At 38.2% G+C, this 55,919-nt stretch overlaps 2 protein-coding genes across 7 annotated transcripts; both read right to left on the bottom strand.

Annotated features, from left to right (window-relative positions):
- Nucleotides 1-16,441: 16,441 nt before the first annotated feature.
- Nucleotides 16,442-49,668, bottom strand: LOC143861963 (uncharacterized). Of its 6 annotated transcripts, XM_077372944.1 has the most exons (18): nucleotides 49,371-49,668; nucleotides 49,160-49,289; nucleotides 45,560-47,961; nucleotides 45,403-45,479; nucleotides 45,092-45,282; nucleotides 44,424-44,467; nucleotides 19,470-19,614; nucleotides 19,097-19,352; nucleotides 18,672-18,796; nucleotides 18,505-18,583; nucleotides 18,005-18,160; nucleotides 17,781-17,901; nucleotides 17,495-17,672; nucleotides 17,292-17,384; nucleotides 17,152-17,222; nucleotides 16,922-17,057; nucleotides 16,774-16,853; nucleotides 16,442-16,674 (listed from the first exon to the last, which is right to left on the bottom strand). In XM_077372944.1, exons 13-18 carry the CDS (start codon nucleotides 17,580-17,582, stop codon nucleotides 16,627-16,629), a joined length of 516 nt encoding a protein of 171 aa, XP_077229059.1. In that variant the 5' UTR covers nucleotides 17,583-17,672; nucleotides 17,781-17,901; nucleotides 18,005-18,160; nucleotides 18,505-18,583; nucleotides 18,672-18,796; nucleotides 19,097-19,352; nucleotides 19,470-19,614; nucleotides 44,424-44,467; nucleotides 45,092-45,282; nucleotides 45,403-45,479; nucleotides 45,560-47,961; nucleotides 49,160-49,289; nucleotides 49,371-49,668; the 3' UTR covers nucleotides 16,442-16,626. The 6 variants fall into 6 exon arrangements, 1 of the variants encoding a protein (XP_077229059.1); XR_013240084.1 differs by lacking the exons at nucleotides 16,442-16,674; nucleotides 16,774-16,853; nucleotides 16,922-17,057; nucleotides 17,152-17,222; nucleotides 17,292-17,384 and having other exon boundaries at nucleotides 17,645-17,672; nucleotides 49,371-49,655; XR_013240085.1 differs by lacking the exons at nucleotides 16,442-16,674; nucleotides 16,774-16,853; nucleotides 16,922-17,057; ... (1 more) ...; nucleotides 17,292-17,384; nucleotides 44,424-44,467 and having other exon boundaries at nucleotides 17,645-17,672; nucleotides 49,371-49,655.
- LOC143861324 (replication protein A 70 kDa DNA-binding subunit D-like) lies at nucleotides 17,586-19,613 on the bottom strand. The gene is made up of 8 exons (XM_077372261.1): nucleotides 19,470-19,613; nucleotides 19,097-19,352; nucleotides 18,887-18,986; nucleotides 18,672-18,796; nucleotides 18,505-18,583; nucleotides 18,005-18,160; nucleotides 17,781-17,901; nucleotides 17,586-17,672 (listed from the first exon to the last, which is right to left on the bottom strand). Exons 1-8 carry the CDS (start codon nucleotides 19,611-19,613, stop codon nucleotides 17,586-17,588), a joined length of 1,068 nt encoding a protein of 355 aa, XP_077228376.1.
- Nucleotides 49,669-55,919: the final 6,251 nt, after the last annotated feature.

Genomic DNA, 55,919 nt, shown 5'->3' with positions numbered 1-55,919 from the left:
TCTGAGTTTACCTCATGGAAACGAAAGACTCAATTCAGTCTAAAATACATGAACTGTTTCTACACTGTTTTGAGTACCTTTGCTGAGACGGATGAAGACGTTGATGAATCTCAATGGCTTAGGGATGAGGATTTCTGCAAAGACTACCTATTGAATTGTCTTTCAGATCGTCTTGCAGAAACCTATAGTAAATTTAACACTGCTAAAGCAATATGGGACAACTTAGATGCTCAATTCAAGAAGGAGGAGGAATTGTCCAAGACCCATCTGGTGGACAAATTCATGGATTTCAAGTTTCAAGAAGACAAGGAAATCACTCCTCAAGTTACTGATCTAGAGAATTTGAGATCTAAGTTGAATAATGAAAAAATAGCTGTCTGTGATTCGTTTCTTGTGGGTGCAATTATATATAAATTACCATCTGCATGGCATTCTTTCAAAACCGAGATGTATCAGAAAAAGGTGCAAGTGGGACTGGATGATCTCAAACGATTCATTCGAATCGAAGATGAGAATCGAGCTAGGAATAACTTGGAGATGGTTAGACAGCAACAGTCTGCTGCTAACGCGGTAACATATCCCAAGAAATTTTCTCGGAAATCCAAGTCACCTAAAAGTGACCATCCCAAGTGGGAGGCCAAAAAGACTATCTTTCAGAAAAAGAAGGGCAAATGCCACAACTGTGGGAAATGGGGTCATTTTGCTGCAGAGTGTAAACAACCTAAGAAGGCTAAATCTGACACACCACAAAAGGAAGCTCATATGATGGTGGGCAGTGCTGCGCCTAAGAGTTTTATTGCCATGTTAGGCAATGGTAAGGCCAGTACTTCTTCAGACTGGTGGTTAGATACAGGAGCCACCTGCCATGTTTGTAACTCGAAGAAACTACTTACGGATGCTGTTGGCGTGAGAGAGACCGTTACAGTGGCTAGTGGAGCTGAGGCAAAGGTGACTCACACTGGAACTGCGAACCTGGTCCTTTCTTCAGGTAAAATACTAACTTTAAAAAATGTTAAAGTAGTTCCTGCTATTCAAAAGAATTTAATTTCTATTAGTCTTTTAGACAATGCTGGCATGTGTTCATCTTTTTTGAGTGGAAGAGTAACTTTAACTGTTAACTCTTATTATGTTGGCTGTGCTTTCTTAATCGATGGTATGTATAGACTGAGTTTAGCAAATGAAACCGTTAGTCAGGTTAGTTCCACTTTGATTGATCCTAAGTTGTTACACACTAGATTGGGACATGTGAACTATAGAAAACTGGTCAAACTTGCTAAAACTTATAATATACCTTTAGATACATCGATTAGATTTGACAGATGTGAAGTGTGTGCACAAACCAAGATCACTAGAAAACCTTTTCGTTCGGTTTCTAGGAGCACACAACTTCTTGAGTTAATACATTCTGACCTCTGTGATTTTAAAAGTTTCACTACTCGAGGTGGTCGGAAGTATTTAATCACTTTTATAGACGATTTTTCTAGATATTGTCATATTTATCTCCTAAAATCGAAAGATGAAGCTTTTGATAAATTTAAAATTTTCAAGAATCGTGTTGAAAATCAATTGAACTTGAAAATTAAGCGATTTAGGAGTGATCGAGGAGGAGAATACACTTTGACAGAGTTCAAGGAATTCTGTGCCTCTCAGGGCATAATACTTGAAACTACTGCTCCTTACTCACCTCAATCTAATGGCATAGCTGAACGTAAGAACCGGACGTTAACTGAAATGTTAAACTCTATGTTATTGACAGCTGGCATGCCTACTAGCTATTGGGGAGAAGCAGTTTTAACTGCAAATCACATCCTGAATAGAGTACACCACTCTAAGTTGACCACTACTCCTTATGAGTTATGGCATAAACATCCTTGTAGATATGACACTCTTAAGACTTGGGGCTGTATTGCTTATGTGAGGATACAAGACCCTAGGAGACCTAAGGTAGGACCTAGAACAAACACTTGTGTTTATCTAGGTGGTGCAGCAGATAGTGCTGCTGATCGGTTTTTGGATATATCTACCAATTTGGTTATAGAATCTAGAGATGCAGCATTCTTTGAGAATAAATTTCTCAGAGATCATGGTTTGAACCTACCTGGCGATACTGAAATGGTTACAGAATCGCATGTAGAGTTTGAACAGAATACTTCTGACACCTGTCCTACACTGATTTCTACATCAGAACCTTTAAGAGTTTCTACAAGAGATAGAATACCCAAGAACTTTGGTGAGGACTTTGTGACCTACCATGTAGAGAATGATCCATCAACCTATAAGGAAGCGATGAGATCTAGGGACTCTTTGTTGTGGGCAGAAGCCATTGATGATGAAATGAGCTCTCTGCTACAAAATCAAACTTAGCAGCTAGTCGATTTGCCAAAAGGGGCTAAGACTGTGGGCTGTAAGTGGATTTTGAAGAAGAAACTTAATCCTGACGGATCCATAGCTCGGTATAAAGCATGTTTAGTAGCTAAGGGCTATACTCAAGTCAGTGGGATAGACTACTTTGATGTTTACTCACCGGTCTGTCATTTGGCAACGATAAGAATTCTTCTTGCTTTGGCTTCTATTGAGAAGTATGTTGTGCATCAAATGGATGTAAAAATGGCTTTCCTTAATGGAGAACTCACAGAGGAAATCTACATGAACCAACCTGAAGGGTTTGTCATGGAAGGTTTCGAGAACAGAGTTTGTAAGTTACACAAATCTTTGTATGGTCTTAAACAAGCACCTAAATTGTGGCATCAAAAATTTGACAAGGTAGTAAAGAGCTTTGGTTTTCAGACCAGTTACTCAGATAAATGCCTTTACTATCGTTCTGTGTCGAATAAGGTTGCGATTATTTGTTTGTATGTAGACGATATGTTGATTCTTGGTTCCGATCTCTCTGTAGTGAGTGACGTGAAAACCACTTTGGCTCAAGAATTCGACATGAAAGATCTTGGTGTGGTTGACACCATTCTTGGTATGAAAGTAAGTTTTGAAAGGCAAAGGATTACTCTTAGCCAAGCCCATTATATTGAAAAACTACTTTCTACATGGGGATACAGTGAGTGTAAACCGATTGAGACACCATTTGATTATACCAAGAAGCTGATCTCTAATGAAGGAGACAGTGTGAATCAGTTAGATTATTCTAAACTGATTGGTAGTCTCATGTATGCTATGAGTTGCACTAGACCAGACATAGCCTTTACAGTTGGCATGCTGAGTCGTTTCACTAGTAATCCTGGCCATGAGCACTGGGATGCCCTTCTGAGGCTGATGAGATACCTTAAGGGTATTCAAGGATATGCTCTATGTTATACTGGCCATCCTCCTATCCTGGAAGGGTATTCTGATGCATCATGGGGCTCAGAATTAGAAGACAGTAAATCTACCAGTGGTTATGTTTTTACACTGGGTGGAGCCGCTGTTGCATGGAAGTCAAAGAGACAGACTTGTATTGCTCTGTCATCTATGGAATCGGAACTTTATGCTTTAGCTTCTACAGGAGATTAAGTAGAGTGGATAAGAGATCTGATCCTGGACATTCCATTGACCCATTTAAAGATTAACTCTTTAAGTTTGTTCTGTGATAATCAAGCTACAATTACGATTGTGAAAAACTCACTCTTTAATGGTAAGAGGAGACATGTCAGGCTGAAACATGCCACGCTGAATTATCTTCTAGAACAAGGTATTATCACTTTGGTTGATGTGCGATCGAAGGATAATATGGTCGATGCTCTTACGAAGGGACTGAACAAAGATCGAATATTCAAAACTGTGGGGGAGATGGGGTTAAAGACTGTGTAGACGTGTCTTAACCTACATTCCTATTATTTTGAGTTTTTCGAATCTCCCTATCTTGGCCAAGATAAGCACTTGATATGTTTCAATGATGTTTACAGTTATCTTTATGTCATTCCACATTTGATGACATGTCATTCTTGGGAAAGGTTGTTTCATTCCAAACTTGATGATACAGCTTAACTCAATTTGGATATGATGCCTGTAACATTCCAAATGGAAACATGGAATGGTTCTTTGTAAAAGAAACTATTTAGGTCTTGTTCTTGATTGAAACTTGACATTGATGCTTATTGATATTAATATTTGTTTTTCAGCCATTATGAAATTGTACTAAGTTCTTCTGGTAGAACTAGATACTTTTAGTAAAATACACAAATGATTGGATTCATTTTTTAATGAAATTCATATTTGATAATTTACAGGAATTGGCGAAAATGGAGGAGATTGCCTCAATTTGAATCTTGATGAGGATGACTTACTTGATGAGTGAATCCTTATAGCGCAGTGGGAACTATTATTTTCTTTTCCGTTGATTAAATAGTTCACCTACATATGAAACTGCTTATGTTTGAGTTTAGATTATTTCTAAAACTTTTGGTTATTCTTTAAAGTATTTTGTTTTCAATTGGATTACAAATCTTTATTGATATGGTGATATGGGTGCTTCAATAATTTTGTTTGGACATCACATTATCTATCTATTGGATTGTGCTATATGTAGAACATAGGAGGAGATTGTTGGGTATATATAATATAACCCATGTATGTTCTAATATAAGCCCAATAGGTAATGGACCAGGTGTAGTGGGCCCATTTGGGCTGGAGCCCATTAACCTCTCATAACCCTAGTGTATCTCTATATATAGGGGCTGGAGGCAACAAACTTGGTATTCCAAACTAGATACCTTGGGTGTAATGCTTTAAGCATCCTGGCTTAAACCCTAATACACTAACAGTTCTTCTACTCAAGGGTGAGATGAAAAATCTATGGCAAGTAGAGGGGTTTTTCTCTTGGGGATCTAGGAGGGCTTTTGCACTGAAGCAAAAGCAAGATTATTCATCTTGAGGGTGAGAAGAAAGGTTAGAGCAAGGCAAGAGGGGTTTTCTCTTGGGGGCTCTTGGGGTACTTTTTGTGATGAAGCAAAAGCAAGATTCTTCTTGGAGGTATAATCTTCTTCTTCCATTGTTCTTCTTCTCCATAGGGTTTCTTCATTGCAAGAGAAGCATTGTATTGGAAGGTTTTCCAAAGGGGTTTTCCTCATACTCGGTGTAGAGATTTGAGGGTTGCTCCGTGGTTGCATAGAAGGTTGGAGAGAAGAATTTTATCGGTGGATTTTACCGGTGGAGGTATTATTTGTACTGTTTTGGTTCTAAATAGTAGATTGAATGTTGCCTTGTCCGTGGAGTAATCCATTGCGGTGAACCACGTATGTTCTTGTCTTCTTATGGTTGCTTGTGGTTGTGGTTTGTTGGTATATATTTTCTCCATCTTGTAGATCTTGGGTATTTCTGTGTATTCATAGATGGTAGATTGGCAGATGCTATTGGCAGTGGGTCCTAGCCACCAACAATTGGAATCAGAGCATCCTGGTTTTCCACACAAGGTGTTTGTGAAATTTCCTGAGAGAAGTAAGGTTTGAGAAAATGACCAGCCACACCTTTAAGGTGGAGCTCTTTGATGGGAAGACAAATTTTGAATTATGGAAGATGAAGGTAAAAGACTTGTTGATACAAAATGGGTGTCACAAAGCTTTGGTGGGAAATAAAAAGAAACCGGTTAGCATGTCGGATGATGATTGGGAAGACATTGACTTGACCTCAAAGCTATGTCTACAATTTGGTTGAGCTTGTCTAATGATTTTTAGTTTAACATTGCGGTTGAGAAGACGATGGCGGGTTTGTGGTCAAACTTGGAGAGTATGTACCAACCTAAGTCTCTCACAAACCGGATATTCTTAAAGAGAAAGTTGTTTTCTTTAAGAATGAAGGATGGTTCAAATGTTTCTAACAATCTAAATGAGTTTAACAACATTCTTTGTCAATTGGAAAGCATTGAAGAGAAGATGAAACATGAAGACAAAGAGGTAATTTTGCTTTGCACTCTACCGGAATCTTATGATCATTTGGTTACTACTCTAAGTTGTAGTATGGGTGATTCTCTTAACTATGATTCGGTGTATAGTACTTTACTTACTGAAAAACTCTGGAAAAAGGTTTCTTTGGGGAGTTCAATAGAGGTTGGATCGGAAGCCCAAATGACTAGAGGTAGAGGTAAGGACCGTGGTGGCTCTTCAAATGGCTCCTCAAAAAGTAAGTCAAGACCCTGATCTAAGTCGAAGGGGAATGATGGAAAGAGGTTGTTCGAATTGTGGTGAAAGTGGACACTTCAAAAGGAATTGTCCAAGAAAGAAGAAATTAGGTTCTAAAAAAGGCTTTAACTCCGAAAGTGAGAGGCAAAGAGAAGATAGGTGGAGATTCTAAGGAGGCAAACCAAGTTGAGGTAGCCACATACGGTGTTATAGTGAATGAGGTGTTGGTGGCAGGTTGTATCTAGAAATTCATCAAAATTGGGTTCTTGACACTGGTGCTACTCATCATATGTGCCCACATAGATCTTGGTTTAGCACATATGAGCCGTGTGAAGGAGACTCGGTATGGATGGGGAATGACTCAACTAGTAGAGCACTTGGTGTTGGCTCGGTTCGGTTGAGGATGTTTGATGGGATGATCCGCACACTTGAGAACGTCCGGCATGTTCCGGATATGTCAAAAGGTTTGATTTCTTTTCCTACTTTGGAGTTGGAAGGTTGTAAGTTTTCGGGTGGTGATGGAGTCCTTAAAGTCTCTAAGGGGGCTCTTGTAATCATGAAGGGAGTCCGGGTTGGACTCTTGTACCATTTATTGGGAGGTTCTGTGGTTGATGATGTTGGAAACATGGCGGTTGGCAAAGGCTAAGGAAGAAGAAATGGAAGCACGTCAAAAGAACACAATACATGGGATTTGGTGGAGTTGCCAAAAGGTCGAAAGTGTCTTCGTTTCAAGGAGGGCTTGGTAAGCTGGTGATTATGCATCAAGGTGGAGATTGTTGAAATGGTGATATATAATCACCACTACTCTTTTGTATTTCTTTAGTTTTCTTGTTTCTTTCTTGGAGTAGGTCCCACTTGGTCTTTAAGTGGGGTATGTTGTAAATACATAAAGTCAAGAAAGGGTTTAAAAGAAGGGTTAAAGAACTTTAGAGGTGTGGAGATGTGGAGAGAGGAAAAATCTAAAGCAAGGAAAGAGGGGTTTTCTCTTGGGGCTCTAGGAGGGTTTTTGTGGTGAAACAAGAATAATGATTTCTCTTCTTATTTTTGGTTAATCAATGTGGTTCTTCTACTCAAGGGTGAGAGGAGAAAATCTAGGGCTAGTAGAAGGGTTTTTCTCTTGGGGCTTTAGAAGGGCTTTTGTAGTGAAGCACAAGCAAGATTCTTCATCTTGAGGGTGAGAAAAAAGGTTAGAGCAAGGCAAGAGGGGTTCTCTCTTGGGGGCTCTTGCAGTACTTTTTGTGGTGAAGCAATAGCAAAGTTCTTCTTGGAGGTATAATATTCTTCTTCCATTATTCTTCTTCTCCATAGAGTTTTCTTCATTACAAGAGAAGCATTGTATTAGAGGGTTTTCCTCATACTCGGTGTAGAGATTTGAGGGTTGCTTCGTGGTTGCATAGAAGGTTGGAGAGAAGAATTTTATCCGTGGATTTTACCGGTGGAGGTATTATTTGTACTATTTTGGTTCTAAATAGTAGATTGAATGTTGCCTTGTCCGTGGAGTAATCCATTGTGGTGAACCACGTATGTTCTTGTCTTCTTGTGGTTGCTTGTGATTTGCTGCCTTTGTGGTTGTGGTTTGTTGGTATATATTTTCTCCATCTTGTAGTGCAAGATTTTGGGTATTTCTGTGTATTCACTGGAGGTAGATTGGCGGATTTTATTGGCGGTGAGTCCTAGCCGCCAACAAATTATACAACTTGGAATCGATGGATCTTGGGGCTCCATAAACCCCAAGTCCCATGGCAAATCCCCCATTTCAAGTAGATATAGAATAGTTTTAGGTAGCTTTCCCTATCCTTTTGCTCCCCTTGGTCCTCTGCTCTTCCCCATGGGCCATGGAGATTAAGGTCGGAGTTTCACTGCTCCTATGAGGTTCAAGGATTGGGGTTTAGCAACACTCTTAGTTTCTGTTATCAATTCTAGTTTAGGTCTTCACCCCTTTTCAATGGGTTAGATGATCTGAATGTAGGATTTCACTAACCCTCTTTGAGGGGACATTAATAAACAAGCATTCCTCTTGGGAATTGCTGCTTGGAAAGGCCTCTGGGACTTATGATACTCATGAATGCTCCCATGCCAATCAGAGCTTTAGTTTTGAAAGATTATTTCCAATTAAAATCTGTAATTTGGGCTTCTGGTCATGACTTACGATTGTAAGTTCATGGTTAATCGGACCAAAATTGTTTGCAATAGGGACGCTAGTGGCTTACGATTAGACCAAAATGGTTACAATCATAAGTTTGCAATAGGGACCAAAATTTGGATTTTAAATTCCAGTAACTAATCATTTCATTCCAGTACCTAAAGTACATTAAATCAGCCTAATCGGACTAGGAGACCCGGTATTCTCTGGCATGGGTGGTGCCTAACCCCTTCCCCCATGTAACCAAGTCCTTACCTAGACTTGGGTGGCAAGACCATATTAAATGAAGTCACAATGGGGTCCTAGGCCTTATCCTAGATGGCCACTCCATTCAATCCCCATCAAACCCTTGGTTTGTGTGGGGAAAATGTGTAGTTTACTCATTGATTCCCTTGTATTAGGGGTAACATACACCAAACACCACAAATCACTTTCAACACCTCATACGGAGGCTCCCCACCGGGTGGAGGCTCACCCCTCCACATGGGAGCCCACCATTGAGATTTTGTAGAGATGATAGACGAGGTTTTGGGCTATGTGGAGGGGGCGCTCGGTCCGCTTTCAACATGTCTGGTGATCGGCTAATGGAGAGACGGAACGTCTCTCTCGTGCGTGAGTTGATAGACCGACGCTGGAGATCTTTTATTGTTTACCCCATTGATTTTTCCTTGTTGTAGCTACTTTGTTTATCGTTGCTTTGTTTCTTGTTTCTCCGACCATCTTTGCTTCCTGTTTCAAAAAGAAACATATTTTGATAATGTCACTGCTCACTATGTTTTACACCTTTTTTGATTGGATGTTGATAGTAAGTTAGTTTCGCAACAGCCATTGAAAGCTAACTAAATAAGTGTAAAACAAAGCTAATGCCGTTAACAAAATATTGTAGTGAGGACATCAGTCCCCTATAATACTCACTTTGTTTTACACTTTTGTGATTGAATGTTAATGGCATATTAGTATTGCAACAGCCATTAAAAGTATAAAAAATATAAAACAAAGAGAGTAGTGTCGCATCAAAATGGTAGGAAATGCTAGAAATGGGGGGTTTCTACATTAACCTTATTTCTTCCGTAGGGCCGACCATAATAAATCCCCTAAACAACCTGTTTGTTGTGGCCTTGTCTCTTATTGTCTGTATACGTACCAACTTTCTTCATTACCTAACAGTCTACAGCTTCTACGTGACATACTTACCAAGATCTCAATCTCAATCCATTATAAGAAAAACCCACCTTCTCCTCACATTTCAATTCCATTTCATCTAAAAAAGCAAAACACAGAGAGACAGTATGGCTTCTCTCCCTCTCCTTGGCATCTCTCTCCTCCCCTTCCCCAACACATTAAAAAAAACCCACTTGTCTCCACATCTACCCTTCCAAATCCCCCATTCTCTCACATCAAATATCAAAATCCCACCCCACAAAATCAACCCATCAAAACCCATCTCCATGTCATACCATTCAGTTCCTGCCACAGCCCCACAAAGACTATTCACAACCCTAGTCTACTCTCTCCCATTCTTCAATGGACTACAATTTGGCCAACATCTCTTTGCCAAATACCCCAACATTGCCCTTGCATTCAAACCACTCACTCCCATTCTAAACTTCTATAAGTCCATTCCTTACACAAACCTAGTCACCTTCATAGTTATCTACCTTCTAATCATCCGAAACCCTAAATTCAGTCGATACGTAAGGTTCAATTCCATGCAGGCCATGATCTGGGACATTATTTTGGTGCACCCACTTTTGTTACAACTGTTTATAAACCCCTAAAAGGGAGTTTGGTTTCAGTTTATGGTGATGTGATATAATGCTATTTTCGTGTTAGCCGTGGCCTGCTTGCTCTACACAGTTGGGTTTTGCATTTTAGGGAGGACACCCTATTTGCCAATCGTTGCGGGTGTTGCAGAACAGAAGCTCTCATAGTCTTGAATTAGGGCTTTCGTTAAGCTCTTCAAGGGTTCTCAGAGATTGGAATTGGATGAACTGGTGTTTAAAAAATGAACGTTCTTCTGGTAATGCAAGACCTTTTATCCTTTAGGCTCTGTTCGTTTAAGATTATTACAACCGATTATGAGTGCCTAATCGATTATTGGACTCAAATTTAATCGTAATTTTGAGGCCAACAATCGGTTTCCACTCACAATCGGTTGGCATAGTCTTAAACAAACAGAGCCTTAATATAACATTATGCCCTAATCAGTTATTCATCCCAAAGAAAGGAAGAATTGTAGTGGTCAGTGAAATGGGTTTGGAAAGTTTGGGCGGGGAAGCTCTTTTTTCTTGTGTGTTTGCATGTTTTTCTTCATGTTTGCGAGTACTGGTTTGTTTCTCTGGTTGAATAGGATACTTGAATGTATTGTTTGGATCTGTTAGAATATATGAGATCTCACTTGTTAGATTGAGTTGAGATCTCATGTTGGGTTCTTTCGGTGATAGATTACTGAGCTTATTAGGCAACTAAGCTAGATGTGGTAATTGCATTTAGAATGTTTCTATCTTTATCTCATTCCAAAGTCGATGCTAATCTTTTTATGTTTATCCTTTGAGTGTTCAATGTAAACACTCATTAGGCTCTTTGTAATCAAGCAAGTTTTGTGGAAATTTCTAATTTATCAGAGATTGAATCAAATGGGAGAGTTTTCTTTTGGTTGCTAGTTGTTCTTCATCTTGTTTTGTTTTAATGGGTGGAAATGTGTTACATAGGGGCCCGTCATTGCTCATCGGACCCTACAAATGAGCTGGGAGGAAATTAATAAAGGAACGGATTTGGGTGCTTGCATTGAAGAAATAAAGTGAAGGAGCAAAACTACCCGGCCTGACTAACTTGCAAATAAATGGAAGATGGTTGCTAGCAAAATGGAATCCCATGCTGGAAAAAAAGCAAGGGATGCTCTATTAAAGGTGAAAATGGCCAAATCTATCCGTCATTTTCACCCCTTCTTTATTTTCAGTACGAGATTCCATTTTGGAAGTGTTTTCCTGAAAGGAATAAAAATCACATGCTAAACTACCCGAAACTTCCTATACCTACTTTACAAATGAACTTCACGTGCAAAACTGCTCATACAACTACCAAAGGTTCGATCCGAGCTTACCTACCCAAAAAAAGGTTTACAAGATAATATTATCTGAACAATGTAGCCAATTCCAAGAATTAACTTATTCAATAATCTCTATCCCCATGTCGAACATCCCCAATAGGATTGGGGAAGTTATATATATCCCTTTCCTTCCTGGGCCTACCCCTTCTAAATGTAAAAAGAGTAATCAAATACAGTAAAGGGGGTGGTCCGGGAAGAAAAGGGGGTGAATGTGTCATTTTCCAAAGCCCTGTTTGAATTTCAAGAAAAACATTTTTGACAGAATTATTCTTAGGAAAAAAGTTCTTTCTACAATTTAGAGAAAAAGATATTATAGTTAATTTAGAGGGATATTATCATAAATTGAAGGTCTCGTAAAATAAAATTGAAGTTTTTGCAAAAGAAGTCTCCTATTTTGCTTTACATGCAAAAAGAGTCTTCCAATTTGCAAATGAGTCTTCACATTTAGGGCACAGTTGGCTATCTTCATTATAAATTGGCACCTCCAAGTGGTGAGATAGGGATGGGGGGGCAGGTGAAATGGCTAAAAAATCGAAAAACAAAATACACGAAACTAGTGTCTTCAAATGGTGGAAAGGGGCTAAAAATCAGGTAACACAAACCTCTACTCAAAATCCGATCGATTGTTTCCTGATATTTGCCACTTCTCATCACCGGAGACACTAGTGTCCTGTTTTTTGTTGCCTGATTTTTAGCCACTTCACACCCATCCCCACTTTGAGACATTGATATATCATGAAAAAAAAATTAATTGTAGCCAAACGTGCCCTAGTGAATTTTCCAAATCCAGACATGTCATAATTTTGTGACCAAAATACGCAAGGTAGAGTTTTAGACTCATAAAAAGACCCAAATGTCCATATATGTGAAAAGACAAAAATAACCTTGTAAAAAGACCAAAATATCCCCTTGACACTCATATATTATGGGTCCCACCGACTCAACCCAAACCATGCATAGCGTAGGGACCATCATTTTTTACCTCATGTGTTTGTTGGGGTGGGGCCCACCATTTTAAACCTCATGTTTTTTATGGGGTGATGCCTTTAATGCTTGATAGGGTGTGTCCCACCTACTCAGCTCAAACCTATGAATCGATCGAGTGGCGCCCACCATTTTACCATAAATTTGATGGGACAGGTGTCATGATATCTTCACGAGCCTATGCATTGGGTGTGGCCTACTATTTTAAACCTTCAACAATATGTTTTGATAGGGCCACCATTTTACACCTCATGTTTTTTCATGAGGTGGGGCCACCAACTCAACTGAAACCCATCCATCAAGGGGGCCCACCATTTTACCACATGTGTTGATGGGATGGGTCCCACGATATCAACCTAAGCCTATGCATAGGGTGGGGCCGCTATTTTCCACCACATGCTTTGATGGGAACGACACGGTTATTTTGATATTTTTCCCAGGTAGTTTTCATTTTTTCATATATATATATATATATATATATATATAGACACACACACTAGTAAAAAATCCCGTGCGATGCACGAGCCGACAAAGAACTGTATGGACCACATCATAGTTTCATCAAAACCGTCCATGTGATGGAACACAACATAAATAGGCTGTGCCCCAAAAATCATTTCCATAGGCTGATCCTAGCCCTCCAATCTATAGGTGTTTCTATAATATGTTGTTCCTCTTAAATCGGATGGTTAAGATCAATCTATAGATTTTTTATTAAAAAAGCACAAAGGAGGGGGGTAGGATTGAAATTATGTAGCTTTAATGGGTGCCTTTGTTAAAAAGCATAAAGGAGGGTGTAGGATTGAAAATATATGGGTTGAATGGGTGCCTTTGTTAAAAAAAAGTAAAAAAAAAGTGATGTGTAATTCTCATAGAATTTTGGGAGAAATTCAAATAAATCTCTTATTTTCTCTTATGCTATATATATACTAGCAAAAAACCCCGTGCGATGCACGGGCCGACAAAGAATTGTACAGACCACATCAAAAACCTATCAATAAAAATAGTAATCCATGAGATCATAAATAAAGCTATACACATCAAATGAAGGAAGACTAATAAATAAGACACGCGCCCGTGTGCGCACACACACAATCATCCAGTTCATAAATCATGTAACAAGGATTCTCTTATCATGCCCTTTTCATAAGAATACAAATTTTGTTTTGAAAGAAGCAACAGAATTGATATAATAACATATGTAATAAGAATATCAATTTGATGCACTTGACACATGGTTCTGTGGTTTTCCAAATCATTCAAGCAACACTGATATGAAGACAAAAGAACTTAATATAAACTTGTTGTATTAAAGTTTAAATAGGCATGGTAAAGCATAGATTGATAAAGAGGTCTGGAAGGAGTAATACCTGCTCAAGTGTTTGTTAAGCTCTTTGATTTGAAGCATGCTATTTTTGTTTCTGTAGAGTGGAAAATAATCCCAACTAATACTCAGATCAAGCTTCAAATTCTACATGGGATAAAGAAAATGCATATAAAAAAATATAGTAATGTATTCCAGATTTTGAAAGATGTAAACGTGCTAGAAAGAACACAGTTCAGGGAGAATCAAAATAGGCCGTTTAGGCTCAAGCAAGTAATGGCCAATGCAAAATCTAAGCATAACTTCTTCCATTTTCAAAATACCTAATGAAGGTGATGTGATTATATGCAATTCATGGAAATCAGTTCATTACAATAAGTTTGATTATATAATAAATAAAATAAAATTTGGAATGTAAAGTAGAAAATGGAGCCGGTCAATATCCAATGCAGCACAAGAGGAGGGGTGGGTCAAGATCTTTGGTTTCACTATCAATGCCAATAGTATTTCAAGCTCACAAATGGCAAAGCCAACCCATCTTGTCCTTAGCCTATTTTGGTTGAAAGTGCTGGACCCTTTCCCTGTGTTTGTGTAGAAACCACCGCTCTGACCGCACTAAGAGGCTTCCAAATTGCAGCTTTGGGTCATTGAGAATGTTAAAATAGAGTTTGGTACTTGCACTGCAGTTTTAAAACAATATCCAATTTCATCATTGCCGCTCGTTAGATTCAGTGCAAGAACCATAGTTTGAAAAATGGGTGAACCTGTTTCAATTGGGTTGAGTCAACTCAGCTTCAGTTCACCTATGGGTCACAGCAAACCACTATTGTTTGATTGACAGAAAAATTAAATCAACATTAGTTTTGATTACCACTGTTTCTGAATGGAAATTATATGGGCAGTGCTTACTTCGTTTGGTCCTTCATGGATTGAACATTGACAGAAATCAGAAACTCCATCCGTTCACCAGTACCCTGTCTATTTGAATCAGCTGAGTTTTCTTCATTTTTATACAGCACTAATACAACATTTTTCTGCGTTTAGATATATGCATTAACCCACGACTTAAATCACATCAAATGAAACCTCGTTATGTGTTGGAATAAAAAAGTCGTAGCAGTTCAACTCATGTATACGATTGTTCCTCCCACAATAACTAAGGTTTCAATCCTGATAATTCGATCTCAATCCTGCTAATTGGATGAAAACAACCACTCAAAAAGAAAAAAAAGAAATGGTTGCCGAAAACAACGACGTTTCAGTGAGATTGAGGCAGACCAAGTCTGGTCAAGAATTCCAAATGATAAGAAAAAAATTAACCCATAAAAATTAGAACCCTATGCATTCAGCATGCAAAATATGAAAAGATGTAGAAAAGAAAACTTTTCCCATCTAGATATGCAAGAAAATAGTGACCATTAACAGTGTCTTGTTTGCAGCGACATGGCCATAAAATGTCATCCTATATATGGTGATTCCCAATCCAAGGAAAGTGAATAAACCTGTAGTTGAACATGGAAGTAATTGAGAAAACGATGCCATGAAAAAAGATAATAAAAAGATGGGCACAATAATAACAAAAGAAGTATAGGAAATAACTTTCAAAGTTCAAAACATATACACATGCAATACCTTTTATTATCGAATAATCGGTATAGAGATTAGAAATGATAGGAAAATCAAATTTTAGATAGCAAAGTAATGAGCATGGCAATTGTCTTGAATAAGAGCATTGTACTCTCACAAGAAACTGCAACGATGTGATATTAGAGAGTGGATGCTGAATAATAAATGATGGCACATGTTTAGGGAGGGATGAAAATAGTAGCAGAATAATGGGTTGAATTGCCGGAGCAAAGCTACCACTTGCTCCCAAACTAATCCATTTCTTGCAAAGATGCATTTGCAAAGATGTCATCCATTATGGTTGCAACACGGTACATTGTGGTTGCAACAGCCAAAATCATAGTGGATGGAAATTAGGCCATTAGATTATTTGAACATGGTTGGTTTTCATGGAAATATAATTCATGGATTGCTCATATCCATAGAGCAATGCAGACCTCAACTAATGAATAGAAAATCATGACAGAACTAATTTGTATATGTAATTAATGGAACCATAGAAAGAAAATATAAAGATATCATTTCATTATAAAGTGAAGAAATGATTTGAATAACTTATAGTGAATTATTGAAGTAGTTTGGGTTGGAAGATGAACTCCTACATGGATTTGTGAAGTATTGGGGGCAAATAAGTGGAGAGACTACTGAACAATTGGCAAAGTATATGAGAAGCTCATTGAGTTGGAGTTTTGAATTCTTGAACATATGTGTTGAAGTTGGCCCAAAAAAAAAAACAAAGATCAATAGATGTTGAATAGAAATATAAAAATTAAATATCAATATAAATACAAAGAGATTCGTAAACACATGTCTGGTTAAATAGAAAGAAATTAAATATCATACCTTCTTGGAAGGTATGCTCAGCTTTTGATTTGTTAGAATAAGGAGCTACACAGAGAAAAAAAGAAATCAATAAGAATTGTAGCACTACTAACAACAATAGGTATTTATTAGTGATTTAGTTGTAAGCATAAAAGAACATGCATATAGGAGTTGTTATGTGGTAAGTACCTTGTTGGAAGATCAAACATGTGATACGTATCATTTTGGTTTCATGTGATGTTCAGGTTTTCATTAAGAATTTGATGAAATTGGGGAAATTAACATAAGTTACATCTATGATTTAAGATTAGCCTAAGATATAAACATGAGGTAACTTTTATTTACAAAGTTGTAGTTAAAATATACATAGGGTTCAAAACCAGATGTACATACTGAATTTACATGTAATATTAACATATTTTATAAACAAAAAGGCTAGTCATCTGATTCTTTAGTCAAAAGTGATGAGAAAGCTATCCGATTTCTTCGAAACTGAGCTGAACGGACAAAGCTATGTAGCTTGTTCCAAAGTGACATCATCTGATTGGATATGTTGGTCCTGAAAAAAAAAAAAAAACAACGGTGATTTTTTGGTAAATGTTGGGAATTGAAGTAGTTATTAAAAATATAGGAGAAGAAAGTGTGAAATTTCAAATACCGTGCATAGTGATTCCTTTTGTATTTGTAATTCTGCAATACTTTTCTTGCCTTTTCCTTCCATAGAGGTTAGAACTTCGCCTAAAGCAACGTAAGATTTAATTATGTGAATCTGGTCATATGTGATATTAAAGTCGGTAGTTTTATACCTTCTTTGCATGTATTCGCTATCAACAATGCATCATCTCTTGTTATTTCTTGTGAAGCCCCTGTTGAATATTCTTCGATGCTTGATTGAACTTCTAAATGGTCACTATTTGTGTGAATTGATAAGACATCATGGTCCTAGGAAAACAATATGCAGTTTTGGTGAATGTTGAAATTGATAGCAGTATTAAAAGAGGATAAGAAAATGTGGTAAATTACATAATGTACATACAGATTCTATTTCCTTATATACTTGAGGAATTGTTTTCTTCTCTTTTCCTTTCGTAGAGATCAAAACTTCGCCTACAACAATGTAAGATATAATTATGTGAATGTTCTTATATGCGATATCAAAAAGCTGTAAGTTTATACCTTCTTTGGATGCATTTCCTATGAACAATGTCTCTTCTCTTGTTCTTTTTCGTGAATCAGCTATTGAAGATTCTAGCATCCTTGATTCAATTGCTGAATGTTGACAATTTGTATGAAAAAAGAATCATAATTATTTTATTGGTATATAATGAACATGATTTACTCATTTGCAGCTCATTGGAATGTGATGTGATCAAATCTACCTGTAATTGAGTGAAGCAATGCATGACTCTCCTCTGAGTAGTCGATATTGATTATGGAATGTACACTTATACCTGTTGAATTTGGCATGACCTAATTTCTTTCGGCAGATATAATAAAAACATACTTTTCGCCTACTTGTCGACGGAATAGGCGGTTAACGACTTCCATGTTATTAGCCTATTAGTAAGATAGAAAGAAGTATGACCTAATTATTAAGTGTAGATGGAATTTACTTTAGTACGATTATATTATTATGAAGTATATGTAATAGATGAGGAGATTTACCTCAACTATTTGCGATTTAAATTCTGTAGCTGATAAACCAAGTATATGTTGAGCCTCATCAGTGAAAAGTGCAAAATCGATTGATCCAGATCCATCGGCAACATTCACTTTGATTATATAGCTGTATAGTGTATAAAATATGTTAGTATAAATACAATTAAATTGAATTATAAATTTAATAATGGTAATGTATATGAGTCATAAACAAATATGATATTTTTTACCTGGGGATTGTGTGATCGTTTTCATACCCACAGTTAAGACACTTGCGTGTATCAGTTGTAAGATTGATTTTCCGTTTGCATAAAACACATGCATCGTAGCAGAATAGGAGAACTGTGTACAGTAAGCAATGTAGCAGTGATTCTATAATATGTTCCCTGTGAATAAGGAAAATGATTTAAGTTAGGAAAAAACTGTAAATATATGAATCTCATATTTTTATGATGCAGGAAAGAAGAAGCTATATTTGATACAAATTTAAATAAATGTGTATCATTCATTTGGTGGATCTTGATGTAGATGGTTTCATAAATCGATGATTCCTATTCTTTTTGCACTTGGCAAGACAGATATAATGTTTATTGATGAAGATGAAGATACTATGCGCATGACATATGAGTGAAGTTTCTTATCGACATCTAACCTGTAAAATATAAGTCAATTAATTTAAATATATATAGAGGAAATTTGAATTACTTGGTGAAACTATGATTTTCCCTACCAAGTTGATAATCTTTCAGCACCCATGTTGATTGGGTTGATTGAAATGTCGGTATAGCCCGTGCTTGATAAAGAAATCCCTAGAATCAATTTAAAGTAACAAATTAGTGTATAGTATATATTAAATAAAAAGAGTTTTCTTAATGCGAATTAAAATATTATAGTTACCTTGGTACTCTACAGCTTTCACAGATTTGCCCATCAAGATAGTATGAAATATGGGAGGATGAACTAAGTCAGCCGTTATTCCTTCTGCTTTTAAACCCCAGAAGGTGAGGATAACAGGATGATTGCTGACACCACAATTAAATATTCGATATTAGTGAATGGAGATTGAAATATGGATTAATAGTAAAAATCAAAAGTCATAGTAGAGATAAAACCTTTTATCGATCAAGATAAGATCCCTTTTTAAAGTAAATGTGTTGTTTTTTGTCTTTACAGGACATATGTCACTGACGTAAAGTAGAATTCCCAAGATATCTTTATTGATCGAAAAGATAAAGTTTTAGCACAGATATGACATATAATGTATATACATAAAAACTTTATTGAATATTTATGGGATGTAAGAAAGGAATTATACAACTTACCAATTAACCCAATCGGATGAGATGTAGTAGTTTTGAATGGAGTGAAATTGTAACCTACAGGCATTGTATCTCCATCGAATGGAACAATATTGGTATGTCTTGTTGGCATCAATTGGTAGTCATGATTGATTATCTTGTACTCGAGATTTACTGCTTTAGAAGCGAGATTGTTAATGTAGAAGAACCCATCTTCCTGTAGTAAATCTCTATATCTTTGAATATCTTCATTGAAAAGTATCAGTTGAATAAGATCCTTCTGTTAAGAATATAAAAAATAAGAGAAAATAATGGAAATTCAGGAAAGTTGGGGTAAATATTTATCTCATGATATAAGCCAAAATAAGGTAATCGTTGTAAATAAGATAAAACATACCTTTTCATCAGCTAAAATAATTGTTGATACCCAGCCAGTGCCATGAGGTCTATTGTATTCGTGAATACTAAAGATCTGCTTAACTCTACACTTCACATTCCAAGTTGGCCTATTTAGAAGTATCTGCTCGAAAGGTGTATGCATCCTATAAAAAAGGTACATTCATTGTTTTAAGTATTGTCATATCTTGTCTATAAATTATATTTCCTATTCTAAGTAGTTATAGGCAATAAAATTTGAATGAATGTAAGAATCAAGATAGGCCTTACAACATTATTAGTAGCATGGATCATATTCCTTTCAAAACTTCCCTATAAACAACATTTTTGGTGTAGCCTTTCTTTGGATGGTCTTTATTACCTAGCAGAATTTTAACACCACAAAGACTCACAGCAAGTCTATAATGAAGCCAAAAATGGCGAAATTTCCCAAAGCTAGACTTAAAGTAGTAAGTTGTCCTATATGGGGCTCTTCCATATGTGGAATAAGCCTTGATTGGTTTTACCTAACCCCCTTTGAAATGCACCATATACGTATGAATAGAGAATTGTCCATCACAGAGTAGGATCAGAAAATGGACCAAATTTTCTACAATACAACTCAATGAATCAATAGCATCGCATTCCAAACGAAATGATTTAGAGGGAAAATTATATGACTGGTTAATTTGGAGGGATATTATCATAAATTGAGGGCCTCCAAGTCAAAATTGAATAGGATTGGTTGAAGTCATCTCTTCTTTTTCTTTTTGAATGATTTCAATTCATCTCTTTTGATGTGTAAAAAAAAGGAGCAAAATTTAGAAATATTTTCCTCCCCGAACTTTTGCAAAAGATTTCTGGAATGCAAACAGGGCAAAAGAACTCAAATTTACTAATTGTAGAACCAAGAAAACCACAATAAATAAAGTAAATCAAAGCACTATCTAATATTCATAGTCCAAACTTTAGAAATAGAGAAAACAAAACTAAGTAAAAGAAAGACCTTTAACCTCTCATCTAACCATCAATTGAGGTGGAGATGAATTATTAAATAGGTGACTGACAATTCAAGTTTGCGATGTTTTCAAATTCTTTAGAGCTCATCCATTTTTGGCCATTTTCTAGTTCAAGAAATGCTCATCTTCATAGCTGGCCTCTTCATTATATTCTTTGATTGAGGGTCCTGTTTGGGACTTTGTTTCTATTGTCTTGTACTGTATTATAGAGAAAGTTATTTATCATGAATAATTCAATTATAATTTTACAGGGTCCTCTCAATTTTACTCCTATTTTTTTTGTGGGTTTCGATTTCGGCACCTAGGGCTCCTATTTTTCTCTTCTGCGTTCGTGAATGGAAAAATGGTTGATGCCTAAAAACACCGAAACGAAATATTCAGAAAATTGCAACCCTAATGAAATGAAATTTAAATTTGATGGAAAACATGAGAGAGAAAACTCCCCAAAAACACCCACATCAAATGTTCAGAAAATTGGAAAATTGTAATTGCATTTGACGACAAATATGAGGCAAAAATCAAAGAGAATGGGTCAGGCCCAAAAACATCAAAAGGGGAAAATGGTGTAGACACCCCATTTTGACCTGACCCAAATTTCCCAAAAATTGAATAAATCCCGAAATCCGAGTCCCGAAATCGAATTCACTGAATTCCCGAATCGAATCCCCAAATTTTCGAAACCAAATCCAAATGTGAGAAAAATCCAAAATTTTATCCAATTTATTGTGTCCTTCAATGGATATAGAGCTCCCGAAAAGTTGTTATTGCTCTAAGAAATACCCCCACAAATTTTCAAAAAAAATCGAACAAAATTTGAAGGAAAAGACAAGACAATTTTTGTTCCATTATCAATTGTGTTAAGCAGAAGTGAGGTGAATTATCCAGCCCAAGAAAGCCAGAATCAACTCAGAAGCTAGCTAAAGAGAAAAAGACAAGTTAAATTGGAGCAATCATCAAGGTGTTTTTGTGCAGGTATCAATTCCTTAATCAAAGAAGTAAGGAGTTTGAAGTTATCATTTCCCTTTAAATAAGCCTCAAAATTAGGGCTTGAGAAAAAAAAAGGGGGGTTTTCTTGAGAAGGAAGAGAAGAAAAAAAAAGGAGAAAAGGGATTTGCAGCCACCTCATCTTCTCCTCCTTCTACCACCGCACCAGCCACCATCCTCAACCTCAAACCCGAAACCCAAAACCCATCTCCACCGCGCCACCACCAGCCACCATCCTCAAACCCAAAACCCAAAACCCATCTCCATTTCCAACCTCTGCAACCCACCTCTTCCACCTCCATCTCCACCCCAACACCACCCTTCGGAAACCCTCTTCCATCCTCCACCTTCACCTTCCTCAACCCCCAAAAACGAAACCCCTTTTTCTGCACCTCCAAAAATCGAAACCCACCTCCACCATCCTCCACCTCCATCTCCACCCCAACACCACCCTTCGAAAACCCTCTTCCATCCTCCACCTTCACCTTCTTCAACCCCCAGAACCGAAACCCATTTTCTGCACCTCCAAAAACCGAAACCCACCTCCACCGAACCACCACCACCACCCTTCACAAAACCCTCCTCCACCTCCACCAACCGTAGCCACCAAAGAAAACAGAGGGAGAACTAGAGAGAGAGAGACAGAGGGAGAACCAGAGAGAAAGAGAGAGAGATAGCAGAGAAAGAGGGAGGGAGAATCGGCTCCACCTTCATCTTCCTCAACCTCCATTTCTTCTCCTCCACCTCCATCTCAGCCATTGCTACCTCTAAACCCATTTTCTACACTTCCAAACCCATAACCATCCACTACCTCCACTAGCCGCCACCCTCTTCCTCTTCTACCCCTCTCCGACCACCATCTCCAACCTCCGACTGGATTTAGCCCAAACCCATTCCACCTCCATTTCCATTGAATGGACCCCTCAAACCCTCAAACCCTCTTTTTCTTTCTTTAAAAAAGAAAAAGAAAAAGAAAACAGAGCAATAGAGAGAGAGAGAGAGAGCTAAGAGAGAGAGGGGTTTTGGCAGGTTCTCTTCTCCGGCAAGCTCGCCGGTGCCGGCTCCCCACCTCCTCCCTGGCCGCCCACCTTCAATCATTTTCCTTCTTCCCTCCTACCTTTGCTACCTACTCAAACCCATTCCACCGAACCCCCTACCCTCATCTTTTTAAACCCTCCTTATGATCACCATCATCTTGAGAAGTCTCGGATCCGGCCCCTTTTCTGGCAAAACCTCTCGCGGCGATTTTCTTCCGCTAACATCGGAACCCGGCTTAGCTAATCCAATCTCTGGTAATTCCGAAGATTCCGTCGACATCAGTTGAAGTTCAACCATTCTACAGGTAATTTTCCTTTTCTTCTTATTCCGTCTGTAGATTTCAATGAGTTCATCGCATGAGTTAGGCCCATGTCATTAGCCTGTTCTTCGGATTTCTAGTGGGAACGATAATGGGCATAAAAGAAAATTTGCTATTGGATTATCTATATTCCTCATTTGGGTGTCTTGACAATATGAGAGTAATCGATTTTGCTGATTGGAAGTTGACTCCCCCCATGATTTTGCTTTCCCATATTGTTTCACTCACCCTCTGCCGTTTCTTCTTTTGGGAAGCGATGTTCACACTGCAGAATGTTTCCTGACCCATCCCTTTGCCTTCCATGCCTCTATCCTTATCTCATCATTTCTCATGGGCTTAGGGATTTTCCTTTCTTGGAGGCCATCCTTTCTTACAGGACTCAAGGGTTCCTTCCTCTCCGAGATGATCATTTTCCACAGGATTATGGATTAATTTCTTTCCTTCTTCGGGTTCATCTTTTCACATGTTCCTTGGGATTCTCCTTGCGTTTCGGGATCCCCATCAATTTTGGGAACAATCGTCGGGTTCAGGCGATGACGGACGGCAACCTCTTGAGCCAAAACCCCCTGTCAATCAAAAAGGATAAAAACAACAAAAACAACAAAAATTCAAAAAAACAACAAAAGCGTTTTTCGAAAAGCTGAGTCGAACTACGTTGGCTTGATCCCTTTCTACAGGGTACGTAGGCAGCTTGGGATTCTCGTCCCAAGTTCAGTCAAACTTTTCAATAAAATCATTTAAACCCTTCAAAAAAAAAATCATTTCAGCATCTGAAAATATCATTCAAGCTTTTCTCAAAAATACAAAAACCAAAATGGGCAAGGATGTTGCCAGGTCACTCGGAGCCTTCTTTTCATTTCATTTCCGATTTTGATCATGGTTTGCCGGTTTTATCGGTTTTCCGACGTTTTATCGGGTTTTGGGACAGGCGACGACGTAGCGTGGCCCCTTCACAGGGATTGTCCTCGCTGAGCCCAACGATAGGCTATGACGATCGTGAGACTTATCCGATCTTTAGCGGATCAGGATCGCTGAGCTTGATTCATTAGAATCGCTCCCTGGGCCTATCGTACGCTCCCTTTTCTTTTCCCTGCCATTCTTGGTCCTCATGTACCGTTGATTTTCCGATTCATTTCTTTCTCTGTATCTTTTAGCTCATTGTGTGTTTATCTTTGACTTCTTATGTGCTACTGTTAGCTTGCTTACTTTCCTAGCATGAGATTGATTATATTTTCTTAGCATTATCTCTTATATAGGCTCGCATGCTAGTGTGTTTATTCTATTACTTTGGTAGTTTACTGCTGTGCTTATCTGTCCTCTCACCTACTTAGTTGTAACATTTATTCATCTTATCTTGATTATCTGCTTAGCTGCAGCTGTGCGTGTGGATGTTATTGCTTTCCTAGATGTGATGGGTTATGATTAGATGCGGTGAGTTAGGATTTGGATGTTTATTTTCTTTTGCCCATCCCCGGGTCATGCATGCTTAGATAGACGTTTTTTCGGGGATACTCGTTCCCATTTCACATGATTTTAGCCCAAAGCTCTTCAAAATTAATTTAAAATGGCATAAGAGACCGGGTGCTTGCACTTGGGCGAATTGGGGGCACTTAACACCTTCCCCATTCGTCATCAGGCACGGACTTTTGTATCTCTGGTTATCCGTTGCAACAGAGTATTTCATGGGATCCAGGGCCTACTTCCTTGGATGGCGACTCTTCTTTGTTATAGGTACATCTTGGTTCCGGGCTGGTCCTTGAATCGAGAGGTATCTCATTTATATCGCCACCCCTGCTGTGAGTGGCATCATTTCGAGAGTTCCTTAGTAAAGCTCTCCTTCACATTGTGGAGATCTTAGAGGATCGGCGTGGGATCTCGTGTCCCTCGCCATTCGTCCTCGGGATCGGGGTCCACAAATGGTTGAGGCCTAAAAAACACAAACGAAATGGGTGTTTTACCTTTTTTTGACAGGGAAGATCTTCAAATCCGTTGCTTGAGATACATAGGCTCTTCTTTTCTTTGGAAATATATGCGGCGAGAGGGAGGGAGAGAGAGACAAACGAAGTGTTGTAGCAGAAATATCTCTGACATTGGAGGAGTGATTGGACAAATATCCTTAGTAGGTGAACATGAAGCGTGAGAAAGGAGGAGATATTTGAGGGAAAATAAGAAAATGTCGTTTTTACCCTCACATAAATCGCATGTACAGATATGTGGGGAGGGCAAAAAAGGGTAAAAATCATGCAGAATCGTGAGAAAGGAGGAGATATTTGGGGGAAAATAATAAAATGTCGTTTTTACCTGTGGGAGGGCAAAAAACGGTCAAAATCTTGCACACTGATGTGTTAAATGGGCAGATTTTTCAAATAATTCCAAAAATTCTCTCCTTAGATGAATAAAGAAAAGCAGAAAACAAAAATAATAATAAAATATCAAACTAAATTAATAAATATCAGATACCAACCCTATTCCATTATTACTCAAAGAGAGCTTCAATTCACGATAATATCCCCTCATGTAACCAAAATCATATCATTTCCCTCTAAAATTGTAGAAAGAAAAAATATTCCTAAGAAACTTTTCATCGAAAATGTTTTTTTTTTTTTTGCAATCCAAACAAGGCCTAAGGTTAACAATGATAATAAATAAAGGTCTAAGAAGAAAATAAAAGGGTTTCTATACATCTTGCAAACGAAAAAAGGTTTCTGTGCATCTTGCCTTGAAGATGAGAAAAAAAGGTTGCATCTTGCCTTGAAGATGAGAAAAAAAGTTGAAGAAAAGAACTCTGGATAGAGTTTGATGAGAGAAGAAGAAAGGGTTTTGGGAGTTTATTTGGGGGATTTAAAGAGAAAAGATGAAAGAGGGGGAAAGCTTTTTGGAGGATTTAGAGAGAGACGAAGAGAGGGTTGAAGAGGGTGAGAAAATCCTGGATTCTTCCTTTTGTGGTTAGACACAGAGAGAGGCCGCATGGGATGGATGGGGAGAGAGGGAAAAAGACATGTTAGAGAGAGAGAGAGAGAGATGTGTGGAGTTTTTGTCGTTTGGGAAAATCCAATTCACGGTTTTACTCTTGCGGATAGATAGATATAGCAGAGGGGTTGATGGTAAAAATTTAATGCTGACATGTAATTCTGAGAAAAAAAAGAAAAGAAAAGCCTTTTTTCTCTAGCTATATATATATATACTAGTAAAAAAACCCGTGCGATGCACGGGCCAACAAAGAACTGTACGGACCACATCATAGGTTGATCCAAACTGTCCATGTGATGGAACACAACATCAATAGGTTGTGCCTGTAAAATCATTTCCATAGGCTGATCCTAGCCCTCCAATCTATAGAGGTTTCCCTAATTGTTGTTCCTCTTAAGATGCACGGGTTTGTCAATATTTTGAAAGGCGTCCTAAATCCGTGGTATTATGTAATATGTTCACAAAAATCCGAAGTATTATGTAACATATGTACTCAATCCGTAATTTTACAAAGAAAAAATGTTACTATGTTGACTTTTTCAACTTTTTTTATTAACAAAGCATAAAGGAGGGGGTAGGATTGAAATTATGTGGCTTTAATGGGTTCCTTTGTTAAAAAGCATAAAGGTGGGGGTAGGATTGAAAATATGTGGGTTGAATGGGTGCATTTGTTAAAAAAAGTCAAAAAAGTGATGTGTAATTCTATTAGAATTTTGGGAGAAATTCAAATAATTCTCTCATTTTCTCTTCTGCTATATAGTATATAGATACTAGTAATACCCGACGTGCGATGCATGACATGGCCAAAAAAAATGACTATGATACCAAAAAAAATTAGTTAAAAATATGTAGAAACGATAAGCAAAAAAGTATGCATAACCACGTACCAAGCAATGAAAAAAATTCAAAAGAAAAAGTTTTCTAATTACTTTTTGTGTAAAAAAAAAGATGCACGATACGGCGAAAAAAGTGTATATGATACAAAATTTTCTAATTAATTTTTGTGTAAAAAAAAATTGCACGACACGGCCAAAAAAAAGTATATGATACAAAAAAACATTATTTAAAAAACATGTAGAAAAAAATATGTTAAAAAAGTAGCTAAAAAAAAAAAGTATCTTATACTTTTTCTAAAAATATATGCTTTTATATTTTCTAATGCTTTCTAACAAAGGAAGGGCGTATGATTGAAATTATGTGGCTTTAATGGGTGCTTTTGTTAAAAAGCATAAAGGAGGGCGTAGGATTGAAAATATGTGGGTTGAATGGGTGCCTTTGTTAAAAAGCATAAAGGAGAGGGTAGGATTGAAAATATGTGGGTTGAATGGGTGCCTTTGTTAGAAAAAGTCAAAAAAAGTAAGGTGTTAATTCCACAGATTTTTCAGAAAATTCAAAAAAGCCTAGGCTTTTCCTCCCAGCTTATTATAGTAGATACTAGTAATTCTCGACATGCGATGCACAACACGGCCAAAAAAATGACTATAATAGAAAAAAAGATTAGTTAAAAATATGTAGAAACAATAAGCAAAAAAGTATGCATAACCACGTACCAAGTAATGAAAAAAATGCAAAAGAAAGAGTTTTCTAATTATTTTTTGCGTAAAAAAAACAAGATGCACGATACGGCGAAAAAAAGTATATGATACAAAATTTTCTAATTAATTTTTGTGTAACAAAAATTAATTTTTGATACGTGGTATGCATAACCACGTACCAAGTAATGAAAAAAATGCAAAAGAAAAAGTTTTCTAATTACTTTCCGTGTAAAAAAAAAGGATGCACGATACGGCGAAAAAAAATTATATGATACAAAAAAAAATGTTATTTAAAAAATATGTAGAAAAATTAAGTAAAAAAGTCACTAAAAATAAATAAAAAAAGTATCAAATACTTTTTCTAAAAATATATGGTTTTTATATTTTCTAAGGCTTTTTAACAAAGGAGGGGGGTAGGATTGAAATTATGTGGCTTTAATGGGTGCCTTATTTAAAAAGCATAAAGAAGGGGGTAGGATTGAAAATATGTAGGCTGAATGGGTGCCTTTGTTAGAAAAAGTCAAAAAAAGTGAGGTGTTAATTCCACAGATTTTTCACAAAATTAAAAAAAGCTTGGGCTTTTCCTCCTAGCTTATTATAGTAGGCTAGTAAAAAACCTCGTGCGATGTACGGACCGACAAAGAACTTTACGGACCACATCATAGGTTCATCCAAACAGTCCATGTGATAGAACACAACATAAATAGGTTGTGCCCCAAAAATCATTTCCATAGGCTGATCCTAGCCCTCCAATCTATAGAGGTTTCCATACTATGTTGTTCCTCTTAAATCGGATGGTTAAGATCACCCTATAGATTTTTTATTAAAAAAGCATAAAGGAGAGGGGTAGGATTGAAATTATGTGGCTTTAATGGGTGCCTTTGTTAAAAAGCATAAAGGAGGGGTAGGATTGAAAATATGTGGGTTGAATGGGTGCCTTTGTTAAAAAAGTCAAAAAAAGTGATGTGTAATTCTCATAGAATTATGGGAGAAATTCAAAATAGGCAAATGTTCAGAAGACAACGGTGTAAGCTGGGATAAGATTTAATTGGGATACTCGATAAAATAGGCAAAGATTTTCATTTAACTTGGGTGTTTCCAACTCACAAACTACAAAGACCACTATACAGAGGGCTAAAGTACTGAAACATTACAACTATTGAGTGATTTGGACAGCTAAACTTGCATTAAATTGCATTCCACATTGATAAGTGTGGGCAAATAATTCACCTAACCGTAGTTTTGCGGGTAACCCGCAGGCACCGGCACCCGACCCAGACCCACCCACTAGTCACGGGTACGGGTATTTTTTCCGCGGGTAACGAAATTGGTACCCGTAACCCTACGGGCCGGGTGTACCTATGGGTACGGGTCCCATTTTGCCGGGTCTAAGCCAAACCCATGCATTCGAGTGGGACCCGGGATATTTTGAAAGATGGCCAAAATCCGTAGTATTATGTACTAAATGAACACGTTCTGTATTAAAAAATAATCAGGTTCGTCAATATGTTGAAAGGCGTCCTGAATCCATAGTATTATGTAATATGTTCACAAAAATCATAGTATTATGTAACATATGTACCAAATCTGTAATTTTGCAAAGAAAAAACGTCACTATGTTGACTTTGTCCACTTTTTTTTATTAAAAAGCATAAAGGAAGGGGGGTAGGATTGAAATCTTGTGGCTTTAATGGGTGCCTTTGTTAAAAAGCATAAAGGAGGGGGTAGGATTGAAAATATGTGGGTTGAATGGATGCCTTTGTTAAAAAAAAGTCAAAAAAAAGTGATGTGTAATTCTCATAGAATTTTGGGAGAAATTCAAATAATTCTCTCATTTTCTCTTCTGCTAAATATTTGAATTTCTCCCAAAATTCTATGAGAATTACACATCACTTTTTTTTTTTTTTTAACAAAAGCACCCATTCAACCAACATATTTTCAATCCTACCCCCTCCTTTATGCTTTTTAACAAAGGCACCCATTAAAGCCACATAATTTCAATCCTAGCCCCCCCTTGATACTTTTTTAATTATGGAAACCTCTATAGATTGGAGGGCTAGGATCAGCTATGGAAATGATTTTACGGGCACAACCTATTGATGTTGTATTCCATCACATGAACGGTTTGGATCAACCTATGATGTGGTCCGTCCAGTTCTTTGTCGGCCCGTGCATCGCACGGGGTTTTTTACGAGTGTGTGTGTGTGTGTGTATATATATATATATATATATATATATATACTACTATATAGTAGAAGAGAAAAGGAGAGAATTTTGTCCATTTAACACGTCAATGTGGATGATTTTTACCATTTTTTACCCTCCCCACATATCTGTGCATACTATCTTTGTGAGGGTAAAAAAGGTATGAATGTTCAGTACCACCTTCTCCAAACGCTATGTCTCGCCTATCCTTTGCAATTGTATGTATTCAGAGATTTGTCTTATTAGATGTGATGAAAAGCTGCACGGAAATACTATTTCTTGAAAGGTTGCTAGCAATAATACGTAAAGAAAGAAGCTAGCAATAATAATCATTAGTAGTAAAGTTTGGGAGGGAAATAACAGAAAACGAGTACCTGGATATAACAATTACGAAAAAACTACAAAGAAGAGGTATCAAAATATGACAATTACGAAAAAACTACTTATTACGAATTCCGCACACCTGTAAAAATATTTACAAATTCCGGGCACCTCAGACGAACAACAGATTATGGAAACCTCTATAGATTGGAGGGCTGGATCAGCCTATGGAAATGATTTTAAGGGCACAACCTATTGACGTTGTGGTCCATCACATGGACGGTTTGGATCAACCTATGATGTGGTCCGTACAGTTCTTTGTCGGCCCGTGCATCGCACGGGGTTTTTACTAGTATATATATATATATATATAAGGCAAAAGAATTCCTCTGCAAGGGTTTAGTTTGTCATAATGTTCCTCCTATACTCCTGTCAATGGATTTGAGTATTTGACGACAGTGCCCTTACCAGAAATGGTTATGTATTGAGAGTAAAGGGATTGATTTCGCTCTATTGAGTCTAGTCCATCCATATTGCCTTTATGAATTGAAAGAGCTCTTTCTGAGCAGGGTGCTTCTTTAAAATCTACTAATACTGTAAGGCCTCATTAATCACGCAACCTTGCTTAGATCTCCGGTTCGTGGTCTGGGATTAGAAAATGCTTTGAGGGGACTGTAAGTTATGGAAACCTCTATAGATCTGAGGGTTAGGATCATCATATGGAAATGATTTTTGGGGCACAACCAATTTACGTTGTGGCCGTACAAATGAACGGTTTGGATCATCATATGAACATACACCCTCTACATATCGGAGGGTTAGGATCATCATATGGAAATGAGTTTTGGGGCACAACCCATTTACGCTGTGGCCATTCAAATGAACAGTTTGGATCATCCTATGAAAGTAAACCCTCTATAGATCAGAGGGTTAGGATCGTCCTATGGAAATGGTTTTTGGTAGGGGTGCAACTTGGGCCAGGTTGGCTCAGTTTGACGCGACCCGACCCAACTCGAGTTTTTAAGCTCACAAAAAAAGGGAAGTGATAAATCGACCCCCATATATGTTAAATCGACCCATCATGTGTCTATCTCTCTCTAATCCATAGGAGAGAGAAAGAGACATACGGGTCGATTTAAGACATTTGGGGGTCAAATTATCACTGCCCAAAAAAGATTGATAAAAAATGCAAGTTTTAACTAGGGTCGGGTTGTCCAAACCCTGAACCTAAACCCAACCCAAACTCAACCCGGGGTGGGAAAACTCAATCCGAACCAAACCTGACCCGACCCAACTTTTTTTGGGGTTGAACCCGACCCAAGTTGCACCCCTAAATTTTTTGGGGCACAACCTACTTAGGTCGTAGTCCCACAAATGAACGGGTTGCCCAAACCCTCAACCTGAACCCGACCCAAACCAAATCCGACCCAACTTTTTTTGGGGTTGAACCCGACCAGAGTTGCATCCCTAAATTTTTTTGGGGCACAAAATACTTAGGTCGCAGTCCCACAAGTGAACGGGCTGGATCATCTTATGGGTGTACATTACAGACTCTACGGCCCAAAAAAGCTTCTCATGGCGTTAATGGCGTTTGCCTTTTCTACGAAATTCCCTTTCGACTGCAATGCCTCTCTTCTACCCGAAGTAAGAAACCCTTCAGTTTTTTTCCTCAAAATCTCTCTTTATATTATGACCTTTCCTCAAAGTTGTTTTACCTTATATAAGCCCCAACTTTCGTGGTTTCAGCCCCTGATCCCAATAACAATGACGCAGGCTTAGTCAGCTCCAATATAATTTTAACGCAGGGTAGGGTACTAGGTACTGGCTCAACTTCCAACACAATACTCAAACGTGAAGATCTTAAATCACTATGGTTAGCTTCTCACTAAAGAGCATGCCCCTTTTTTCCTAAAACAAGACTAAACGATTCCTTTAAGCAAGGATCCCTTGAATTCAAATTTCATTAATAAAAGCCTTATCCAGCACTTGCTCTGTATAACTGAAATCAAGGTGATACACATGGCAATTTTTGAAAAGAAACTCAAGGCAGCAGCTGGAAATTCTCTTGGACAATTTCACAAACATTACTTGGACGGTTGATGGTGGCTGGTCCATTCCCTTACAAAACTAACAATATTCCCAATTCAACAGCAACTCTAAGGCAAGGGAAAAAAAACAATACCATGCAGTAGGAATTTCTAGAAGTGGAATTTCACAGTTGAGGGCTCAATGATACCATGGAAGGTCATGAGATTTTCCATCATGGCTGATTCATGGACCTCAAACAGCTCCCATGAATTCTCAAATTTGGATCATCCTGTGGTGTGGGCCATACCGTACTTTAATTAAAGTGAGGAGTGCCCTCATCAAAATACAGTAGTCCTGATAACATTTCCCCTAAAGGGAAATGGAATTCTCATCAAGTAACTAACAAAATCGTTCCACTAATATGCAAATTCACAAGAAGGGGCATGGATCTACATCAAACATAAGGATTCAAGGGAATTCTCAATCGTGAGGACGAAAGAGTTCTGAATTCACAAGGAAACAAGAACTTGCTTGCAGCAAGAATAAAAGGAGAACCTTGACCTCTTGGCTGGAAGAGCCTCTTCGTATGCTTAAAATTCCAGCAAATGCTTGAATAATGAATCCAAAGGAAACTAAGGTTTTGAAGGAGCTCAAGTTGGTTGTGATAGGACTCGTCCAAAGAGCTACAATGACTAACCAAGAGCTACTCCAATTTTCTGCAGGTTTTCGACTCCTTGCGTGAGTTGAATGTCCTATGGTTCAAAGATCAAATCATTCAGCTCAGAGGTGCTGCCGTATACCTTTTAAATCAGTTCCTATGTTATCCGAAACTGCTGCCAATTGATGACGAAAATCAGCCCCAAATTTCTTCAAATCAGTCCCCAAAAGGACTGCATCAGTTCTTAAGATGCCCCTCAATTGCTGAATCTGAAACTCAGCTTTAATGCTCGGTAGCTGGTTACTATTGGGAAGCAGGTGGTACACAACAAGGAGGAGGATGCACAAGGGTTGACTGGTGGTTATAACAGAAGTGTATCTGTAGGAATTGTGTTTGGTCTTTCCAAGGGATTCGTGTGCCAATTTCAAACACCTTATAAGCAGAAGTTGCAATTCCTTTCTGGCTCGACAAACTCAATGTGTCTCTTCACAGGTGCACAAAGACATCAATTCTTTGACTAAGCCGAAGGAGGAAGACCTGAAATATGTCGGATGACGAGGACTTCAATATCACTCAACATAAAATCCGTCTGGTCACAAGTAATGCCACCAAACCCGAAGAACCAATCCGAAGTCTCTGACCAAAACAAGCTATAACAGCCACAACATAAATCACATACATAAAATGAGCCACACAAGCTGAAAGAAACGTCAAACAAAGTAGAGTTTATCTAGCAAATAATCCACACTGAAGTCACTATCAAAAGAATCCTGCAAATTCACTCCTAGGATGAGCAAAGTTAAGAAACTTTGCTGCCTTGCTCTGATACCATTATTGATGAAGAGATGGTCAGCTTTGATATCATAAATGATGGAGATATATCTATCGGAAGCGCAAAACTCGGATATGAGGTCCGGATGTATCAAATTAGCTCCCGTAGTCCATATTATAAAATTCTTCTGCTATGTATCTCTTCTCAAAAAGCAATGATTTCTTCCATGTAAACTTGCCACGATGGGATACAATGTCATGGTGAAATGGAATATCAAAGCCAGCCAAGGTGAACTCTGACTCATCCTCTACCATCTCACTATCATCCTGTGCAATGTTTTGAAAATCGGAATCGAATCGTAATCGGGGTTGAATCGTATCGGATTGTAAATCGTATCGTAAATCGTAAGATTCATTCAAAAATATAAAAAAATAAGTATAATAAAAAATTATAAATAAATTAAAGAATAAAAATAGCCAATTATTCATTTTTCATCCAAATTCATTGATTCAAACAGAAACTACCATGATTAGCATTCAATATCGCAATAAGAATTGTTTGCTGACAAACTTGTCACCTACTAATCATCTAATTCTCATCCAAACCCATGGATCTTGGTTAATAATATTTTAAAAAAAGGCACAAGATCATATCAATTCTCAAAGTCTCAAACATCAAGTGACAAATATCAATCATAAAAGACGGGAATCGATGTTGTCCTTATTATGGTAGTCTCCCAGCTCGACTCCCACTTCGATGTGAGTAATGCCCTCAACAAATGCTTTGTGCTCGACTGGTTCAATTTGTTCGAAGTCCTACTCCTCCTCTGTCTTCTTCCTTCTAATGAGAGGGATTTCAAAGGCTTCTTATAATGTAGAAAGGAAATGAGGTCTTTTGAAAAAAAGACATATTTTCTTTTGTACAAAACTTAATTTGGATAAATCGTACGATTTGCGATCAAATCGTAAGATTCATACAAATTAAGATTCAATCATAGGATTCAAATCGTTTTGCCTAAGAATCGTAAATCGAACCGTAAATCGTAAGATTTTCAAAACAATGATCTTGTGTCTTGTCAACAATTATTTCATCCTTGACTAAATCATCCTGCTCTTCAATGGGAATAATAGCCTCAATGTGTTTCTCTACAATCAATTTCCCAGTAATGTCTGCACGTACAATAATATCCTCAAATGGCTTCATAGGCTCATGCTCTGTCACCATCTCCTCATATGGCTTCATAGGCTCATCCACAATGGTAAAAGTAGGGTCAATCTTATCCTCCGTAATATATTCCTCTAGCCTCTTCTCAATCACTATCACCTTATGACGCTCTGCAAGTGAATAGTCATGAGTAGGGGAAGTCTCAACCTCTCCCTCCTCACCACTGGCCTCTTCATGTGTAACATGGACTTCGAATGGACGAAGGGAAAGTTCACACGTAGGTATAATGGTACCCGTCGCCTCTGCAAATGATCAATGAGAGAATTAATCTCTGTCGGCCTTGCATAAAATTTGGGTTCCCTCCTACGACGGATTTCTTTCTTTTGTCGGTGTCGTGCTTCCCTAGCTTCCCATTTCATACAAGCCTCCATATCACACCTCCATTTGATAAGTTTTTGGTGCATAAATGCTCATGAAATGCTCACATACCTCCTCCCATCGGGGCAAAGGAGGTTTGCCCAATGCTTGCCGCCCCTTCACTATGTTCACCCACGTGAACTTAGCATTACGTCTCACGGTCTCTCTGGCATGCCGTATAGTCTCTTGGTGAGACTGACCGTAATACTCGTGATATGCATCGAGAGCATTAATCCACCGTAAGCACTCAGCCTCACAATCAATATAGTAATCACTGCCTTCGAAATACGGAACATATGGTGGTGCCATCGGTCAATTTTGTTTTATCACGAGTTGCCCAATCAACTAGCCCTATTTGGACACTGCTAAAAGATTTGCTGCTAAGAGGAGTTAAAAGTGCAGAATTCTACACTTTTTGGTACTGCTACTAGCCCCTTTTGTCTGGTGTGAAACAGGACCGCAAGCAAGAAGAACATGAGCAGTTTTCTGTCCTAATTTGGACAGCAAGGCCAAGAACAGCTGGTGCTGAAATTTTGAAGGAAGCACGGGCAGATTGGCATCCAAATGCTGCAATAAATGGAAAGGCTGCAAACAGTTACGTGCAAAACTAGAAAGCCTTCAATATCTCTTGTTTTTAAGCAACTGTAACCTCCTTCAAAGTAGAAATTCCATATTTAAACTTTCATAAGAATTAGCTGCCAAGTGGAGTGACAAGCGGCATTCAATGATTGACTGTAGGGACTCCTCACAAAACTGGCAAGAAGGTACTCTCAATTCGCACACACCATCATCCAAAGGCTGCTAGAGTTTGGACTTCCACAAGAGGTAAAGATAGCACAATATATGGCCGGACATGCAAATAGTGCAAGCTGAGATTTTCACCAACAATCTATCAAAGGCTATATTGAACATCAGCTTTTAGAGAGACTTACTATGCTTCACTCAGACTTACAGGTCGCTCGTTTTCTTCAATTTCAGAAGGGATTAGGCCTTGGTTCTGAACTTGAAATGTCACAAGTTCAAATATATAAACTAAGAAGAAGAAACTGTTGGTTGGAGATCCTCTTCCCCAATTAAGTCAAGTGTGTCCCCCTCAATTGAAATGGATAGGTTTTGGGGAGAACCAACCTCCTATTGGAGATTTAGAAATGCTGTGAAAAACCACCCTGCTTCAACATCACTGTGATGCTCTTGATTACAAAACCTGTATTTCACCCAAAATTTGTTGGCTCTGTCCAATTTACTGCACTGCAAGTTCCACAAGCCAAAGTTCAGCCGATGCCCTCAATACCCGATTTCTTTGGTTGTATATTGCAGTAACATTGGCTCAATTTCACAGGTGGGAACTATGCTCTCAGCTGAGAGTAATATTAGTACCCAAATTTAGAAACCAGAGTTTCCAATAGCCTGAAAAAGAGAGGATTAAATCTCTTCAAATCTAATTTAAAACTCTCACAACAGATAGGTCCAATCACAAAGAGATATTGTTTCCAAAGAAGCCATCCGTGGCAATTGTAGCTTGTCTCTGTCTAATTGGTCTCAACACAGCCAACAACATAGGAAGCTTAACACACAGTGACAGTTCTTCTCATATAGCAACAGACATGGATCCTTTCTTATTTTTTAATGTGAGTATTACATGAATTCCCAGCTTCAGGAAATCAAAGTCAAACAAGCGAAAGTAGTGATGTTTGATAGGTGTGATCAGATGAGATAAAGAAATTCAAGGGAACCTTCGTTTACAACCAAATTCTCCCACAAGATTGACAATAGATGATTAAACCTTTACCAAGACGTGCGAAATTGAAGAATTCCGCCAACCTAAGTTTGATGATGATGTCACTACAAAGTTACCTAAGGAACCTAATGTCAATATCATACAAAGGCAATAAATAGCATGCTCGTAAAGAATCAGGATATTATAATCCAAAAACTAAATTATCATTTGTTTAAAAATAAAATATTCAAACAAAAATAAGTTCTGTGGGCATACAATACTAACAGGTAAAAAGAGATTGAGCACCCCTCCACAGTGTGACATGCTTAATTCTGAGATGAGGCTGGACTTGTGTTATTGAAAATGGGTTTAAGAGAAAACATTCGATAATGAGCCTCTGGCTCGTTTAGCTTGTAAACAATGCCTAAATCTCAACAATTGAATCAGAGACAAATTATGGGAGTTGAAAGGCAGCACAGAATTGTCAGTGTGTGCTTTCCTCCCCACTTCAAAATTTATTTTTACGTAGCTGTTAAATTAATGTAATTTTCAAGCCCTGGCCAAGATCATTGTACACATGTGAGGGCGATAGATCTCAAAGATAATACCAAGTTAGAAGAACAACCAGATGGACAAGCAGCTAGCACACCAAAAGCACAAGAAAAGAAGTAAGACATAAAGTTTATAAGCAAAAATATCTATAGAAAAAGAATCAAAGTACAACAGCAAAGCAAAATAGTTAAAATCCTAGATGATACTCAGAACAACCTAAGACAAACTCTTGAAATAAAAAATATAAATAACTAAAGTAGACAAAGTCTTGAAACAAAATATAAATAACTGAAATTAGTGTTCACCGTGAAAATATTTCCATCATCCTTCAATATATACTCAAGAGTTCATATCCTAATGAAACTAAAACAAAGTCTTGAAAAAACATGAAAAAAAAAAAATCCCTCTATCACTAATCTGGTGTAACGCAAGTGTCTGTAATACGGAGTGAGGGCCTCTCCATCGGAAGAGGTTGCGCGGTAGTGCCATCTCCTACGTGAAAAAAAATGATCTCACTCGCATCTTCAGAGTTCCAATGAATCACATAAATGCACCTCCTCCAGCAACCTAGATGATGGATATTTCCAGAACAATGGATCTTCGTCAAGCGAGTTTTTTATCTGAACCCAATGGGGAACACTTGAATCAAGTTTGAATAGTCCCGATCGAAACTTCTCATCCCAACACTTTCTGACCATGAACATTTCTCCACAAGATTCCACCAAATTAGCCTGCTCAGTGGAGGAGGAAGGTCTTCCTCCTGGCACAAGTACACTCCAGACTTGAGGAGAGGGACCTAATGAACAAACTATAAGTTCATCCCTCACATTAATGGCATACAATAATCCGTTACAAAATGCAATATCACAATGATATTGCGATACACGTGCGATACGATCTGGATCTTCAAAATCACTCCATTCCTTATCTCCCAGTCTACAAAAGGCCAGTCCATTATAATCTGCTATGATCACAACTATGGTTATTTCATTAGAAGAATAGGGGTCTGATGACAGAATACCCTTTCTAGTCATTGCCCTTACCACCAATGGGATACCCATTTATCCATCTTCTTTTCTGGCGATGAGGCTTGGATGGAAGTTGAATTTTTGCCTTTGAAAACATGTTTAAGAGATAGTTTGTTCCATTAGTTTCACTAATGATCAACCAGCTCTTATAGGAACCACGACACTGTGGTGGACGAATCATTGGTAGATGAAACTTGTAAACTCTGTCCTCAGAGGGACTATAAAAACTCTGAATCCAACGCTAATTAATATTTCCTCTTCTCTTTCACATCGATTAGGGTGAGTCAAAATCATAGTTACCAGAGTTGGAAACGGAAACGGGAAACGAAACGTGAAACGGAAATGGGAAACGCATGAAAAAAAATATAGGGGAAACGAGAAACGTGAAACAATAGAAAATGGTACGAAAAACGTCATAGGAAATGATGTGTTTTTTCCAAAATGATTTTCGTAAGTTCCACACATGTTTCCTACACGTTTCATATGTGTTTTCTAAGAATGTTGAACACGTTTATCACTCGTTTACACATTATTTACATAAGTTTTCCATATGTTTCAAAAATATTTCTCCAATTTTGTATCATATTTTGGAAACGTTTCCGAAACGTGTTTCCCTCATTTTAGGGGAAACGAGTTTCCCAACCGTGAGAAACGCATTTTAGGGGAAACGGGTTTCCCACCCGCTCAAGGAGTTTCCGGCAACTATGGTAAAAATACCTATATCGATACTTCTTCTGCTTGGATTATCTACTTCAGCTTTCTATTCCTTCCTAGATGAAGAAAGAAGTAGGGTAGAGAAGAGAGGGTTAATAATAATAATAATATATATATATATATATATATATATATATATATATATATATATATATATTCCTATTTAGAAAAGTTCTTTTTTTAACAAAATTTGTTTCCAAAGATAAAGAGACTTTAAATTAGGAAAGTCTTTTCCCTTTCAAAGTGTGTATCCAAAACTAAATAATTTCAAACAAGGAAACACTTTTTGCATTTAAAATTTGTTTCTACAAAATAAGGAAACACTTTTCTTTTTTTGGATTTCTCTCTAAAATAAATAATTCAGAAGAGAAAACACTTTTCATATTAAAATTTTATTTCTAAAAATAACTCAAGCAAGACATGGAAAATCTCTCCTTTTTAATTTTCTTTCTTTCTTTTCTCAAAATTGAAACTCCAAGTTTCTATTTTAATTAACTTATCAACTAGATTTCTAAATATAGAATTCTATAATTACAGAGTTTCTTTTCCATCCAATATTGGAAACTCCTAATTCCCATTTTCCAATTAATTAATCCTCCATGTAAATTAATTAATTAATTTAATTAATCAATTAGCCTACATACACCACTCTATAGGACCTCACATAGATAGTGTGTTCCTAAGAAACCATCTCCATACCATAATCCTAATCACTCAATCTATAGAAGCGCATTTTCTAGCCATCCATTTTAAACCTCCACAAATCATAACCCTAACTTATAATCCTAACCATAACCATAACCTATAAAATGACTGGACTGGATGAGTCAAACAACTATGGGAGATATGGTTTGTGAACTCTAGCTCAGGCTAAGCTCTAGCTCACTAACTATATATATATATATATATATATATATATATATATATATATATATATATATATATATATATAAAGAGGAAAATGATTGTGAGCTTGAAGCTCTTATAGCTTATATGAGCTTGAGGGCCAAAACACATGGGTCCCACATTTTTTGTGGTGATCCAAACCATTCATTTACAAGGCCCCATCATAGATAGGGTGTGTACCAAAAATCAACTCCATTGGATCATCCTAACCCCTCCAAAAGCGGAGGGCAAAATGGGCATATTTGTGGCAAACGGTGTCTGTCCATTTTGCCCTCCACTTTTGGATGGGTTAGGATGATCCTATGGAGCTGAGTTTTTTTACACACCCTATCTATGTAAGGGCCTTTCAAATGAATGCTTTGGATCCTCCTAACAATGTGGGCCCACATGTGTTTGGGCCCTCAAGCTCATATAAGCTATATGAGCTTCAAGCTCACAATCATTTTCCTCATATATAAAACCCCGTGCGATGCACGGGCCGACAAAGAACTGTACAAACCACGTCATAGGTTGATCCAAACCGTCCATGTGATGGAACACAACATAAATAGGTTGTGCCCCAAAAATCATTTCCATAGGTTGATCCTAGCCCTCCAATCTATACAGGTTTCCATAATTCCTCTTAAATCGGATGGTTAAGATCACCCTATAGATTTTTTATTAAAAAACCTAAAGGAGGGGGTAAGATTGAAATTATGTGGCTTTAATGGGTGCTTTTGTTAAAAAGTATAAAGGAGGGGGTAGGATTGAAAATATGTGAGTTGAATTGGTGCATTTGTTAAAAAAAGTCAAAAAAAGTGATGTGTAATTCTCATAGAATTTTCAAAAAATTCCCTTCTTTTCTCTTCTGCTATATATATATATATATATATATATATATATATATATATAAGTAAAACTGAATGTTGCACAACGTGGTGCTGACACGTTGCTTTATGCTTTTTAACAAAGGCACCCATTAAAGCCACATAATTTCAATCCTACCCCCTCCTTTATGCTTTTTTAATAAAAAATCTATAGGGTGATCTTAACCATCCGATTTAAGAGGAACAACATATTATGGAAACCTCTATAGATTGGAGGGCTAGGATCAGCCTGTGGAAATGATTTTTGGGGCACAACCTATTTATGTTGTGTTCCATCACATGGACGGTTTGGATCAACCTATGATGTGGTCCGTACAGTTCTTTGTCGGCCCATGCATAGCACGGGGTTTTTTACTAGTGTGTGTATATATATATGAGGAAAAGGATTAGACGCTTAAGCGCTACTTTCTTTGGTACGCTTGAGGAGATATGTGAGTTTCCATTGGACGCTGGAATGGGTCCCACAAAAATACGAACAGAAGTGAGAAAAAGAAAACCCAAAATATTCAAACCCCTTTTTTCTTCTCTTGTTTCTCTAGCGAGAAAACGTGACTCTCTCCCTCTCAGACGTCTCTGCTCTCTCTCTCTCTCCGTCGTTGGTCTTCCTTCTCCGGGCGCCACCTCCTTCTCCGACGCACAGGTATGTGTTTTCAATTTATTTTTTTTCGTTTTTTTATTTTTGCGAGAAAGGGGTTTTGATTCAAGGGGTTTTTGAACCAGACTCTCTCCATCTCAAACGTCTCTGCTCTCTCTCTCTCTCTCTCTCTCTCTCTCTCTCTCTCTCTCTCCGTCGTTGGTCTTCCTTCTCCAGGTGTCACCTCCTTCCCGACGGGCGCCACCTCCTTCTCCGACGCACAGGTTTGTGTTTTCAATTTATTTTTTTTCGTTTTTTTTATTTTTGCGAGAAAGGGGTTTTTGAACCAGACTCTCTCCCTCTCAAACGTCTCTGCTCTCTCTCTCTCTCTCTCTCTCTCTCTCTCTCTCTCTCTCTCTCTCTCTCTCTCTCTCTCTCTCCGTTGTTGGTCTTCCTTCTCCGGGCGCCACCTCCTTCCCGACAAGCGCCACCTCCTTCTCCGACGCACAGGTATGTGTTTTCAATTTTTTTTTTTCATTTTTTTTTTTTTGCGAGAAAGGGGTTTTGATTCAAGGGGTTTTTGAACCAAATACGGTAGATTGCTGGCCCAGATTTATTTATGGATTTTTCGATTGTATATTGAAAAGATTTCAGCTGCTCTTCGACGGACAGAAAGAGGAGAAAAATAAGATGAGATATTTTGTGAAGGGGTTTTGATTTCAGCTACTCGTATAATGCTATTCTAGGGTTTTTTTCATTTTTTTTTTACCTTGAAGGGGTTTTGATTCAAGGGGTTTTATTTGCTTCAACAAATTTAGTTCAATATCCCCGGATTTATTTATGGATTTTTCGATTGTATACATGGTTTTTAGTTATGAAAAATCCATACGGTTTCAAATGTCATGAAATCCCTATTCAAATGGTTTGTTTTCGTTTTTTTTTTTCACAAAATGAAATCAAAACCCATAGGGTTTTTTTTATGGCTTCAGGGGGTTTCGATTCAAGGAAACCCTAGATTTTGCAGATTTTAAGAAAATGAAATCCTAGATTTTTATGGCTTTAAGGGGTTTCCTTGAATCGGAACCCCTAAGCCCTAAAAAAATGAAATAAACCCCTTGAATCAAAACCCCTAGGTTTTTTTTATGGCTTCAAGGGGTATCGATTCAAGGAAACCCTAGATTTTGCAGATTTAAAAAAAATGACACCCTTGAATCGAAACCCTAAACAATCAGTTAGGGTTTGTATTTCTCTTAAAATCTAGGGTAAGAAAAATCTTGGCAACTGATTTATTTGTTCATGTTGGTTTTTTATTATTAAGTTCTTTAGAAATCAAAAGAAATCTAGCTCAAATATGTGCTTCTTTAGGCTGAGTGCAAGCAGAGAAGAATAGGAGGCTGAGTTTTGTTTTCTTAAAATCTAGGGTTTCTTTTTCTTTTTTTTAACTGATTGTATAGGGTTTGAGAAGAACTGCTTTTTTCTTTTTTTTGGCTGACATTCTCTTATTTTCCATCTAAGCGAAACTATCTCCATGGCTTCCTTAAGCAGCAACAATTGTAATTCATCTGGTGTACAAGCAACGTCCATGAACTGTACATGTGAGCAGCCAGCAGTGTTGAAAATTACCAAAAGTAACGTAAACGGAAATAGAGGCCGCCCATACTACAGTTGCAATATGAACTTGGTGAGTAACCATTCAAATTTTGTAATGTAGTATTCTTTTATGCAAGTTGTGGAAATTCTAATGTGTAGCCAATGTTCAGCGCCAAGACTGTGGATATTTCCGTTGGGCTGATGTTGATTCATACCGGACTGAGGTTGACAGGGTGTCAAGGCCTTACAATGGAAGAGAAGGAAATGCTGAGAATAGGACGATCGTAGACCGCGTGACCGCATTGGAGAATGAAAATGCCATGTTGAAGAATAAACTTTGGATGCATAAAGTATTATTGGAGAATGAAAATGCCATGTTGAAGAAAGAACTTTGGATGCATAAAATATTAGGAATTGTAGGTTTTTTTTTCTTACTTTTCTGGAAATCAAACTCTTAAATTGGGTTGTGTTGGCAATGTACCTATTTTGATGCTTTGAATGTGAATTACTCATCTTTTTGCCAACTTGTCTCATTTAATTGCTCTTGGTAACTTAGAGAGGTCATGGATCACCATCCATGGGAAGAACAAACATTTATATTACCATGTGAGACCCAATCTTGATAGTTAGTATTGATCCTAACTTACACATATCACCATTGCCAATATATTGATCCTAACTTACACATATCACCATGTGAGACCCAATCTTGATAGTTAGTATTGATCCTAACAGTGATCATCCACATAGGCAGTCTTTATTATTTTATTATTGTGATTTATGATAAATCACACACATCAAATTATACACGCAGACCTATAGGCTATGGATCTGAAGGGTCCACATAGAAAATCCCATAGTGAAAGGGTCATGGAAAAATTGTTGTGCTGCTTGGATGATCCTAACTTTGGCATCATTGGAACATTTGCTTAAAAATAAGGAAAAGAAAAAGGGAAATGTTATCAATACTACTGTATTTTTGTGAGGGCACTCCTCACTTTATTAAAAGTACGGTATTGCCCGCACTATAGGATGATCCAAACCGTCCATTAGATGGGCACAGCCTAAATAGGTTGTGCCCCAAAAATCATTTCCATAGGTTGATCCTAACCCTATAGGTTGTGCCCCACAACCTAAATAGGTTGTGCCCAAAAATCATTTCAATAGTACGGTATTGCCCGCACTATAGGTTGATCCTAACCCTCCCATCTAATGGACGGTTTGGATCATCCTATGGTGCGGGCCTTACTCTCCCCACACTCCCCAGCCATCTCTCCCCACATGATAACATCGGAAAATTTTGCATGGTTGCCAAATGCCAAACATGGCCTAAATGTAATTTTGAGTGTGCGGGCCTTACTCTCCCCACACTCCCCAGCCATCTCTCCCCACATGATAACATGGGAAAATTTTGCATGGTTGCCAAATGCCAAACATGGCCTAAATGTAATTTTGAGTGCAAGAATGAATCAATTTTGGTGTCAACATAGATTCTCAAAATCCAAACATTCTTTATCATTTTTTTAAGCATAAGAACTAGGGTTGGGTTGGGTTGAACTTAGGTCGGGTTTTAAGCATAAAAAATTTGAGAGGGAGTACCTGTTTGAGGGGGTGTATCTGTATTTTTCCCTTAATAAAATCATCTGCCATTCAAAAAATAAAGTAATAAAATTTAGAAATATTTTTCCTTCCAAAAAAAATCCTGCAATCCAACCAGGGCCATATGAGTGTGTTGACCAATGGTTATAATATTCCCTAGTTCAGTTTTGCTCCAATTAGCTCTTTTTGCTGTTGCTTATTTCAGTTATATGCAGAATTAAATGGTAAGAAGCTATAAATAACATTACAATGGTAGCAATTGGAGCAAAACTGAACTATTCTAACACTGTACAAATATCATTCAGTGAGCATTTCCAAATTAGAAGGACAATCAGATTCCAGAACATGATGACCCAAGGATAATACAATAATGATAGGAAAGATACTAAAAATTCACATAGCATATGTACTTAAGCACAAAAAGCAAAATTGCTTATTTTACACTACAATCTCACGCATGCCATCTCCATACATCCCAAGTCATTTGAGTTTCTTGGGGATTTCAACAGACTCTTACAGTTGATTTTCTAAATCCGCTAGTTACAAAATGTTGGTAATATTCATGGAGAACAAGTGAAAAACAGCATGCTTTCTGCCAGAAAGAATGTACATCACTTCTTCAAAAGAGTACTAGACAAAATCCTCTTGCAATAGGGGCTGGTTCTTACCAAAGAGAGAATGTACATCACTTCTTCAAAAGGGTCCTTGACAAAATCCTCTTGCAATAAGGGCTGGTTCGTAGGACCGCTGCATGAGGTCGGACGGCTTCAACCAATGAGGCGTGAATAGGACCCAACATCAGAACACTTCTACCAGCCCAACATCACTGAAAAGACCTGAATATTTCTTTACTCCAGCCCTGAAAAGAAATCAAGAATAATGTCATCAAATAGTGTTCTACCTTTTACACAAAGTTATCAAGGATAATAAAAGGGGAAAAAACACATAAGAACTCGAAATAAAAGAAACACAAAGTAACCTGCTCGGAGTCTACTCCTCCACCTGTTCATCTTCCTCCTCTCCCTCTTCTTTCCCTGGCCGCTTTCTTTTATGTTTCTATTACCAAAGAAAAGAACAAATTATTATTAAGGACTAGTTTAAGAAACTTATAACTTAAAAAAGAACCATGTACAGACCTTGGAGTTCTTTTTACAAGTCATCGCATAATGTCCTTCTTCTCCACAGGATTTGCACGTCCTCTTCTTTGGTTGTGTTGTAGAGGTCTCTATGTTAGATTTCAAACGTGTAGCATTCTTCGGTCGGCCCTTCGTCTTCGCAACTGGGGGGTCTCGAATAGTAATTTCAGGCATTTGACTGACACAAATGTTAGACTGGACTTGGCTACCAATGACTGGTAACTCACTTTGCACCAACTCATCTTTCTTCCTTTCTTCTTCTTCAACCCAAAGTGCACTGCAAAAATCTTCCATCCTTTTCACTACATCCTCCCTCTTACCTGGTCCATCTAAAAGTCGTTGCCATGTTGAGATTAGGCACCACCTCTTAAAGGGATTCATGCCATTATTCTCTGTGTGCTTGTAGATAATATACCCCCCCCCTCAATATCTTGCCTCAATAGACCACCTCCTTAACATGTAACGCTCAGGGACCTTTCTCAATTGCTTAAGGTCAAAAATACGAAGGATATGTTGACATAATATCCCTTCCATCTCAAACATAGTGTACTCACATGTTGCGGTCACTCCATCAGAATCCTCAAACTGTACCCTGCACCATCTACTCTTTTCATCATTTCTAAGACCTACAGAATACTCTTCCACTGTCCCTTCATTGCTCAACAGGTCATACCAACAATTCGTACCCCCCTTCAACCCATCCTGAAATTTGTTAAACATAATACTCGTATAGAATTTATCTGCCTCTTCTTCCAATGGGCTATTCGTTTGCATCTTAGGAATCAAATATTTTGACTTGAAATCTTCTTCGGCTTAGGTTTTACGGCGTTGAACCAGTGCTCTTTCATAGGCATTCAAGAACTCGTGTAAGCTAGTATTGTTGTTCACATATCCATCGAAGAAGGAATTCATGCTTTCGCTGCGCTGACTTGATTTCATGCCTGCAGTGAAAGTGGTTCTCCAATATGCCCGCATCCAATGCTCTCGCTGCTCCCACATCCTACACAGCCATTCATTCCCACCAATTTCATATTTGCCCACCAGAACTTGCCATTTGTTCTCACACTCCTCTTTTGTTTTCGAATGAAAGCATCGATTATAATCACGGTAAAACTCTCCCTCGGTTTCCCGCATTTCTACAACTTTCTCAAGTAGATGCTTCCATATGTGCCACTCACAAAACCTATGTCGTGTATCTGGAAAAACTCTTTTAATGGCATTTTTTATAGCCAAGTCCATATCGGTTATTATTGCACCCGGAGCTTTACCATGCATGCACGTCAACCACTGCTCAAATAGCCAACTAAATGTCTCCTCCTTTTCGTCGGCTAGGAGTGCAGATCCGAAAAGGATCGACTGTCTGTGGTGGTTTACTCCCGTAAACGGTGCAAATGGCAGAGGGAGCCTATTTGTTTTGTACGTAACATCGAAAACAATGACATCGTTGAATGTCATGTACGCATCCCTCGCCATAGAGTCAGCCCAGAACATGGATCGAAAGGTCCCATCTGTGTCTAACTCCATCGAGAAAAAGAAGTTTGGGTCTTCAGATCGTTTTTTCTGCAAATGGTCAGCCACTAAGACAACTTCTTGCCCTAAATTATTATTCCTGTTACCTCTCAAATGGGCAATAAATTGATTTGTCGACAGCCCACCTGTTACTCCATCGTGGGTCGAATTAATGGCCTTTGCGATCCTAGATTTAGGCATTTGTGTGCCATTGAGACAATCAATCAAAACCTTAACACCTTCACTCTTATGAAATCGGTTATAAGAACGAAGCATTTTGGTTTTCAGTGGGGAGGTCAGCTCGTGAGAATGGATGTCTTCAAAAGTCTTCACTACCCACTTCTCAGCTCTAAGTTTGATGACCATCTTACCTTTACAATCTAGTCTCACAGCACGACGCTCCCTCATTTCCTTGACATTATCTACCTTGCCCATATCCCTTTTCACCCCCTCTCTGTCACATACAAACTTCCTCGATATGACCACCTTTGTCTTTGACTTCATTGAAGTCATTGTACTGGATTTCCGTACTCCAAAGCCAGTGGCCAGCCCATAAGCATTGTAAAAATCATAGGCAGATTCCCATCTATCAAACACTTGTCCCACAAAAGGCAAACTCACAACACCCTTCTCACCATCAACCTTTTTGGGTGTACTGAATGTACCACTGCCGACCTCATCATATCATTCACATCTGTCCCTGCCCATTCAAGATTATCTTCATCCAAATTAACACCATCATCAACCATAAGTAAACCATGAGCATCAACTTCTTCAATACCCACGCCGCATGCTTGTGACAAAGCGTCATCAACCAAACCCCAGGGTCTACCATCAACTCGCTCAATAGGCACTCCACATAGTTGCGAAGAAGTTGGATACATTGTAGGTACCTAGAAACATGGAAGTTTGAGGATTACTTAGGGAACACACTTGCATGTAAATCATTAACTGTAATCAGCAGTGGTCCATATAATGATGATAAAAATTTACAAATATGATATAAGTTCACATACTTTTTAACTGTGTTTAGAAAAAAAAAGTGACGAATCTCATTTTCCAACAATCAGCACCAATGGATTTATACATCAGAGTCAAACAATCAAAATAAAGCACACCAATGAAGTCCAAATAATTTTACATGCAAAAAACATGGATCCAACTGCTGATCAGAAGAACAAAAACCCACTCAAAGAAATGAAACCACTTTAATCCATAAATAAATCTAGGGTTTCCTTGAATCGAAACCCCTTTAATCTGCAAAAATAAAACAAATTTATTGTAGACAAAAATCTTTTGTAGCAGAGACCACAAGCTTCTTCACAAAGTTATTGCTTGGAAGGTTTCACATATTCGGATACAATCAAACTGTGCTGTTAAGTATCTCTCCAAGGCTGATTGCCCTTGTTAGGGCTTAGAATTTGTTATTCCTCATAATCCAATTTGTTATTTCTTTTTAATTTATTCTGCTCGGTGTCCACCTAACTGCAGCTCGCCTACTAAAAAAAGAAGAAAACGAACCCTTTATCTAGGAAAACATCCTTAAAATGTATTATCTATAAGAAAATCACAAAATATCTCATCTTATTTTTCTCCTCTTTCTGTCCGTCGAAGAGCAGCTGAAATCTTTTCTCTCTAGGCTCAAATGGGAGTGGAATGAGGATTTTCAATACCATTTTAATAGGGATTTCATGACATTTGAAACCGTATGGATTTTTCATAACTAAAAACCATGTATACAATCGAAAAATCCATAAATAAATCTGGGGATATTGAACTAAATTTGTTGAAGCAAATAAAATCCCTTGAATAAAAACCCCTTCAAGGTAAAAAACAAAAATGAAAAAAACCATAGAATAGCATTATACGAGCAGCTGAAATCAAAACCCCTTCACAAAATATCTCATCTTATTTTTCTCCTCTTTCTGTCCGTAGAAGAGCAGCTGAAATCTTTTCAATATACAATCGAAAAATCCATAAATAAATCTGGGCCAGCAATCTACCGTATTTGGTTCAAAAACCCCTTGAATCAAAACCCCTTTCTCGCAAAAATAAAAAAAAACGAAAAAAAAAAAAATTGAAAACACATACCTGTGCGTCGGAGAAGGAGGCGGCGCCCGTCGGGAAGGAGGTGGCGTCCGGAGAAGGAAGACCAACGACGGAGAGAGAGAGAGAGAGAGAGAGAGAGAGAGAGAGCAGAGACTTCTGAGAGGGAGAGAGTCTGGTTCAAAAACCCCTCGAATCAAAACCCCTTTCTCGCAGAAATAAAAAAAACGAAAAAAAATAAATTGAAAACACATACCCGTGCGTCGGAGAAGGAGGTGGCGCCCGGAGAAGGAATACCAACGACGGAGAGAGAGAGAGAGAGCAGAGACGTCTGAGAGGGAGAGAGTCACGTTTTCTCGAGAGCAGAGACGTCTGGCTCTGTTCACTTGCGTTCCCGGGAGACCAAATCCCGGGAAAACACCTCTTTTTTCCCGAGAAATCTTAAATTAGCGGTGTTCACTTGTCTTCCCGGGAAATTAGCAGTGGGCAGCTGGAAATTGAAAAAATGACGTGGAAATTGAATAAATGCGCTGGAGAGAAACATTTTCTCACGAGACTGGGAAACCAAATCCCAATAAATTGGTGCGATTTGGTTTCCCGGGAAAGAAAAACTGGGTTTCGTGAAGTGGGTTTTGAGTGGCAAACGGTCTTCCTCTCAACTTCATCTCGCACGTTGTCTTCCTCCTCACTTCCTTCTGAAGAAGCTCGGAGGTAAGCCACTGCTAGCTCCTTCCTTCGCTCGGTTTTATGAAGGTCGGTGAGACTCTCCTCCAAATACGAACTATTTATCATTCTACCTGCTAAAGGAGTGAAGAGAACAGAGGAGAGAGAGAGAGAGAGAGAGAGAGAGAGAGAGAGAGAGATTTCCAACATCACAGAACCCCCAAAGGTTAGTGGATTTCATAATACACTTTGATTTTGTGTCTTTCATCTGTAACTTTGATTTTTTGGTCTAAACCTAGGGCTTTTTTTTTTTGTTCCTTTTCATGTTATTTCTCGATAAATCCTCTGATTCTATGATTTTGAGCGTTGGATTCTGATAAGCATGTTTCTCCCAGGATTTTAGAGTTCTTGCTATTCTTTCCTTCTTCTTTTGCCTTTTCTTCTTCCAAACCTGAAAATCTAGGGTTCGGTTGCATTTCTCGTTCGAACATCGTTAAAACTATTTTTTTTGGGTTTTGTGTGCACTTTGAAATCTTGTTTTCATCACTTTTTATGTTTCTCTTGTGAAATCTGGTTGTTTTCCGATGAGTGAGGGTTTGAATATGGTTTACTGAAATCTAGGGTTCTATTGTTATGGTAACTCTGTTATTTTTTTTAAGAATTTTGAGAACTTAGGAGGGTTTGAATTCAATACGGTCGGAATATTAGCTTTTGCAATTTTTTTTGCCATCGAAATCGCTAGTAGATTGATGGTTTCAGAAATATATTTGTTTGCAGTTTAATTATTGGTGAAAATATGTGCTCTCTTCTATTCTCTTTGCCATTTCTGTGTTAATTTTCTGTTTCTCTATGTCAAAGCTTTTATTTTCTGATGAGCTAGCGGGTCAAATCTAATATATCATCTGAAATTTACTTTCACATGTGTTGTGTTGTTTCAAAAGTCCCTTCTCATACATCTTTCTTCTTTTTTTGGTAGACTCTTCTCTCCGGCACCGAACGACGTTTCTGTTCTCCCTCCCTCTTTCACTCCTACTACTACTGTTCGGATCTTGAGGTATATTTTCTCCTATAAGCCCCATTCCATGTCGTGTTTGGGGCTTCTTATTATCTATGCTTGGGATTGCTTTCTATGTGGTGCCTATGTTTGAATGGGTGGTTGTGGGTCTTTTGGTGGTTCGGCGCTTGGATGTTTTGTCTTAAAGGGGATTGTGGGTGTTGTAGGGCTACCATCATGCCGCGAGAAGCAGTAAATAGGAGGATGATGATTGTTCGAGCAGCAGCGGTAGTTATGGCTACGGCATCTGCATTGTTATTTAGGATTAGACGAAACCTTCATCGCAGGACACGAGCCCCTTGCGAATCAGGGTACCTAACCCACAGGGAATATGTTACACGTATCACACATGCAGAGAATCACTGTCTCGCTGTGCTTCGTATGGATGTTCGCTGTTTCCGCACTTTTGTGGCCATCTTAAGAAACACGGCCCTACTCGAAGACACAATCCACTGTTGTGTCGAGGAACAAGTGGCCATTTTCTTACAAATACTTGGTCACAGCGATAGGAACCGCCGTGTTAGGGCAGTAATTAGACGGTCAGGGGCGACGGTTTCGAAGTATTTTAACAAGGTTTTGGATGCCGTGCTAAATATCCGGCACTTGTTCATCTTACCTCCTTCAACGGAGACACCACATCAAATCGCTGGAAATCAGAACTGGATGCCCTACTTTAAGGTAGCAAGCATTACCTCTGTATTTCATAGTAATTGATTAGGGCCTTAGGTTCATATGCTGACGTTTCGTGATGTTTAATGTGTACATTGTAGGATTGCATTGGTGCAATCGACGGGACTCACATACATGCAAGAGTAAGTGCAGAGTTGAATGGCAGATTTTGGTGTCGTAAGGGATACCCATCTCAGAATGTGCTCGCTGCATGTGACTTCGACATGAAGTTCACTTACGTGTTAGCTGGGTGGGAGGGGTCGGCATCAGACTCACGGGTCTTGGCATCCGCTTTATCACTCGCGAAACCCATTCCATGCCCACCTGGTACTTAAGACTTTATTTTTTACACCTTACCTTACCTTTAGTTTATGGTCTGAGTTATGAAACTTAGACATAATCCTTTTTGTGAGTGCAGGAAAATACTACCTTGCCGATGCTGGGTACCCATGCCTGGCTCATTTTATAACTCCATTCCGCGGCCCTAGTTACCACTTGAACGAGATCAGGGGGCGCAGGCCTCGATCTCCTGAGGAGTTATATAATCAGAGGCATTCAGGGGTTAGGAATGTAATCGAGCGAACTTTTGGGGTCCTGAAGAAGCGATTCACCATAATAAATTCACCACCCATGTATTCTTTAAAACGGCAGGTGGACATTGTGTTAGCCTGTTGCTGCGTCCACAACCACATCAGGAGGGAGATGCCAAACGATGGGTACATTGAAGTGGTTGACCGTGAGTTGGCAGTAGCCCTTCCGGAGGAGATTCCGCCACCGCTTCCTTTGCCCCCTATTTCTAGGGCCGAGGATGTGCTTTTTCTGGGCTGTAAACATGACATAGTAGCCATTCTTTTGTCCTTTTTTCCACTGCTAGTCAACTCATTAATATGTGGATCAATTGAAATGTAGAAACCTGATCAACTATTCGGAAAATCTCATTAATATGTTCTTTTGTCCTTTTTCCACTGCCTGTTCCTTCTCAAAAGATGTGAAACCAGATCTATCAAATCACTTCCAGGATCTGTAGAAACTAAGAATTTTTGCAAGCCTGCTTTGATAACAATTTGACGCAGGTGGTGTCATGTGGAAGCTCTGATATCACTCTGAGGCAGATGGAATCTAAAACACAATGGATGTGCTGGCGTCTTGATAAAGGTCTAGCATAAATCAAGGATTTGATCAATTCTCAGGCTCAGAGTAACTCGCGGCTAAGATGTTTTCTCCAAATTTAAGCTAAGATTCAAGGAGTGTCATTGGTCACTACAAATAGATAGTCATTCTAATGAAGAATTCAGCACAAGAACAATTTAAGCTAGCTGGAAGAAAAAAAATGCTGAACAGATCTGAATCATTTTCTATTTTCATTTGTAATTCTTGAATGAACTGAAGTCGGCTCATGCGAGGGGATGCAAGAACCTTTAATTACAGCAGAGTACCTTGCTTGCAACAACGTGAAAGGGGTAGAATCCAGGAGAAATGCAGAAATATAGAAGAAAACGAGTTTGTGTTATTTCCCACTGTTTACACTTATCATTATGTTACTGTTTTTATAATGGTTTAATTACACATGGTACAAGATATACACATACAGGATATGCATGACACAGCACTTGTCAATTATGCATGAATACTTCTGGTGAGAACTTTCTGGTAGTAGAAAGATTTTCAGTAATCTTATCTTTATCACTCCCCTTCAAGCGCTTGAGATTGGGGGTGGGGGTCGGAGCCCTATGATTCAATAATACACATCCAAAATACACATCCAAAATTGGGGGTGGGGGTCGGAGCCCTATGATTCAATAAATTAATTCTCTTTGGCAAACTTGATCCCCTTCTCGATTGAGGATTTGAGTTCAGGCTTGAGATTTTCCAGACCTTGCTTTTCGTAGTCAGAGAGAGGTCCCAACCCAACTATTTCCTCCACACCGTTCTTCCCCAGCCTTACCTACACCACTCCACAAACATCAATGTATTAACAAACATCTCCAAGCATCATTAAAAAAAAAAAAAAAAAAAGGCCGTGTTCGTTTGGGATTTCGAGATTGATTTTGAGACCAAAACTGATTACTGGATTCGTTTAAATGCAATTTTGAGTCCAATAATCAGTTTTGGATTCAAAAAAGAAAAAAAAAAGGGCGTAAACAATCAGGCAAAAGTTAAGTTCATGTAACTTTAATAACACTGTGCAGCCAGAGGGGTAAATAGTGATAACTCATTTTGGGTAAATAATGCACCACATTAGCAATCTATTAACCAAAGGATATAAGGGATGCTTTACATTTCTACAAATAGATTGGCAAGTGAACAGGCGTGGGAAACCTTTTCCTGCACAATTTCTCGGGATTTCCTGTGCAAGTGAACAGCTGTGGGAAACCTTTTCCTGCACAGTTTCTCGGGATTTCTTTTCCTTTTGCCACGTCAGATTCTCGGGAAACCTTTTCTTTTCCTTTCCCGGGAAAACAAGTGAACATAGCCTCAGAGAGGGAGAGAGTCACGTTTTCTCGCTAGAGAAACGAGAGAAGAAAAAAGGGTTTCGAATATTTTGGGTTTTCTTTTTCTCACTTCTGTCCGTACTTTTGTGGGGCCCATTCCAGCGTCCAGTGGAAACGCACATATCTACTCAAGCGTACCAAAGAAAGTAGCACTGAAGCGTCTAATCCTTTTCCTCATATAAGGAAAATGATTGTGAGCTTGAATCTCGTATAGCTTATATGAGCTTGAGGGCCCAAACACATGGGTCCCACATTTTTTGTAGTGATCCACACCCTATCTATGATGGGGTCTTGTAAATAAATGGTTTGGATCACTACAAAAAATGTGGGACCCATGTGTTTGGGCCCTCAAGCTCATATAAGCTATACGAGATTCAAGCTCACAATCATTTTCCTCATATATATATATATATATATATATATATATATATATATATATATATATATATATATATATATATAGAGAGAGAGAGAGAGAGAGAGAGGGGGGGAAAGTGACCGTACTCGGTCGAGTAGATAAGCTTATCTGCTCGGTCGAGTAGATAAGCTTATCTGCTCGGTCGAGTAGATAAGCTTATCTGCTCGGTCGAGTAGATAAGCTTATCTATCTACTCGACCGAGCAGATAAGCTTATCTGCTCGACCGAGCAGATAAGCTTATCTACTCGGTCGAGCTAAAAATAGTGGGGACCCACATTTTTTTGGTGATCCAAACCATTCATTTGAAAGGCCAAGGACCTACATAGGGTGTCCACAAAAAATCAGATCAATAGGATCATCCTAACCCATCCAATGTGGAGGAAAAAATGGGGAAAAATGGACAGACACAATTTATCCACAAATATGCCCGTTTTTTCCTCCACTGTTGGATGGGTTAGGATGATCCTATGGGGCTGATTTTTTTTGGACACCTTATCTAGGTGAGGACCTTTCAAATGAATGGTTTGAATCACCGAAAAAATGTGGGTCCCCCACTGTTTTTAGCCGACCGAGTAGATAAGCTTATCTGCTCGGCCGAGTACACTCACTTTTCCCAAATATGAGTAGATAAGCTTATTTACTCGACCGAGTACACTCACTTTTCCCATATATATATATATATATATATATATATAGAGAGAGAGAGAGAGAGAGAGAGAGAGAGAGAGAGAGAGAGAGATTTTGGTCTTTTGTGGGTAAAAAAAAACTACCATGGGTATTTATGAGTATTTTGGTCACAAACTTTTGGCATGACCAGATTTGCAAAATTCCATCAAATGTGAAAATTCTATTTGCAAATTGTAATGTGATGACTCTATTTTCAAATTGTAACTAGAAGACTCTTTTCTCAAATAAAGCAAATTAGAAGACTTGCTTTGCAAAAACCCCAATAAAAATTGAATAGGGTTTGTTCAACTTAAAAAAAAAAAGTAGGGTTAGAAATATGTTCCCTTCCAAAGAAGGCCTAAGATTACTAGGCGGTTCAGGCAAAATGCGGAAAATGCACCAATGGAACGATCCCAGCTATCCAACCAATTGCAAATGGACGGTTAAGAGCCCATAGATCACGATAAAAAAAAAACAAACAAACAAAGCTAGGGAAGGTCCGTGATTCGCCGGAGGGGAGCCCATTCCAATTTTGATGGCAACACCGGATTAAGAATAATTAACCATAGGATTGTATCACCAAGAAACCTATTCTTGGCTTCAGTGATGGAAATAACAATCTTCATTTTGCAAGGCGGTCTACAAAACAAAAGAACCCTTCTTCTGCTTCATCCGCTTCTGTCTATGAATATTTATTGTACTTCCATCCTACCGTACTTCGAATTCGGAATTGGCAGAAAGAGTAGCAGATGTTGATGAAAAAGGGAGTATTTCAGGATTTCAACGAAAAAGGCATAGGAAAAAGGATCCAACTCTAATATTCAATAATCCTTCTCGTACCT

Source organism: Tasmannia lanceolata, unplaced genomic scaffold, assembly GCF_043159265.1.
Source record: "Tasmannia lanceolata isolate RefF3 unplaced genomic scaffold, GAP_Taslan_0.1 ptg000037l, whole genome shotgun sequence".
NCBI lineage: Eukaryota > Viridiplantae > Streptophyta > Magnoliopsida > Canellales > Winteraceae > Tasmannia > Tasmannia lanceolata.
The sequence above is the reverse complement of the archived record's forward strand: the minus strand, read 5'-3'. Positions and strand labels throughout refer to the sequence as shown.

Bases quoted from the DNA above. Each gene is read 5' to 3' on its own strand.
- LOC143861963 (XM_077372944.1), bottom strand. From the start codon at position 17,582: ATGCCAAATTCAACAGGTATAAGTGTACATTCCATAATCAATATCGAC. The intron at 17,223-17,291 runs GTATAAACTTAC...ACATTGTTGTAG, and splicing joins AGGAAATGCATCCAAAGAAG to GCGAAGTTTTGATCTCTACG. The intron at 16,675-16,773 runs GTATTTGAAATT...TTTTTTTTTCAG, and splicing joins AAAAGGAATCACTATGCACG to GACCAACATATCCAATCAGA.
- LOC143861324 (XM_077372261.1), bottom strand. From the start codon at position 19,613: ATGCATACACCTTTCGAGCAGATACTTCTAAATAGGCCAACTTGGAAT. The intron at 18,797-18,886 runs GTTTTATCTCTA...TTGTGGTGTCAG, and splicing joins CTTATCTTGATCGATAAAAG to CAATCATCCTGTTATCCTCA. The intron at 17,673-17,780 runs GTAAATCTCCTC...TCTTACTAATAG, and splicing joins TTAAATCGCAAATAGTTGAG to GCTAATAACATGGAAGTCGT.